We start from the raw sequence: 72,089 nt of genomic DNA on the forward strand, positions 1-72,089 counted from the left end.
ACAAGAAAATAAATAAATATAAAACAAAGACACCCAGCAGAGCAAGAAGGACTTTGAAATCCTCCTCTTCCCCTGCCCTGAGAGTTTAGTCCGAGCCTAGCCATTTGGGGGGCTTTTGCTAAGCTAGGGCAGAAACTCTTTGTCCATCATTCCAGCCAACTGGGTGATGCAGGTGCATGCCACTGGGACATCTGACTTTTTTGCAACTTTCCTTGGGCAGTCTATTGCAGCCAAGGCATTGTTCTTGTAAACAGCATTCCCTCTGCTAACAGTCCTACTGAAATAACCACAGTTGCATGAAGAGTGAGGGGTTAAAGTGGTCAGCTTCTTCTGAGCACTTGACAGCAATGGCTCCTAGCTTTGAATTGCCTAGTAGGATTAATTCAAACTGCACAGGCACCAAATCAATTTGTAAACCTGTAATATTCCCAGTTTAAATTATGAACAGAAGAAGAATTTCAGGGAAACAGAGCTCACCATGGAAAACATCTGGGCATTAAGAGTGGGGGAAAGACATATATATATCAAGCTCACTGGGGGGGGGAACCCTTCAGCAGCAATCTGGGGGCCACCAGTTGTTACTTAAGAATTGGGATTTTTTTAAAAAAGGGATGAAAATAACACAAAATGCCGAAGTCTCAGGGATTTCTTTGATGTTTCTGACACATACTAAAGAGGCAAACTGCTTTTGAGTTTAAATTGAAAATTGAAGATGAAAACAGCAGTGCTAGTGACTGCAGTGGGAGCTTCTAAGGACCACCTCCGAGCTGTATGCATAGTTCTCCCCCATGAAGAATATACAGTAGTTTTGTTGGATTGCAACTATGGAGACAAATTGCAGCAGTTGAATTTTAACTGAGAGGAGTTTCAGGCATCTTTCCACTTGGTTTCTGTAAGGTACAAAAATGTAATGATGCCCAATCAGCCAAAAGCAAAGCCTCTTTCTCATTTATTTTATCTGGATTGCTAGGCATGTGCCTCACTCTCTCCAGTTGAAACTGACGAAAAGGTAAGTGCTTAACTTTGGCTGGATTATGTCCCTGGTCCACAAAAACAAAAACAAATTAACAGTTCTGTCTTATATAATAGGACTATTCAGAAGTAGTTAAAGCACATAAGCAGTATAGAAATTTAGAAGGAAAGCATTAAGTGGTACATTTTGTTTTATACATGTTGTTACTGTATTGTGAAATTGCTTTGAGATTCTTCCTAAAAAGTGGTTCATAAATGAAATAAATAATATAAATCATTATTATTAATAAATCACACTGAATTCATCAATGGGCCTCCCAGGTAAGCATACATAAGATTGTAGCCTAAGCTGATTTGAAATTCTTGCCCTGCTTAGACATTCTGATTAAGGGGTATATAAATACTTGAAATATATAATAAATAAATAAATCCGAATAGTTGTCAGTTCAACGGAGCTGAAGAACCACTGGGTCAGAATTGGAGAACAGTGCAAACAAATAACGGGAATTGCTTGAACAAGATGTATTTATAAAACTGGCTGAGCCTGTCCATGTGCCAGGAATGTACAATTTGAATTAAACATATGGTGACTCCTTTCTCAGAATCAGTAAATCCAAGTGAGATTCCATGCAACCATGTTTTTTTTCCAAAGACACACACACACACGGTTCTTAACAGCTTTACTGAAGGCTATGCTTCAGCCACCTGCTGTTAAAGTTGTTTCCTTTTTCTTAGCAATTTCTTGTTGTACATTAAAACAGACAAGCAGATAGTCTGCACACTTGGGGCTAGAATTCATAGATATTTGAAAGGCAGATTTCTTAATGAAGAGTATAACTTTCTGCAAACATCCTTATAGCAAACTTAAAGGGCGGGAGGGGGTGATCTTGCAGAGAATCTCTTAAAGGGCTTGTTCCTGGCCACCCCCACCAATTTCTTCTCTGAAATAAAAGTTGCCTGCAAAGAAAATCCAGTTTCTATTCCTCTTTTAAAAGACTGGTTTGTTGGCTGTGTGTGTGATTAGGATAACAATCCTGCTCATCTATCTTGTTCCCCTTTTTCAATTTCTCATAGACGTTTTCTTTGTCAACAGAAGGTAAGGAGGAGATGTTTTCTTTTACTTATGTATAGGGAAAACAGTTGTCTCTATCATTTGCATTTAAATATGATAAGTCAGAATTCATTGCACCTACATCAGACGTACTTCAGTCATGGCATAGTGTGTGTTTATTCACTCCCAACTTTCCTGAGCTGATATATAGCCACCATGGATGGCAGCAGGTACTGGAGAAGCAAAAGAAAATCCTTATTTCCGCAGCACATAATTAACACAGAGACCTATGTAGTAAACATTCCCTTCCCCATTTTTTTCAGGGTTTCTTTTCCTGAGCTTTCTCAACTCTACTCTTCATCCATTTGGATTTTTTCAAATGTTCCTGTTGAAAACTCCCGCAAGAGGAAGTGATGGCCACCAACGTGGATGTCTTTAAAAGAGGATTAGAGAAATACATGAAGGGTAAGGCTATCAGTGGCTACAAGCCATGATGATTATGCTCAGCTTCCACAGTTGGAGGCAGTATGCTTCTGAATATCAGTTGATGGAAATTGCAGGAAGAGAAAGTGCTGATGTGCTTAGGTCCTGCTTACAGGCTTCCCATAGGCATCTGGTTAGCCATTGTGAGAACAGGATGCTGGACTAGATGTGTCATTGGCCTGATCCAGTAGGCTCTTCTAACATTCTTATGTCTCACTGAGCACAAAAAACTTGCCTCTGGGTTTTTCTAAATCGCTTACTGTTTAAAAATCTCTAAGGCCACATTCACACCATGCATTTATTCCACTATTATTCCACTCTAAACAGTCATGGCTTCTCTCAAAGAATCCTGGGAAGTATAGTTTGTGAAGGGTGTTGAGAGTTGTTAGGAGACTGTTATTTCCCTCGCAGAGCTCCAATTCCCAGAATTCTCTCGGAAGAAGGGCTGACTGTTAAACCATTCTGGCTGCTGGAGCTCTGTCAGGGGAATAAGGGTCTCCTAATAGCTCTCAGCATTCTTCACAAACTACACTTCCTAGGATTCTTTGGGGGAAAGCCATGGCTATTTAAAGTAGAATAACAGTGGAATAAAAATGTGGTGTGAATGTGGCCTAAGTGGTATATGTTGGAATAAGCAAACTTGCATGTTCCCTTTAAGGGATATTTGGGAAATATCCCATGATCCTCCGTGGCACAGAGTGGTAAGCGGCGGTAACACAGCCGAAGCTCTGCTCATGGCCGGAGTTCGATTCCAACGAAAGGAGGAAGTCGAATCTCCGGTAAAAGGGGTCGAGGTCCACTCAGCCTTCCATCCATCTGTGGTCGGTAAAATGAGTACCCAGCATATGCTGGGGGGGGTAAAGAAAGGCCGGGGACGGAACTGGCAATCCCACCCCATATATATGGTCTGCCTAGTAAATGTTGCAAGACGTCACCCTAAGAGCCGGAAACGACTTGCACTACAAGTGTGGGGACTCCTTTACCTGTTTACCAGTGATGTAACTTCCTAAAGGGTGGGGTTACCTGGCTTTCTCTTCCTCCTCCTTTGTCTGGTAGTTTTTGCATATTCTCCATTAAGCTTGAGGAGAGAGAAGCATGCACATGCTTCTCTTCCAAGATGACCATTACCAAAGACTAATGGACTCCTAACCTTTCCATCTAAGCTAGATCCTATGTTTCCTGAACATATGAAAGGTTGTGAGTAAACATTCTTTATCTCTTTTTACCTAAGAAGATTGTGTCTGTTATTATTTGTTTCTGAGGGAAAAGGTGGGCTGGTTTGATTCTCATCCCGCTGCTTGCATTTATATCTCTGCTAAGAAATAAGACCATGAAACTGTTCCTATTTCACATATTTTTTAAATACCAAACAGCATACAACAATACAACATGACAACAATGTTTTTTTTAAATAGAAAATGTTGGGGGGGTTACACACTAGTAGTTAGAAGCAGGATGCTTAGACTGATTGGACTCTTGGTCTGCTCTAGCAGGGATTGTTTTATGCTCTGAAATAAAGTTAAAAATTATGTGACTCCTGGGAATCACAAGCAGGAAGGGTGATGTTGCATTCAGTACGTACTTTTGGGTTTCCCATAGGCATCTGGTTGGCCACTGTGAAAACAGGATGCTGGACTAGATGGACCTCTCATAGGTAGAGATTGCATTGTGAATGGACAATGAGGGTGACTTAAACCAAGTTGTGAAGGGGCAGAATAGTGAACGTCCACTAATATCTCCCACATTTTGGACTGGTTATGTAGTTCATTTGCATGCTTCTCCAGTGTCTTCCAAGGCATTCCTATGGGACCACAATACATTTTACACCACCTCTTTGAGGACAAAATGTCAGTTTACATGCTCTGCTCTCTTTGTACCGGGGCATGTGAACAAAATCCCAGGTTATCCATATCAGTTTAGCCTTGCAACGGGCTTAAATGCTCCTCTGTTAATGACCTGTAATTTTGTATTTCACACGGCCCCCTCAGTTTGCATTGAAATGACTTACACAGATAGCAAGAGAATGGCATCTATTACCATGTTGCAGATGTTGCGAAACCAGAACTATTTTTGGAGTAAGGCTTAAGGGGAAACAAAAACATGCATTTACAAGTCCAAATAGATTTTTTTTAAAAATAAAAGAAAGAAAGAAAAAGAAAATACATCCCAAGCATGGTTCCTAAGAAGAATGAGAATCAAGGCTGACAGATTGTAGACCAACCTGCAATTTGATTTAATTTGAAATGGTCACAATGATATGATGTATCCCTTGTCTACGTAACAAAAGAAAAAAATAGGGGAAGATGCTTGTGGGTTGTCCTTGGTGGCAAGCTGCTGGGTGTGACTGAGCCATTGTCAGGATCCTGCTCCACCCAGATGCTGTGGATTCCTCCTCTGGGTAGGAGGCATATGACTCCAAGGAGAGCCCCAATAAAACTGAGGACCTGGAAGAGCCTGCTAAAGTCCAAATGTGGCCTGAAGTGCTTTGGTTCGTGGATGCTTGGCCAGGGCACCACCATAACCCAGCTTCATGGCTGAGTGGGGATTTAAACCCCAGTCTCCCAGGTCTTAGTCAAACACTCTAACCACTACACCACACTGGGTTGTATTTAATGAAATCCTGCTCAGATTACACACATTGAAATAATGAAAATAAATTAGCCATAACTTCAGTGGGTCTACTTTGAGTAGGACTACCAAAAGGGTCTATTCTAGAGGAGGAAGAAGATACAGCTGTAAACGATGACTCACCAAATGACCAGAAAGAGGAGGAGTTGGCAGTGAGGAAATAAGCCTCTCAGTTTTGTCTGTACACTTGGTGGGCTAACAGCTCCCTGTGGAACTCCAGTCTTCACACCAGGTCCTGGTCATGGAGAAGTGGACTCCCACAGCTCTCTGAAGCCTTCTGCAGTAGGAGGCATCCTAATATAGAGGGAATGTGAGGCTATGCATTTTCTAAGGCCCTACCTTGCTTGAAATACAAAATAACAAAACATGGGATCAGAGCTTGGAAGTAACTAGTTACAAGTAACGAATTACTTGTAATTTATTACTTTTTTGAGTAACTAGTGGGTAACTTCATTACATTTTGCTGGTAATAGAACAAGTAGTAACTCATTACTTTTGAGGAGTAATTGTAATGTTTCCAGCATGACTTTTGCGCATTACTCGGGGGGGGAGCAGGGGAAGTCTTCTGCTCCTCTGATTTGTGAATAAAAATCATGTGCTTCAGATTGGGCTTCTGTGCAGCGTTGTTCTTCCTTCATGCTCTATGGGTGCTTAGGAGGCCAACAAGGGAGGAGGTGGAGAGCAAGATGGTCTGGAGAAAACAATTGTTTCAAAATCGACAGGAGTGGAAGGAGAAAAGAGCTGGAGGCAATATATATATACAAAAAATATGTGTGTTGGGGCATCATCATTGCTGGGGGTGGGGTGAGGGGATGTGAGATTCTGTTATGCCATTCTGTTAATCTTACGGATAAAAAAAATATTCTACTACCCTCTGTGTGTGCATGCTTATTTTTAAATGTTGTTTAAGGCTACTTAGATGTGCAGCAGCCAAGGCCAGCACCTTGTAGGCATTTTTTAAAAGTAACTAAAATGTAATTGTAGCAATTACTTTTGAATAAAAGTAAAGTAATCAGTTACTTTCAGAACAATTGTAATTGTAACGGTAATTACTACTTTTTTGGGGCCATGTAACTGTAACTGTAATTTATTACTTTTTTAAAGTAATCTTCCAAGCTCTGCGTGGAATGCAGATATGGGATGCTAGGGAAGAAGGGGTAGGGAGAGCTGACTAGAACCGGGATAATTTGTGTTAAGATAGATCCCAAAGAGACTGAGCTGGATTGAAATTGTCTAGGTGAGAGGGAAGCCCACAAGAATTGAACAAGAATTGGGCTCCCTGAGGGAGGAGTCAATCTAGAGCAAAAGGGGGGGAGAAGAATTGAGACGACATAGAGAAAATCCAAGTGTACCATTAGGATTCAAGTTCCAAGCACAAAGAAATGTGGTGTGCAAATAAAGTACCATGTGCAGATATCTGTTAGAGGGTCCTAACCATAAGCTATACTAACGAGGCTAGTGCATCTACTGCTGATGGCAGTGCCTCGGGCACAGAGTTTCCTCTGCCTGGGCTCTAGCTGTATTAAATCAGGATGTGCATGGGATGACTTAATTTGGTTAGGGATCAGGAAGGAGACAAAGGCATTTGTATATTAAGAGGTTCCATGCTGGTATCCACATCTGGGTCCCACATCCCAGTTCCAAAGAAAGGGGATCCCAGGGAATGCAGTAACTATCAAACTATTGCCTTAATATCCCATGCAAGTAAAGTAATGCTCAAGATTCTACAACAAAGGCTCTTACCATATATGGAGCGAGAAATGCCAGATGTCCAAGCTGGATTTAGAAAAGGAAGAGGTACCAGAGATCAAATTGCAAACATACATTGGATAATGGAACAGACCAAGGAATTTCAGAAGAAAACCACCCTGTGTTTTATAGATTACAGCAAAGCCTTTGATTGTGTAGATCACAAAAAAACTATGGAATGCTTTAAAAGAAATGGGGTGCCACATCATCTGATTGTTCTGATACACAGCCTATACTCTGAATAAGAGGCTACTGTAAGGACAAACTATGCAGAACCAATTGGTCCCCCATTGGAAAGGGCGTGAGACGGGTGCATTTTATCACCCTATTTGTTTAATCTACATGCAGAATATATTGTATGGAAAGCAGGTTTGGATCACGATGAAAGAGGTGTGAAAATTGGAGGGAGAAATATCAGTATTTTAAGATATTCAGACGATACCATACTACTAGCAGAAACTAGTAGTTATCTGAAAATGCTGATGAAAGTTAGATGAAAGTACAAATGCAGGACTACAGCTGAATGTCAAAAAGACTAAAGTAATGATAGAAGGTTTACATAACTTTAAATTTGACAATGAGGACACTGAATTTGTCAAGGATTATCAATACCTTGGCACAGTCATTAACCAAAATGGAGACAACAGTCAAGAAATCAGAAGAAGGCTAGGACTGGGGAGGGCAGCTATGAGAGAACTAGAAAAGATCCTCAAATCCAAAGATGTATCACTGAACACAAGTCAGGATCATTCAGACCATAGTATTCCCGATCTCTATGTATGGATGTGAAAGTTTGACAGTGAAAAAAGTGGGTAAGAGAAAAATCAACTCATTTGAAATGTGGTGTTGGAGGAAAGCGTTGCGGATACCATGGACTGCAAAAAAGACAAATAATTGGGTGTTAGAACAAATTAAACCAGAACTATCACTAGAAGCTAAAATGATGAAACTGAGGTTATCATACTTTGGACACATAATGAGAAGACATGATTCACTAGAAAAGGCAATAATGCTGGGAAAAACAGAAGGGAGTAGAAAAAGTGGAAGACCAAACAAGAGAGGAATTGACTTCATAAACGAAGCCACAGACCTGAACTTACAAGAACTGAACAGGGTGGTTTACAACAGATGCTATTGGAGGTTGCTGATTCATAGGGTCAACATGAGTCATAATCAACTTGAAGGGACATAGCACACACACACATCTACATCTGGAAGGGGGGAGAATTTCTCTCACTGGTCAATATAAATTGAGGTCAACAAACTGTGCCTACAGCTTTTGCTTTGCACATTTTCTTCAGCACATATGGCATTTCAGTTGATGCTAGGGGCAGATTTAAAACAAAATTGGACTTCTCAATAACAACTGCACAAAAAAGGATCTTGATGCAATTTGTCTGTCCCCCACCTTCTGTCCTAGCCGGTATAAGTGATAGGGTGACACATGCAATGGTGGCCCTGCCACTCTGTAAATCCCCACCAGACAGTGTCTGGGGTGTAGATTGCTCAGTAACTTATCCTGGATCCACCCCAGGATGTACAATTCTGAATAGGAAAGTGATGTTTCCTTAAGTAGGGGTCAATCCATCGGATCTTCCAAATGGGTCCACACAATATGTTATACTAGCTGCTCCAATACTTCTCCTTTACTGCTCACTTTTCTAGTTAACATTTACTGAGGGTTCTCAGGCAATTGCTGAACCAGCCATTCCTACAGCCCCTCCCTAGTGAATACGACACATCTGTTAACTTTATTTGAAAATAAATAATTAAATAAAAAGGGACTCAGCAGTTAGTTCTGGAAGTAAAACATTCCTGTAGCTTCCAAGAGTTTCCTGGCTGTTGAGAGAGTTTTTATTGTGCTGTTTGTGATGATGGAGAGGAAATGTACAACCACATAAGTGTCTGGAAATTTTAAAAAAGCTCCATAAATGGGTAACAAAGAGCTACCCATCTTGTATCAAATAAATCCACTTTGAAAGTTGCAGCAAGAATGTTACAATAAAATTTATAGACAAAAGACTTCATTCGAGGTGAAAGTCATGATTCTTTATGCAGAACTCCAGGTGCCAGTCTGCAGGAAATTACAGAGCCTGAGAAAAACTAATTTAGTATTTAAGGTTGCAAAGTGTGAGGAGTTGTGCCTTGATACACATCAAAATGTCGGAGGTGAGAGAGAAATACCTTTGAAGGTCTGAATTGCAATAAATTGCTTCAGAATTCTGGACATTCCCCAAGCTCTCCTAAGAAAATATCAGCAACCACCCATAATTTGTGGAAATTAGGAAGAAATCTGGTTTTAGGCCAAAGAGGCAGGGCTGGCTACATGTTTCTGGGGGCCCTCGGTCACAAGGTATCAGTGGGCCCTTTTCTCCTTCCTTTCCTCCTCAAACCACATTCCTCCTCCCTTTCAAAGACAACAAATCTTTGCCAATATTACAACCCCCTCTTATAAAATAAAAACACTAAATGTTGGTTTATTTTAATTTGTTGGGTTAAATTTATCTGTTTGTAGGCCTCAGCTCCTAAGAATTTATTCTGGTTTACCATGTTAATCATAGGAGATTGTATGAATAGTATCAGAGCCTGGAATCTTCCACAAAAGGTGTGAGAAATAACCCTATTTTAATGTTTTCACAGAAAAATGTATGTGTGGGGGGGATTGAATCCATCCTTTCCTATCATTTGCAAAGATCTTTGAAAAAAACACTTCAAATAAACATTTCAATTCTCCACCAGGATTTTCTACTCACATAGGAAGCTACCTTACACTGAGTCAGATCATTGGTCCATTTAGCCCAGTACTGTCTACACTGACTGGAAACAGCTCTCCAGAGTTTCAGGCTGAAGTCTGTCCCTGAAGGTCTCTCAGGTTCAGTCCCTGATGGCATCTCTCCTACCTGGAAATGCCATTGGGGATTGAACCTGAGGGACCTTCTACATGCAAGGCAGATGCTGCAATGGCCCTTTCCCTGCACCGATATCAGGAGGCATTTTAGAATTCATCTTAGAACTCCTTATTTCCACATGGCACTGTTATATCAGAGTACCAGGGCAAGCCAAGGACAGGACAGAAGATTGAAGGCTGCCCTTTTAAGCAAACACTATTTTTCAAAAGTTAAAATTCCATTTCTCAAAAAAAAGGGCATTCACAATAATTCAGCTACAATTCACCTAAGAAGTGGGTATAATGCACAAAATGTCACGAAAGGATACCTCCACATCACAGGGCTTACATTTAGAGAAACGTTCAGATATTGTAGTAGGGTTGCCAGGTCAGAAGCATCCCAAACCCTGAGATTTCAGGGGTGAGTGTGACGCCCTTCCCTGGCTCTCCCTGTCAGGTTCCTACCTGCTCGTGGTTACTGCCTGTCACTAGGCACCACCAGGGACTCCACCAGTCCGGACTGTCCTTTTTTATGGTTTCTCTCCCCGCTCTAGCATAGACCTCACCAGATCCCCCTGCTAGGCAGCACCACCAGTCACGTCCTATAACCCGTATTCCCAGAGACTCTGCCTGAGTCTCTCTATCAGGTTACCTCTGTGACTGCGTGCTTAAGCTGTCCCAATCCCTTTGTATCAATGCAGATAATCCTGGTTTGCTCTGAATACTTGTGGTGTTATTCTCTTCACCGCTGCCACCATTTGTTACCCTTCAGCCTTGGTATTTACCTTACCCTCCCTTCTGGTCTGTGGAACCCCAGCCAAGGATCAGGCCTTTGGTAAACCAAATATATTTATTAAATAACAGAGATAACAAGATTACTTTATAAAGGCACTTAAGCATATGGTTTCATCTATTCCTCAGGTACTGGTCTTAGTATTAATCCGAACTCCACACTCTCCTCACATCCACCAACTCTCCACCCAATCTCCTCTCAAAAACCCACCAAAACAACCCACTCACGTTCACCGTCCACCCAGATTTAACTGTCATCCTTCCATTTATACCCTCAGCCATTCTACACACTCTGCCAATCATCCAGCATTCTACTGCCCATTCACTCCCCCCTCCTCTTTCATTCTACTTACCATGTATCTCCTATACAAACAGCACTTACCATATATACACTAATACATGAACATCACAGTGAGCCCTAGTGATGTTATGGGGGTGGGCCCGAGTGATGTCATAGGGGCAAGTCATAGTGATGTCATTAAGCCTGATACATTAAACATCAACCACAGTTGAATTCAAACAAAAACAATTCTCTGATTGGAAATTAAGATAAAAAATCTTAGCTAAAAGATGGAGCCTGGGTAGGGAACGTTTCATCTAGCCTACTTGCTTCTGGCAAGAAGGGTTTAAGTCCCCTCAGGCCAGGCCAGTCACCAGAAGGCCACTGTAGCAAGAAAGGAGTCTAATGTTGTGGAGATGTTAGATGGGAGCACTCTGGAGTAAAGATGGATGCCCCTGAAGGCTGCAATTCTAAACACACTTACTAAGGGACTAAACTCAACAGGACTTACTTCTGAGTAGATAGAGGTTGGATTGTGCTGTTGGTAAAGCTTGACTAGGGATTCCCCTACCCGCAATGCCCTGCCTCTGTCTTTTAACATGGTTGGTCCAAACGTCTTTACATATTTGACCCTTCACTTCAGAAAGAGGTTTGAGAAATGAGTAAAAGTAAGAAGATTCTGTACCCTTTCCTTCCTGCCCTGTGGGCTGCTTAAACTGACTTTGACAACCAACCCAATTCCAGTGAGTAATAATTGACAGAGAGAAAACAGACATGGTTTGGTCTACCTTTACAGGCAGTAGTTTGGGAACAACAGCAATTGAAGCCACACTTTCCAGTATGTGAATAATCTTTTACTGCTATTGGGCAAGAAGCAAATCATCATGCAAATAGCAAGGTACATCATCAGTGGGTTTAAGGGGGGTCAAGCTGAGTGCATAGAACCACTGTTGTTGCTTCTATGGAAGTAAGGGAGTGATGTCAGAGGTAAATGAAATCCAAATAGAAAAAGAAAAAGAAAAGACAGTGATGATTTCTTAAATGCAATACCATACCAACCACAACATGATTTCTATGAGTAAGACAGAAACCGCAGCATTCCACAACCAGTCAGGGTTCCTGACCAAAAACCAAAACTAAAAAAACCTGGCAGCCAGTCAGCCAATGTCATAGAAATCCCCATGCAGCACAACGTGACCCGGGGGATGCAGTTAGTGCAGAATGCTGCAGCACGATTGCTAACATGAGTGAGACTCTATCAGCACATAATGACTCTGCTCTGAAATCTGCACTGGTTGTCAATTTGGTACCAGGCCAAGTTCAAGATGTGCTTTCCATTTTATGGGTGCCACATAGTACTTCTTCTGCTCTTGTAAAAAATTGAGCCTTTAGTGTGGTAGTGCATAGGACTGCAACCTCAAGTGATAAGAAACTTCACTCACCCAACCCAAAATTCAGAATCATGCCACTTTAAGCTTTATACTTGTTTTATGGTTATTACATTTTAAATAGATTTGTGAGCTGTTTTGGTTTCCAACCCTATCTCACAGGGTGGTTGGAAAGATTCCATATACACACACACTGGAGATGTAAAAATACATTCATCCAATATAATAGTTTGTCAAAACCAGTTGGTCATTGCGAACATTTTTTTTAAAAAAATCAATATTAGTTTCCTACCAAATAGAACCAGTGAAACGTAAGTAAGCTCTGCCTAATTGCTTTAAAAATGGTTGGAGGGGGAGAGAGAGATTTACAACACAACCCTTTGCTATGTTCACTCAAAAGTCTCATTAATTTATATCCCAATCCCAATCATGTCTACTCAAAAGTAAGCCCTACTGAATTCAATGGGGTTTACTCCCAGGTATATGGGAATAGCATTGCAGCTTTATTCCCAGATAAGTGAGCATAGGATTAAAGTTTCATATTGGGAAGGTTTTCAAGACAAGCTATGATTCCCATCCTGGGGACTGTGACCCCTGGGGGGCTGTGAAGTAATCCAGGGGAGCCATGAACAGTAAAGAAATTATTTATTTATTTAAAAATCTACATTCCCTGGATGCTGTCTGCTCCCCACTGCTGCTGCAGACTATACCTCCCCCTTGCTCCAAATAAGAGGACTTTTGCTGAAGTGACAAAGTGTCTTTCAGGTGTGCCGAGGGCAGGCGTCTGCCTATAAAACATGTGGTTGATGCCAAAGGAGGCTGAGGATGGAGCTACCAGGAAGAAGAAGGGATTACTATTGCTGACTCCCATCTCCTTGTACTCCCATCTCCTCGCTGCTCAGAACAAGAGGAGAGGGCTTTTCATGAAGCAAAAGGCTGGGGTTCTTCTACTGCAGTTCAAATTTAATTAATTAATTATTATTTCATTTATACCCCACTTTTCCTCCAAGTTGCACATGGTTCCCTCCCTTTCCATTTTATCCTTACACTGACCCTGTGAGATAGGTCAGGCTGAGAGACTGTGTCTGGTCCAAGGTCACACAGTGGGCTTCATGGCTGGGTGGGGGTTTGAACCTGAATCTTAGTCCAAAACTGTAACCCACTAGTGTTGGCAGACAGGACTGTACATCTTCAGACTGTTGGGGAAGGTGTATACCAATTTGATTGGACCTTTGAATTAAGAAAAGAAAGCAACACCTCCCCATCTGCAGGGAGCTTTTAATGGAAAGGAAAATTTGGTGATGCGATTTTGCCATGCACCATTTTTTTCAATTAACAGAGACTAAAATTACAATTAGCGGGGGGGGTCATGAAATTTTTTGAGCTTACAAAGGGGGTCCCGTTCTCATAACAGTTGGGAAGCACTAAATTAGACAAATATATACTGCTCTCTTCACAAGCCCAGGAAAATTTAAATTTGTTTGACTCCTTATAATTAGAAAAGTATAACACATTGTAATGGCCTCATAAGCTCCATGTACACTTATTATATATTTCTTTTCAAAAATTATTTGAAAGATAAAGTGTATAATATGCTATTTTTGCAAGTAATTTAAAATACCCTGCATATACAGTTTTATTATAATCATAACTGAAATTATTTGTAGCAGACAATTGCCTACCAAGATTCTGCTGTTGTACATCTCCTGCACACACAGAGAAAGGGATTTTTACTACTGCTGAAAGCAAAAAAACTTACTCAGTTAATGAGATTTTCAGACAAGCAGAAAAAGACAACAAACCTTGCAATGGGTTCTAGCTATTGCCTGGAGGTCAACAAATCCCTTGTCAATCACAACCCTGACTTACTTATTGGCTAAAACCCTGAATGGGTGGGGGTTAGAACACCTGGTACTAACATAAGTTGTGGGGAGCGGCTGACATTTTTGTATATCTCTTGAACCAGACCACCTAGGAACTTTTTTAAAAAAAGAAAGCTAAGAGTCCAGAGATTGGGGTGACTCACCTGGAGATCTGAAGAGGACCCCCAAAAACCAGAGTCTCTGGGCAAAAAACAGTTACCTGGCAACTTTATCTGTCATAGATGAGGGAGCCACCAAGAGGTGATCAGTACCAGATCTTGAACAGGTACATATGGGTGAAGACACTCTCTCAAGTATTCAATGCCTAGATCATAAAGAGCTTTAAATGTAAGCACCCGCATCCAGCACCTTTGAACATATAGGTAACCTACATGTGAGTTATACAGGCTTCATATGTTTCCTGCAGGCAATACAAAGCCTTTTTCATGCTCCTTCATTGTAGGATTCTATGATGGCTAGACCTTAGAGGTTATTTCTAATTCAGTACTTCTTTTAAAAAACATTAAAAGATGGAGATCATACACGTTTTCTATTTCATATCTGTTTGGATTCTGTGTATAATGCCTCTGCTATGCGTGACAGCATGTACTCCAGAAGTGTGAATTCCTTGCAATTAGATACCATCAACTTTAATCTACAGCTTGACCATATGTAAAGAGATTAGTTTCTGTGGAAATTGCACTTAACCTACCACCCATCCTTCAACATTGTCTAGAGAATAAAGGGAGCCCAGAGAGTATAGAAGATTTCAACTTATTTATTACTTAGAAATTCACAAATGAACTAGAAGCATTTGGTACCCAAAGCCTCCCCTGTTCATTTGATATTGTACTCATGTTTTTCTTACTGCTGAGACAATTTTTGAATTTCCCCTCACAGGTTTCATTCTTTAACAGAGCCGCTTCAAAAGAGCCAAAAATATGCACTACAATGCAAAGGAGTGTTTCATTAAACCAATCCTCTAAGTTTTGTAAATCCTAGCTGTTGTTGTGTGTGTTTTAAAAAGCCTACTATTTTTGTCTGAATTGATCTGACTTGTCTTTTAAAGGAGCTTGCTCAAGGCCACACAAACTCTTTTTGTTGGCCAGAATTAGACCTGAGAAATGTGGGGCATTCAGTCTGTTACACCAATCTGCTTCTCGTGCTGTTTTTCTGATTCTATATATGCTATGGGCCTGATTACAAATTGATATTTAAAACCAATAAAAATCATAGTGACACTGAAAACCAAAATACCTTTCTTGTGCCACTAGTGGTCAAATCCATCACTTTATTTTTTAGGCTTGAGGAATTGTTCGCACACACAAAACATTTCACTCCGTACTTGCAAGTGGCAGTTATATAGTTATAAATATTCATAGCTGTCACTACACTCAATATGATCATCATATAGAAAAATCACATTACATTATAAGCATGTCTCTCCCCCCTCCCTGCCACCTTCTGTTTTGCTTGGAAAAGTACCTGCTACATACAAGGAGTGCTTTATTGGCCATAGTAATCATTGCAATAGCAAGCACACCTTTAATGTATATGGAAAATAATCAGTAAATAAAAGAACTTTTGTCCTACCAAAGGCATTACATGCTTAGAAGCAACAGGGGGTTATCTTAACATGTTGAATAGCCAACGTACAAATGACTACGGTCACTGTTCCAGATTGGTTCGACAACACTTACATCTCGCACCAGGCCCTGGGGTCCAACTTTAAATTAAGTCCAGGGTTGCTGTCCCTCTGGTCAGTTGCATGACCAACTGTTGTAGGGCACAGACTTTTGGATAGCTAGAAGTTTGGCTTCTTTGTAGTGAATGGAACACATACAAAGCCAGTCTATGTCAGGGTAGCTGAAGTCACCCATTTCTACAACATTTCCTAGTTTGGATGATTCCTTAACTACATTTCTCATCTCAAGGTCTCCCTTAGCATTTTGATTGAGGGGACGATAGAACATCACCAGTACTAAGATACTGTTGGGGTGCAGTATCACCACCTGTCAAGAATGACTGGTTTGTTAAGGTTGTTAACTAAAATGGTTCAGTGACAAGGAATTGGGGGGGGGACATCTTGCTTGAATTAGGACTTCTAGAAGACTATAAGGCTGTAAGTTCCCACAGTTGAATCCAACTAATTAGGCAGTGGGTAAGAACACCTGCTTATCAGCCTGAGACTGGTACCTCAAGGCTACAGGCCTGGGAAGGTTGGAGAAGCACATGACTGTTAGGTGTGAAAGCTCTGGGACATTTCACCATTAAAAAGCTCCCTGATTGGCTAATTAATTCCTGGCTATTGCTGGGCTTTTCCCCATAAAAGTAGAACTACGATTCTAGGTCTTTGTTCCCTAATGTTGGTTGGTGCTACCTGATGTTGGGGTTCCATTTGCTATCCGGGCTATACATCTCTGGAGAGATGTGGAACGATAAAGTTTTATTCTGCCTGTCTTTGTATAATGTGTAAGTATAGAATAGGTTAGACAGATTTGTTATTTTCTCTTGTGACTTGAACTCTCTGTACTTGTTAAGTTTTATCTGTGTTGTGGGTGTTTGATTTAAGGAATAATTTTGCTGCTATATTTTTGCACTTATATTTTATTCTAATAAAGCTACCTCTTATTTACCAGTGTGTGTTCATTGCAGGGGGAATTTGGCTCTGAATCCAACACCTTAACCATTTAGCCACAGACTGCCATATAGTTGGGATTTTTCCTTAAGGTTCCAGGAAAGGAGTGCATCATTGGCTCTTGTCTTTTGGAATCCTTGGCAGGTCTATTTCTGGCACTGGGTTTCTCCTTGGCCCAGAGTGGGTGACCAGGTTTAAGGGGTGGTGGTAATCTACCTACCTTGCAGGAGTGGTGTTGGTTTAACTCAGCCCTGGTAAGGGAGGCATGAGTTGTGTCTGGCCAGGATCAATTACCATGGGCTTAAGAGCTAACTCCCTGGCAAGAGTTCTTTACACCACCTACAATAATTCTGTGGAGGAGTCTACCTCTTTTGGGGTTTCTGGCTTGATGGATTCTATGCCCTCTTTCATGTATAGAGTAACACCACCTCCAATATGTCTTTCCCTGTCCTGCAATATAGTTTATATCTGTGTTTTTCTCCATTCTACCAGATTTCCATTATGTTCACTATATCAATGCTATCCTCTAAGACCAGGCAATCCAGTTCTTCCATCTTGGTTCGGAGGCTTGTAGTATTATAAACACCTATATACAGTGTCTCTCTTCAAGGGTCTTTCGGTTTAGCCTGTGGTAACTTTGCCTTTCTGAATTGTTGTCCTGCGCCCCTGAACTCACAGTGACTAGTTCTAGGCCTACCCCATTTAAATTTTCATCTTTTCTTTTTACTTTAAACATAAAAAAAATTAAAACAGTACAATTTAAAATAAAATAAAAACTTACTTTAAAAAAAAACCAACTGCAAACATTTTAAAAACAATTTTAAAGCGCTCTAAAAACATTTCAAAATGCATACAGCATCTAAAAACATTTAAAAGCAATCACATACCCTCACACTTGCTAACTTCACGGTTGCCATGGTTAGTATCTTTCAGCCATCAAGTTGTCTGGGTAAACAGAGCTGTTCTTAAATTCCTCCTGAAAGTCAGTGATGAGAGAGAGAGATGCACCTCACCTAGGAGGGCATTCCACAACTGGGGAACCACCATCAAGGCCCTGCATGGGTCAATGGTAACCAGGCAACAGCCAGAAGCAGCACCTGTAACAGGGAGTCCCATGCCAATTGTACATCTGTTTGTCTGGGAGAAGGGTTGGAGCCTTTGCATTTCACCATATTCTTTTTGATTAGCAGCTGTTTCTTCCATTGATGATCCTTTAATACAAATAGGAATCATCTGACACACACGTTCACTTGAAGAGTCAGTACCATTGTATGCCATATCATGACAATATTATATTTATTTTATTTAAAATTGCATTCTGCCCTATCCTAAAGACTCAGGCAGGTCAAACTTTTGAAGTCAGACAAAGTTCAGTTAAAACATGGATTTTTACCTAAGGGGGAATCTCTACACTATTATACAGTGAGAGAAGTGTAAGGGAACAGGTAGGAAAGAGCGAAGATGAACAAGCAAACACTTTTTTTGTTATTGTCTGGAAGCAATGTTGTTGTTTTAATCTGCTATGTATTTGCTCTGTGCTAATCTCTTTTGATGCTTTCTTGAAGTGTGCATCCTGTCGGGGAAACATATGGCAACTGGAAGCTGCTGTTGTGAAGCTGCATAAATAAATATGCAGACTTCATACTTTTGATAGAAGAGAGACCGTAGGAACAATAGCATCAGGAGAACTTCTAATTACTACAATTAAAGAACAATAATGCTTTGCACTAAGGCTATCCATGTGCTTTGTGGATAAAAAGGCATCAGTCAGTTTTCAGTGCCTGTGTTCACCCATCCCCCAAAGTTTTGAGGTAGGAATCCCTCCTTAGTCATTATCAGCTGCTGGGGGCTTCTTGGCCCTTAAGATCTCACCACACCATACTTTCTCCTGCACAATTGCTGTTGCATATGCAAAGAAAATGGGGTTGGGGTGTGTGAAAGCCAGGAGGAGCCAGGCTGTGGCAGGGGGCAGCAGTAGCCAGGACTAGGATGGAGCTGTGATCACCAAGTGGAGGTATGAGTCAAGATTTGAGCCTCCAGTGGGTCTTGAAGTAGTGATCTAAGGGACGTGAGGTTGCAATTTATCCTTTGTGCCTCTACGAAATCTTTGCCAAAGAAGGGATCTTCAGAAACATAAATCACATAGCCAAGAAAACTTCATCTGCCAATAGGCCTGAGCAAGTCAGGCAATACTTATCTTATAACCTAGGAGACCTGTTCTTGTTGGTTCTGTCTTGGCTTTGCCTTTACTCTCCCCTTGCTGCACAGAAGCCAGGACTGAAAACATGGCACATAAAGTCCCTTTAAAACTCATCCCACAGAGACATGCCTTCTGGGAAGGACCATAGCTCAGTGGTACAGCAACTACTTTGCATGTAAAAGACCCCAGGCTCAATCCTTGGCAACTCCAAGGAGGACTGGGGAAAACTCCTGTCTAAATCCCTTGAGAGCTACCACCAGTCAATGTAGACTTCCTGTGTTCTCACCAATTTGCATTATATCTATATGTTCCTGGGGTAGCCATCATCTTTTAAAGTTGAAGGTGTGGTGTCATGCGTATAATCATATCCACTGCTGTGATGCATTCAAGTATGAATAATTGAGTGGATGCCATGGGGAAAGCAATACAATTAAAATTAAGAATATGAATCAGCATTTGGAGCACCATAATTGTTTGTGCTATGTCTGTGTGTAGATAGATAATTATATATATCATATGTTAAAATCCAGACATTTTGTCTTGGGGTATCATAAGCATTTTGTATCATCATGCACAAACAGAAAGCACAGGGATACCCTTTGATATGTTGGTTTTCATTTACAAATGTGATTTTGCAATAAGCTGAACTTTTTGAAATGAGCTACTTATTAAATATTTACAATATTCTAACCGCCATAAGAGCCACCTATTAAGAGTGGGTCTGTTTTGAGCTGTACATTCTGCAAACAGCAGTGATTCTCTAGCCCTTACATCTAAACGATAGTCCAATAAAGCAAAGGTGCCTAAGGACACAGCAGCTCCTCTCTCACAGCCACCAGGGGAAAAGAATTGTAGCCATTTCGTATTCTCAACAGGAAATCCAAACACAAGCTGGTATATATTGGCTGTCTCTCCCTTATCAGCAACTGCATGAGAACCACAAAACAAGGAGCATTTCATTTTACAGCAAATTCACAGGCTTCCTCATGTTGATTCTATCCCTCTTGTTGGATAACCTAGGTTAGGACACCCACAGTGCAATCCTATGCATGTCTACTCAGAAGTGGGATGGGGGGAATTCAATTCAGTTTGCATTTAAAGGCAAACTCTGCCAAAACAGGATGTGAACTGAAACACACCTATCGTTTGAAATTTTGCTGTTCTGTAATGTATACAAAAAAGCATATACTAGTAGTGTGAAGTGTGCCTATAAATTTATTCACTAATTGGCAAAAAACCTTGCGGTTTAAGAATGTACCTATAGCCCACAGCTATTTCTATCAAACTTTAAAAAGCAGGGAAATTGGGCAGCTATAGTGAATGCACCAGGGGAGCAGGAGATCTGAACTCCTCTCTGAGATATTGGATTGCCCTACAAATTGGTCAAAATGCAAACACCATTTGGGTTGGTCTTTCACAGTCCAATCCACTTCCTGTGTAGCTTGGAACAATTTGGTAACATGTGCCTCTGAGCATATGGTGAGTGGTGGCAACACCTGCAATCAGCCCAAATAACAGAAACAAGACATGTGCTGTGCTGATCTTGTTTTAGCAAGGAGGAAGCAACATTATTAAGACAGTTGATATTGTTCAGATTTTTAAACTGCAAGATTTTTTGCCAATTGGTGAATTTCCCTGCTTTTTAAGCTGGGAGGTAAGAGATGGGATCCTGTGCAAATTAGCACCAGCAGTAACAGAAATAGTTCAGCAGTGTATTTTAAATGTTATATTACCATCAAGAATGCCTTTACCTTTACAAGAGGGTCATGGCTTAGTGGCAGAGAACATGCTTTGCATGCAAAAGTCCCCACATTCAATACCCAGCATCTCCAATTAGGGCTGGGAGAGATCCTTATCTGAAATCTTGTCAGTCAATACTGAGCTAGGGACGTCTATTGTTATAGGAGAAGGCATTAAAAAGGATCTTATTCTCAACGCAGCAGCAAAAAAAGAAGGAGGGGCATGAAGAGACCCTGCACTTTTTAATTTGCTACTGCACTACTGGTCACAAACAGAAAAACCACTTGGCCACCTCATTAGTGTAATATGGTATTACACTAACTGCAAATATTTGATGCCCCTGCATCATCAATGGGTTTAATGGGGTTGTCCTGAGCACATGGAACCACTGCTGTTGCTTCTATGGCTGTAACAGAGTGAGGTTAAAGATAAGTGAAATGCAAATAGAAAAAACAACAACACAAAAGCCAGTAACACTTTCCTAAATGCAATACCATACCAACCACAAGATTCCTATGAATAAGGCAGAAAACTCTGCATCCCACAACCAGTCAGGATTCATAACCAAAAACCAAAACTAAAAAAATCCTAGCAGCCAGTCAGTCAAGGTCACCGAAATCCCCATGCAGCACAACCTGACCTGGGGACTGCAGTTAATGCAGAATGCTGCAGCACGATTGCTGACATGAGTGAGATCCTAACAGCACATTACACCTCTGCTCTGCAATCGGCATTGGTTGCTGATTTGCTACCATGCCAAGTTTAAGGTGTGCTTTCCATGTTATGGGTGCCACATAGTACTTGTTCTGCCCTTGTAAGAAATCAGTCCTGTAAAGTGGCAGCACCTATGCTTTGAACTCCTTGCCTATTGACATTAGGCAGACGCCTCTTTTCAGCACCTGCTAAAATCAGTTTTCTTGAGGCAAGCCTCTCCAGGCATGTAGAAGCTATTGTGTTTTTAAATCTGTTTTTCTCATTGTTGGTTTTATTATTTTGAACTTTTTAAAATATCTGTCCTTAACGCTTTTGCCAATAATTTTATTGTTTTAAGTCTTTCTGTAAACACCTTTGAATTTTTTTACACTAAAGCGGTATATAAATGTTGTAAATAAAAATACATCAATAAATGTTGGGGTCACTGTGGCCCTTGAGTCTCTTCCAAATTTTAGGAACCAAGGAATCTTCCTTATACCGACTCAGGCCACTTTGTACCATCTAACTCAGTACTCATGACATGGACTAGCATTGGCTGTCCAGGATTCCAGGCAATAGTCTTTTCCAGGAATTGAATTTTGGACCTTGTATGCAAAGCATATGCCCTAACTATGAGCTACAACCCTCCCCCTGTTTAAAAAAGTATCTTTTAAAAAATTTCTTTGTAATTCACTCTTAAATGCACATCATACCTACAACATTTATTTATAGTACATTCAACACCCATTTGAAGCACATGAATCCCACCACAGAATCATGGGAATTTTCATTTGTTAAGGGTGGTGAGAACTATAACTGTGAGGGGGAAACTACACTTCCCATGATTCTTTAGGTGAAGTCATGGGCTTTAAATGTGAATTGGATGTGCTTTAAATGTGTTGATCTACTTAATCAACTTTGCCTGCATGTAAATCGTTTTAATTAATTTTTCAAAACGGAAATGAGCTATAAAGTATACTGGGTGACCATGTGCTACTCACCATCTCTCAACCTATCTTCCCCTCAAGATGAAAACAACAGAGTACCATGACCACACCAAGGAAGAAGGGCACACTTAAAATGTAGAGAAAAAATCATCTACAACCATAGTGTGAAATCAAATACTCATTGGGACGCAGTATGAAGAAATATTTATATAAACATGACTATCAAATATGTTTATTAATTACACAATCTGTAATTGATATTTATAGTGCAATCCAATGTTTGTTTACTCAGAAGCAAATCCCAATGTATTCAATGGGGCTTACTAAACTGGGAAGTGTGCAGAGAACTACAGCCTCAAGTGATAAGGAACTTGTTCTTTCAACAAGCCTTTTAAGCTGAGACCTTATCCCAGTCTGAGTCTGTGTTGGAATTGCTTTTTAATATGTTTTAAGCCTTTTCTTTTTTTAAAAAAAATGTTTTTTAAAGCTTTTAAAAATGTTTTCAAAGATGTTTTAATAGATTTTAAAGTCTGTTTTTTATGATGTTTTAAAGTGCTTTTAGTACTTTTGTTTCCTGTCCTGGGCTCCTACTGGGAGGAAGGGCAGGATATAAATCAAATAATAAATAAACTTCATTCACCCAACCCAAAATTCAGAATCATGCCTCTTTAGGCTGTTTTCCAACTGTTTATTCTTGCTTTATGGTTACTGGATTTTAAAGGGATTTATTTCTTGTTGTGAGTTGCCTTGGTTTCCAATCACCAACCCAATCACAGAATTGTTGGAAAGACTCCATACACACACTGCAGATGTATAAATACATACAGCCCATATAATACTTTATTGTCAAACCATTTGGTCATTGCAAAAAATCAGTATTAATTTTAAACAAATCAGTATTAGTTTCCTACATAATAAAAAACTGTAATACCTAAGTAAGCCCTGCCTAATTGCTTTAAAACAGGACTGGAGAACAACAGAAAGAAAGTCCCCCCCCCTTTTTTAACTCTGTCCCACTCACCTCCCATCTGCTGCTGCTTTCTCCCTCCATTTTCAGCTATTTTCTCTCTCTCTCTCTCTCTCGGTTCCTCACACAGATTCAAGCTCAGCAGAAGGCCAGTGTGAGTCACATGTCTGTTGCCCACCAATCACAGGAGCAGACTTCCCCTGCTTCTTCCAAGTAACTGGAAGGGAAGGGGAAGAAAGAGTGAAATGAAAGAAATCTTGCTTCTGCGCATGCAGTACATTATAACCCACTATAAGGCATTTTTAATCACTTAATTAAAAATAAACCATGCCTTTTTTAATTTAAACCTACTTCAGATGAAGTACTGTGTATGGGGCAAACTCAGGGATTTGATTAGGGATACCTTACAGTCGTCTCTGAGTCGTAATCAAGGACAACAGATTATGTCAATTTCAAGAAAAAAAAGTCCAAACGGCTTCTAGTTTTTTTTCCTCCCGTTTTTCACTTTAACCTGTGGATTCTCCATGGCGGGGGGGTGTATCACCAAGAAAACTTCCAGAGTTGTAGAGCAAGCGATTCTGAATCCAACAGTATAAGACTTGTAAGTGTTTGTTTTGAATTGGGACTATACAAAGCACCAGAAAGGAGTGGGGGGGTATTTTCATTTAACATGGTAGAACATGAAAAATCCCTACTGACTATAGTATACAGCCACTCTCATGGCTGTATAATATCTTAGTGAAGATAACATATGGAAATGCATGATATTGGAAGAAATTGTTTTGCAAAATGTGTATATTAGGCAAAATTGCATGAAAAATGTGTGCATTAAAATAAATTCACATTAAAATGCTGATGAATTTTCATACGGACTTTTTTCTTTAATTGCAAACTGATGTGGAAATGTGAAGGACTGAAATTAAGATTGGAAAAATGAGAAACTGGGAGTAAATGAAACTGACAAATTCACCTATCCTTGTTCAGAAATAAGCTCTATGGCATGCAATAGGACTTACTTCCAGGTAAGTGGGAATAGGATTGCACAGCCTTCTACTCCAATGATGGGTTGTAGTCAGTTTCCTACTCAGAATAGACCCACTGAAAGTAATGAACTGAAATTAGACATGTCTGCTAATTTCAATAGATCTACTCTGAGTAGGACTAACACTGAATACCACTCAATGTCTCAGCTTAGGAGGGATCATGGTTGTACCTAAGGATAGACGAGGAGTTCAGTTTGCTTCACATTTTAATTGGAACCTACCAAATTCACACTTCCAGAAACAATACACAAACTAAAACACAGCTCTTTGAAATTTGCACTTCCCCACATTTTTCAATGTAGTTCTGCAGCCAAAAGCCATGTAGAAATATGTGCACATGAGGGGAAAGTGTGCTTACAAATGCATATATTTGTGAATATATGATAAAGAATACATTCTATAAGGGGGCATTGCTTGTAAAAATGTGCATATAAGGAAAAATGCAAACTAAAATACTGGCCAATTTTAGTGAGGGCTTAAAAAAATCACAGACTGATGCAGAAATCTGGTAAACTAAACTTAAGACTGAAAAAATGATAAACTGAAATTGACAGATTCATCCATTTCCAGTTGTACCATCCAGAGATCAAGTCTCACCCAAAAGACTTCCCATATGGGTCCTGATCCCAGTTATGCACTTCATCTACTCCCTCCCCCAGATGAGACATAAGCAAAGGGCTCTTTAAGCCCTTCCTCCCCAATGCCCCTCCAGCTCTTTGAAAGAGCTCTCACTTTTAAATGCACCTCAGTTGCTTACTCCTGCACACAAGTCAAGATACAGAGAAATGGTTGCAAGCAGCTGAGGAGCTTAACCCAGGGCCTCTCTTGCTGTTCATAGTAAGGCAGAAGATGTTCAAGAGTCAGCCATTTTGTTGCTTCCTGTGGGGTGGATCTAGTTTAAGTTAGTTGGATCTAGTCCCACCCCAACTGAAATCAGTGGAGTCATGACTAATTTGTACCATTCATTTTAGTGGTTTCAGTGGGATTCAGCTGACTTTATCTAGAAAAAACCCTTGATCTGGAACTCCCTCCCCTGACATATGCTACTAATCTGTCTTCCTTCATATTGCTCAAAACCCATTTCATATTTCTCAAAACCCACTGATGCTTTTAGTTTACTTAATCCTCATTCCCAACTGTCACAAAGTTTTCAGTATGTGTAATAGCTGCCGTTTGCCCTCTACCGTCCCTTTCTACCTTTTCCTCTCCTCTCTTGTTTTCCCTGTTGTCTGTTTCATAGTGTAAGATCTTTGAGGACAAAGATCTGCAGTAGCGGATGGCATGGTGGGGTGGTGGCACTCACCTAAACTAAACTCCTGACAACTGAGTTACTGCTGCTTACCAGGAAGGAGGGGGGTGAGGCGTCAGGGAGGTCAGTGCAGTGCAAATGCACCAGTGGATCCAATCTGGCACTCCTGCTGCTGCATTTGCACCATGCTGAACTCTCTACCACCGCACCTTCTCCTTCCTGGTAAGCAGCAATGACTCCAATGTTGGGAGATCAGGTGAGATCCACCATGCCATTCTGCTGGGGATCTGTCTATATTTTATTTTGCCTATGAAACACTGTAAGGCAGTGTGTAGGTACTCTAATCTCATAGTATAAATAAGATAATTATAATGCCAATAGAGACTGCGATATATATATGTATTTGTTCCTACTCTGAACTAAGCCTTTGGGCATCGGATTAGATTGCTCTTCTAATTGCTTTAGGCAAAGTGAGATGCGAACACTTGTCGTTAAGAAGACCTATATGCTGAGCAACCTCCCAGAATCTTCTGCTACTAGCTTCTAGAATGTGTCAATTAGTATGCCCCAGCAGTTCTTCCATTTAGCAGAAGAGGACAGTCCGTGCTACATGCACATTATTGCGACTGCATATTAATATGTGTGCTGAATTCATGATTTAGAAACCTGTTAAAGTTTAAATACTTCGTAAGTAAACACATCCACTATCCTCCCTGCTGTAATAAATCTTTTCAAATCACTGTCATTACTGGCTGTGGACATTGTTTATTTGGCATGCTAAGGAATCCTTCTGACCCATTTTCATCTTCTTTTGATTGCTGATTTTTAACAGAGAGAACTCTCTGTACAGATCCGTGACCCCCTGTTGTTCTTTCTGTTGGATTTCTATAGCAATTGGCAACTGTATGGCCAAAGAAGGGCAACAGAGAGTCCTAGTATCCCTTGTAAGAAGACTTTAAGAAGCGTTCTCACCTCATCACTGCCTTCAGTTGGGAAGAAGCCAAATTGCTTACCATTATATTGAGCATCGAAGAGCACAGGGTAGCCATCAATCTTCCCAGAGCAGGTCTATTCAGCTACCCTTTGAGGCTGGTGCCAGCTTTGGAACAAAATGGTATCTTAAAGTGCCAGCCAAATTTCTTTCAGTCTTCCTTTTATTGTTTTACACATAAACACACACACACAGAGAGAGAGAGAGAGAGAGAGAGAGAGAGAGAGACCCCACAGCACTAATGATGATAACAGAAACCCAAATTTGCATGTTAGGGGCAGGGTTGGTTAACAATTCTACATTGTTGATGTCTCTTCCCTACAACAATGATATACGTTCTTGGTGTGCTGGAGAGATGGACTTTGTTCTTTTGCAGAGTAAGATTCAACAGCGCGCCTTTCTCTCTCTCACACACGCACCACTTGATGTTTAGTTTTACAGGGAAATAGAATGCTAGGTTGCTCTGAGCCACTTGGTACAGACTTTTTGTCTGCACGTTAAGAGAGACTGTCACTGTTAAAGCAAATGAAACCTAGTAATCTATGTGCTCTTTTTTTACCCTTCCCCTTTAGTGTTCTCTCCCAGCGGATTCATGTGTTATCCTTCTGGTGCAATTGCTGCAGGGATCTCTGCTGCTGAACGTTGAGATAAGCCACTTATGTGTGATAATGCCTTTTTTTCTTATCTGAGCCACAGAAGAACTCCTCTCCTCCCCTTCCCACCCACCCACTGATACCCCAAAGCCGTTCCCCTCCGCATACCTGAAAAAATGAGTCTCCCCTCCCCCCATCAAAGACTTGGCAGTGGACCTTAGGAAAACTACATCTCCCACAGGCTACTTGTGCATGGCAGATGACACAGCAGAATGCTAAACACAAGAGTGAGGGAATGACCTGCTTTCATCCCTTTCTCCCACTGCTAGTGCATCACTTGGGATGGACGGATCTGACTATTTCGGTTTCCCTCAGTTTCTCATTTTTCTATTCTTAAGTTCAGCTCTCCACATCTCCTCTTGAGATATTTTTTTGAATCCTCATGACTATTCATCTGCATTTTAGTGTGAATTTCTCCTAATATACCTATTTTTGCAAAGCAATTTTCCCTAATATAGGTTTGTAACCAACTTAACCATTAAACCACTCATTCCATCACTGTGAGGATTTACACTTACTCAACAAAAACTTTCTCTATCGTCTCCCCCTGTGTGCCCCCCAAATCTATTCTGGTGGCTCCTCGCATGGGAGAAGGAAACAGGAAAGTTCCATTGCGCAAACATAAATACTTGCACTAATTGAATGAATGCATTTGATACCACCCACAATGCATTTTTGTATGTTATTTTCATGAATATATGCATTTTATGTATGGGAAGCTGGTATAGCACAATGGGAAGGAGAGCCTGGCTGGGAGTCCAGAGTCTGTGAGTTCAAATCCCTGCTCGTGTCTCCTGGGTATCAAGGACCAGCTAAAGATCACCCCCACAGTGAGTGGCTCAGGGGTTACGTGCCTTGCCACCTGTGCAGCCGTGGGCAAGCTGCGTAGTCCCAAGGAGCCCAGTTACCCCCAGCTGGCAGTTGCGGACCAGGAAGGGGCTGGCTTGTGCAGCTGTGGCAAGCTGAGCAGGCCCTGGCCAGCTGGGGAAGACCACCCTCAGAGGGAGGCAATGGTAAACCCCCTCTGAATACCACTTACCAAGAACACCCTATTCATAGGGTAGCCATAAGTCTTTTAAAAAACAATTTAAAACACAATTTAAAAATTTTAAACAATATAAAACACATGCTAAAATGCCTGGGAGAAGAGGAAAGTCTTGACCTGGCACCGAAAAGATAACAGTGTTGGCGCCAGGCACACCTCATCATTCCATAATTTGGGGACCACCACTGAGAAGGCCCTCTCCCTTGTTGCCACACTCTGAGCTTCCCTTGGAGTAGGCATCCGGAGGAGGGCCTTTGATCTTGAATGTATGGGTGGGTTCGTATTAGGAGAGGCATTCCATCAGGTATTGTGGTCCCAAGCCGTGTAAGGCTTTATAGGTCAAAACCAGCACCTTGAATCGAGCTCGGAAACATAAAGGCAGCCAGTGCAAGCATTCCAGAATCAGTTTTATATGTTCGGACTGTCTGGTCCCTGTTACCAATCTGGCCGCTGCATTTTGCACAAGCTGCAGTTTCCAAACCATCTTCAAAGGCAGCCCCACATAGAGTGCATTGCAGTAATCTAATTTAGAGGTTACCAGAGCATGGACAACTGAAGCCAGGTTATCCCAGTCCAGATAGGGGCGTAGTTGGGCCACTAAACGACGTTGGTAGAAGGCACTCCGTGCCACCGAGGCTACCTGAGCCTCAAGTGACAGAGATGATTCTAGGAGAACCCTCAAGCTATGAACCTGCTCCTTCAGGGGGAGTGCAACCCCATCCAGGACAGGTTGGACATCCACCATCCGGTCAGAAGAACCACCCACTAGCAGCATCTCAGTCTTGTCTGGATTGAGCCTCAGTTTATTAGCCCTCATCCAGTCTATTGTCGCAGCCAGGCACCGGTTCAGCACATTGACAGCCTCACCTGAAGAAGATGAAAAGAAGAAATAGAGCTGCGTGTCATCAGCATACTGATGGCAACGCACTCCAAAGCTCCAGATGACCGCACCCAACGGTTCCATGTAGATGTTGAACAGCATGGAGGACAGAACTGACCCCTGCAGAACCCCATACTGGAGAGTCCAGGGTGCCGAGCAATGTTTCCCAAGCACCACCTTCTGGAGGCGACCTGCCAAGTAGTAGCGGAACCTCTGCAATGCAGTACCTCCCACTCCCAACTCAGCCAGTCTCTCCAGAAGGATACCATGGTCAATGGTATCGAAAGCCACTGAGAGATCAAGGAGAATCAACAGAGTCACACTCCCCCTGTCTGTCTCCCGACAGAGGTCATCATACAGGGCAACCAAGGCTGTTTCCATGCCAAAACCAGGCCTGAAACCCGACTGAAATAGATCCAGATAATCGGTCTCATCCAAGAGTGTCTGGAGCTGGCCTGCAACCACTTGTTCAAGGACTTTGCCCAGGAATGGAACATTTGCCACTGGCCTATAGTTATTAAGATTTTCTGGGTCCAGAGAGGGTTTCTTCAGGAGTGGTCTCACTACTGCCTCTTTCAGGCAGCCAGGGACCACCCTTCTTGCAGAGAGGCATTAATCACCTCCCTGGCCCAGATGGCTGTTCCATCCCTGCTAGCTTTTATTAGCCAAGAAGGGCAAGGATCCAGCACAGAAGTGGTTGCACGAACCTGTCCAAGCACCTTGTCAACGTCCTCAAGCTGTACCAACTGAAACTCATCCAAGAAATCGGGACAAGGCTGTGCTCTGGATACCTCGCTTGATTCACCTGCTATAATACTGGAGTCTAAGTCCTGGCGGATGCTAAAGATTTTATCCTGGAAGTGCCTAGCAAATTCATTACTGTGGGGCTCAGATGGTTCTACCATGTCCCTGGGGCCAGAGTGTAATAGCCCCCGGACAATTCTGAAGAGCTCCGCTGGGCGGCAGATTGATGATTTGATAGTGGCAGCAAAATATTGTTTTTTTGCTGCCCTTACTGCCCCTAAATACAGCTTACCATAGGCACTTACCAGTGCATAATTGCATCCACTAGGAGTTCGTCTGCATCTGCACTCAAGCCATCTCTGATATTGTTTCATCGCTCTCAACTCTGGGGTATACCATGGAGCCATATGAGCTCTACACAGGAGAGGGCACTCAGGAGCAATCATGTCAACCACCCGGGTCATTTCTGTATTCCACAGCTCGACCAGGGTTTCAACAGGCGTGCCAGCACCCCTAGGATTCCCATACATGCTTGTTCCACTTCAGATCTTCACACATTTAGTGAAAAAGTTTGAAGGGGTTTTTGGAGTGAGTTTGACTCCCTGCAATCAGGAAACTTCCTTGAGAGAGTCAAGTGCATTTAATCCCATAGTGAACACTTTAACTTTTAAAGAATTAAAGAATTTAAAGATATTAAAGAAGGATGATATTAAAGAATTTGCCTTCTGCATCCACTATTTCTCATTAACTACTTTCAGAAAAATAAAATATGCAAGTCACTTCAACCAGGGGAGGAGGATTTCAGGCCCAGGGGCTGAATTACCATCCACACCTCACCCTAGAACTCTCCCTAGGCCCCTCCCATCCCCAGGCCACACCCCTCATCAACTGCCCTCTACTCATGAGCTATGATAATGCCTCTTGCTTGGATGGATGGAGGATGAAGAGATGTGGACGTGTAGAAACCTCTGGTTTTTGCAAGGCTGCAATGTAGTTTACTGTACACAGGTCAGAAACACAATTTCTGCCTGCTTTTGCCCGAGCAACCACTGGCATGCAGCCCCCAGAAGGTTGCCCATATGGGAATGTGGCCTTTGAGCAGAAAAAAGATGGCACACATATTTTTTGGTGGGGGGAATACTTTTGATTAACATGCACAAGGGACAAGTAAAAAAGTTGCCATACCTTTTAAAGGAGTCTGGTGCGTTACAACAATGTGCCTATAAAGTTGGAATGAATATTTAAGGGGGAGTGAATGCAAAATTTCAAAATCTGAGGGACGTGAAGTGTTGGCACCTCTTGGTATATTTGCCATGCATCATATATGAAAAGTGTATAAGTTATCAGCTGTCAAGGTGCTGTCAAACCCTAGATGCCATTCTACCATGCCAACTGTCACATAACTATCAGAGATGGGTAGAACAATCCAGTCCCTCTATCCACTATGCTGCAGGAGGTTTGGAGAAAGTGGATGGGAGCTTGCATGGGAGACCACCACAAAGGAGCATCCCAATTCACCTGCCCAAATGACAGGTGGGTACTATCACTGAAGGTCTCTCCACCAACTGTAGTCAGCAAAAATGCCCAAAATGGAGTATTTGGGGGGCAGAGAGGGGTGGAGCTGGGCCAGCCTCAGATTCACTGGATCCTGAACTAGGCCTGCAGTTATCACTTGATAGCAACAGGCCTGATTCAGGCCTTGTTGTTGTGCAAGCCTGGGAAATGGTGTAGCAAAGAGGCATTTTTCCCTGTCCACCACTTTCCACCCTGGCTGGCATGAGCATCGGAACTGTGGATGCAGCGGTGGGTATGAAACCCCACCACTTCCAGCCATGGGTTTGGATTGCAACTTAAATTGCAATATTATTGCCTGCCAGCCCTCAAATCCTGTTGAGTATGAAATACAACTTTTTATTTATGAAAAATTGAAATCAAATCATCAGTCAAAGGTCAAGTCTCACAAGATATCAAATGCAGCTACCTATTTATTGGATATTTGGCCAATATTTCAGTTCTCACAAGCACTGGACTCTTTCCAACACTTGGATTTTCAGAGATGATTTTGAGATGAATTTCTGGGAGCAAATTCATATCAGCACTTGAAAATTCAGTCTTATGAGGCTTCCACACTTCTGACAAGTTGCTTAATAGATGGCCTTGATTCTTCAGTGAACAAATAGACTTAGGTGAAGCTGTGAAGTTCATGCATTCTTGGGAATCGTTGCTCTAACCACTCAGAAAAAGAGGCTAAAAGCAAGCTACATTTAATTCTCTATTCTCTGTCTCCTAATTATACAGCAAGTCAAGGAGTCCTACCATTGAACCTGCATCTCCTGTGTCGTAAGGCAATCAAGGAGTTAAAAAATAAAGTGTTCATTGCATCTTAGGAAATTGCATACATTTTGTCACAGCAGATGTGACTTTTCAGATTAGCAACAGCCATTCAGGGACAAGCTCAGACTGGCACACAGAATGTCTCTAAAGCCAACCTATTTAAACAGGAAAAAATGTGCCATTCATCCATCTTGAAAAGGACTTCTTTGGTGCACTGTGTATATCTCCAAATATACTGCTGGCAAGCCAGTACTCCTCTGTGGGAAAACAAAGAAATGTCAGGCTATCACTGCTCCTGCAAGATCCAGTGACACGGGCAAACAAGAGGGAAGCCACTGAATTAAGGAGGTTGGGAAGATGCCAGATGGTGGGCAAACATACAGATGTCCTGCCTAGAGTGACAAATTTTGCTGCCCCTGGTTCAACTGCATGTATTAGTGCCAGCCATGGGGATGTGTTTGTGGTTGCTATAGTGAGAAATTGCCTTGGAGAGGTAACCTCCCCTCAGATTAGTTTGTAACAGCATTCAGATCTAAGGGGAAAGATGCCTCCTTTTCTTAACCCTTTCGTCCCAATCCCTGGAGATGCTCTGATGCATATTCCATTAGTACTATTGCCAGCCGAGGACACCAGTAAGAGACTAGATGAAACAAGGAAGAAGCTGGAAAATGCCAGAACCAAGAAAACGAACATAGATCTCATGCAGGAGAAATGTGTTCTGCGAAATGACTAATACAAAGTTTTCTAGGTTTCAGTAGCTACACATGCATCTGTGAATACTCCAGCAGCATCAGGTCCATGATGTCAGCAGGGACTGACGGTAAAGAGCATGCCAACAGTGAGTTGAGGGTTAATAGTTGAAGGAGGGTAGGGTGTCCATGTGTCTTATTTTGCAGAGGGCAGTCCTCTATTTCAAAGGGCTGGCTGCCTGACCCAAGTTTGGTTTAAGGTTAAAGAATCCTAAGAAGGGAGAGCAGGGGCTGGAAGAGGCCCTTCAACAGTTATCACCTGCACCACACACTGAGCAGGCACACAGGTCATTTGGTCTCAGCGGCCCCAACTGTGGTGAGATCTGCAGAGCCCCTAATGTGAGAAGGAGCTTGTGCATTGGCATACAGCCATGCACAATATGTTTTTTGAGAAAAGAAGTCCTGACATCATGGGCAGGGCTAAAAGTGCAGCCCCACTCTGATCTGTACACAGGTACGCTTTAGATATGAGCAACGCATGTGCATAAGTCTTGAGTGCTTTTAGAGCAGAGTTAAGGAAATCAATAGCTCCACCTACTGGCAGTTGAAAATGATCACACAGTGTACTTCATTACACTTCAGAGCTGCTCACAGTACAGGGAGATGTGTCTTAAGGCCGTGGTTTCCAAATTTTCTCCCCCAAGGACTGCTCAAAAATCACCGATAGTCTTGGCAGACTAATTAATTATTTTTCTGCCTGCTGTAGCTATTGTAATGCACTGTGCTAGATGCTGTATGGTTTTGAATTGTAATTCAAATGGTAATACAGTAGAATCTCACTATAATGTGGTGGTCAGGGAACAAAGGACGCGCCCACATTGCATAGCTTCCACATTAGAATGAAAGCCACGTTCCGTAAACAGTATTTCACTCAGGGGACATCAACATACCTGTGGTATATCTGAATCTGCGGTTCAGCAAGCCGCGCTTTAGCAATGTTCAATTATACAATAAAATTCAATAGATGAAATAAATGAAGCAATACAAATAAAATGAAAAATCAACATGAATGGGGTAATACATACATGTTGTGGACCACCTGAATGAAGCTTGCAGACCCACATTGGGAACCCTTGCTTTAAGATATTCATGGCTCTGGAGGAGTCACAAATAGCTGTTGCAGAGGGATTGTGGGGCATCAGGGTACCACAAACCATCAAGAATGAAAAACTCTTTATTGAAAGCATTTTACACCACTCTCCAGCCGTAAAGAAGAACACGTATAGTGAGCACTGCTGTAGTCATTTCTGTAACAAAGCGGCATTATACCCAAAGACGTGAACTCAGCAGCCAGTTATCATCACCGCAAGTACAGTATCGTCAAGTACATCCCTTATGAATGTGATTGGTCAAAATTATAGTTTGGAATGCAAGCTTGGAGCTGTTATGTCATTTTTATTTTAAAGGGCACGAGTGGCAGAGAAATCCCACTGGGTTGCTGAGATCTAGGGCTCATCCAGACGACTGCAAAATGTGTGACACGCGCGCTATGTGTGCTTATTATTTTTCGGTCGTCCAAATGACGTCGCACGGTGTCACGCATTTTTGCGGGTTAAATCCACTCCTTTCAATACCGGCAAAAATGCGATTTGCTGTTTGAAATCGGGAATTTCATTGGGACATTTTTTTTTTCATTGGGAAACAGCGAACAAAAGTGAAAAGTGAGGATTATCAGCTGACAAACCGGATATGGAAATGGTGGATTATCCCACTCTGTTTGGATAAGCCCCTAGATAGAAACAAATTGTGAAGGTTGTTTTGCTGTCATATTGTTCTTCTCCTCCCTCTGCCCCCCCCCTCATTTTTATCACACACCCCTTCATCAGGAGAAACATCTTTTGCAGCAGAGAAAAACTTAAGTCACATTGAACTCACATACGTTGAACTCACATAACTTGCATTCAGGATTTCTGTATTCAGTTAACTCTTAAACCATTTGATTATCACTTGGGCCCTTTATTCATTGGAATGTGCTAATTAATTCATTTGCGTCCAGTGCTCTTAATAAAGAAGAGAAGGCCAGGAAACTGCTATCTTAAGTCAGTCTGGACATCTGCATCACACTTGGGCTTTGCAGAGGAGAACTCACAGACAGGCAAAGATGCCTCGGAGCTGCGGATGGAGTCAGCAGCAGGGGGATTATCTTCCCATGTGAGGCCTGTCTTGATTTTCCAGAAGAAAAACAAATATTATCTTTAGTCCCTAGACTGCTAGAAAGGATTTCTCATGCAATTCCCTTCTGCCAAATAGTCACATTTTTAAAATTTGTTTGTTTTGTTTTGGTCAAGCTAAGCCTTTGCTATTCTGTTCCTAATTAAGTTAACTAGTGAAATGTGTAGCATAATTTGGCAACAAAATCTGCTATTGTGTTGCTGGTTCTTCAATAATAAAAGCGGCATCTAACCATGATGCCTTTAAACACCATCAATTGAGTCTGGATCAAATAGCAAGTGATTGCCTTTGAAGCCATCCCTAATGCATGCCTTGGAAAAATGAAAATGATTTGCTTGGCATTAAAAGTCACACTGGTGGAGATCTGCACCTCTTATCTGCATGGCAGTCACTTCTTTTACTGAGAAGGGTATATAACATTTTCGCATTCCCTTTTGTCTGTCACTTATAACTGAGCCCAAGCTGTAAAAGTGCCCCTAACCAAGCATACCTGTTGGTAAGAATGAGATCTTTCTTGAGTTGGAGAAAGAGTACTTCCTGACAACTTTAAAATTATTTTCGCTTTAACACCAGTTAAGGTACACATTTTAGAAGAGCAATAAGACTTTTGTGTAGCCTCTGAATGTTAGTATTGGAAGTGCTCATTTTCCTCTGGAAATATGAGGCAGAGAAGATGAGTAAGGCAATGCTTCTAAGGGGCTGGCTTAATTTCCCTCCAACATAAATTGGTTCAGTGGCTCTAAATATGGCATGAGAAGTCTTCAAACTCCAGATGCAGATTAAGACTGGCTCCAAACCTCATGTCAAGGGTGGAGAACCTTCTTCAACCCCAGGGCTGCATTCCCTCATACGCAACCTTCCTCGGACCACATGCCAGTGGTAGAGGGGCCAGGAGCAAAAGGGGTCAGAGCAATGAGTGTGACTCTTACCCTTCTAGAGCAGGTTATCTTCCAGCCATGCAGAAGCCAGAGGTTTCTACACATGGTATTCAGCATAGCACTAAGGCAAGGATTTATCCTTGCACGACAGAGCAGTCTCCCCCTCTCTTCCTCCCACACGCTCCCAAAGTCTGTTCTGGGGTTTTTCCCAATCCTCCAGACAGATTTGGGGAGGAGAGGGTGGCCCCATTGTGCTAGCACTAACTCTGGCACAAAAAGTTAGTTAATTACTGCCCAGAGATGACACCCCTGTATCCCTCCACCCAACCAGCAAGAGTTCATAGTTCAATGTCATAGTTCAAGGAGACATTCAAGTTAGTCAAAAAAAGCACTTGAGGAGGGTGCAGAGCAGTTCTGAGAGGGATGTGGGAAAGAAACATGGCTTGGGAAGAGTCTTGAGAGCTGGATAGAGAGGCCTGGATGGCCACATTTGGCCCCTAGGCCTGAGGTTGCCCATCCCAGACTTACGGCAGAAGGGCCCCATAATTCCTTAACTGCTTGCTATTTATAAGTTTTCTGGGAGCATACTATTTTAACTGTGTTCAAACAACTTGGGGGGGTTGCCTCTAACATCTCTGTGCCCACCTGCATGTCCAGTGGTAGAGTGGTTTACCTAGGCCTGGTTTGGGCCTTTGGGGGATTATATATATGTGTGCATGTAGATCAGAGGTAGCCAACATGATGTCCTCCAGGTGTGGTTGGACTCCAGTTCCCATCAGCCCCAGCCAGCATTACCAATGGTCAGGGATGATGGGAGTTGTAGTCCAACATCTGGAGGGCACCATGTTGGCTATCCCTGATATAAACTTTTTAAAACAGACTGTTGATAGCATGTTCTGAGAATGTGCTTAACTGTTCTTCTTGATCTTCTACGCAACATGTTTAATTGTAGCTGATTTGATCTTCTTTCTTTCCTTTTTTGTAATCTTGTAAATTGTCAGTCTTGTATGATATTCTGGTCCAAGAATAGAGGTGGATTTTGAGGCAATACATTTATTTCATTTATAAGGCAATGGGGCATGTGTGGGAGAATATTCACCATTATTAAGCTACATTAGAAGACCTTCGCAGTTGAAACCCATTTGGTAAATTGTAATTTAATTGTTGGTTTCAGTTTTGATGTTTTAGAGTGCCACTCATTATTATGAGCACTTTATGTGTTTGCAACTGATATGACTATACATAAGCTGTACATTGGTTTATTATAGGGTGTTTGTTACTGTCAGGTCTGATTCTATCATTTTTGTGACTTTGTCACATATAGTTATTTTAAAAAATAGCAAGGCTATCCACCTCACTCCCAATCTATGACATGGGAACAGAGTAATCATGCCAGTGGCAATGAATCCAGCCTATCACTATCATCACACAAATAAAATCTATGGGCTGTTTTGTTTTGGTGTATGGAAGGACCCTACTAATGCAATTTTTAGCATCAAGCAATCTATGCTCCAGTTATATCAATGGATTCTAAAATATTCCAAAATACTGAGGCAGATAACCTTTCTCTAAATCAACAGATTACTTGACTGAAATATTTCAGACAACTACAGTGATTTTTTCCCATTCTGTATTAACCAAAGGCAATTCTCCAAAGCAGAATTTGAGGTTACAATTTATAGGTGCTCAGATTGTCTTTGGCTGATGTATTCCACAAGTATAATATGACTTTTAGGCAGGCACAGAAAAGTTCCATTATAATGCAAATTAAACCTTTCATGGATGTCATTGGATGCCACCAATACTGACAGGATAGGGACATTCTGCTGCAATATTTTTTTCAGTCTATTTGACTAAATTAAAAGTTGGGTCACGCCCATGAAACTTAGCACATATATTAATTCTTTCAAAGATTACCAGAGCTTGTACGTAAAATGTTGTGTCAAAATTAAGCAGGCTTCTATGTGAACATGCTTTCAGTGGGAGAGTTAAGTATGTCCTTAGCTTCTTCCCATTGAACCTATGAGATATAGAAGTGCTTATTTTTTGCCTGGGTTATAGTTTGCAATGCAAATCTGTAATAGCTATTTTGGTATTATAGGATGGTGGTTTGTTATTTCACCTCCACCTTTTTTTGTTTTCCAGTTCTGGAAGTGCATAAGCCTATACAGATGGCCAAGCTATCCCAGGGTGAGGAAACTCAACCTGAGCTAGTATGACTTGTTTGCATGTGCTCAATGTTTCCATTAGTGTTGCGTGAAAGTTCTGCCAAAGATCTCAGCTCTTGAGATAGCTACAGACGGATCACATAAATGTCCTCACAAGGTCTCTGGATCCCTGTGCAGGTATTATACCCAAATAACAACATGAGTAGGAGAACATGTTTGCCCTGTCCCCAATGGGCTGTATTCAACTAAGTCCTCCTCAGAATAGACCCTAACTATAACAACCCTAACTATGGGAAGCCAGCGTAATTGATGCCATTTTAAGTGAAGCCAGTGTAAAGTATGACAGATCCCAACCCCATTAGGAGCAAGCTACTGCCAGCTGAGCTGGCCAAAGCCCAGCAGAGGGGAAACAAGCCTTTTGACTTGCACTACCCTTTTTGCAAGTGTAAGTTCTTCCGGGTTGTCAGCTCATGTGAGTGAGCTGAACAGAGTTGGGATCCAGCGTAAGCCCCTCATCTCTGCCCCCACTTGGAGTGCCCTTTTTTGAGACTTTTTTTTTTAGTCCTTCTCACTCAGTGTGGGAAGATTGGGGGTGGAGCAGGACCAATGTGTGTCCCCCAAACATCCTCAAACTCATGTTTACATTCCCTATGCAGACATAACACAAGAACAAGGCTTATCTCAGAGTGCTGCCTGCTGCTTGCAGTTAAGCTTCTGAATAGCTGAGACAACAAGAACAAGAACGGAACTTGCTTGATCACCTTGGCCAGAGTTCCGGCTTGTGGGATGTCACAGAGGCAGCTATCTGTGAACTAGTAGTGAGGAACCAGTGGTCCTCAGATGTTGTTGGACCAGTATGGCCAATAGTGAGGGATGATCTAAGGACCATAGCTTCCTAGGGATGTCAGAGGAATCTACAGAAAATGTATTATCAGAGAAATTTCCTTCCATCTGCCTATTTGGCCTTCCATGGACTCTTGCTATGGAAGTTTTTTGCTTTTGTTCTCTGAAATGAAAGTGGGTGTTTTTTTTAAAAAAATGCACACATTATACATAAATAGATACATAAATTGCTTTGCAACATACGTATTTATTGATGTGTGCAGGTACCTTTTTGCTCTTCTTCTTTCTGAAGTGATGTTTGTTTCCAAAGGCAGCCTATAAGCACTAAAACTGCAATCCTAACCATGTATACTCAGAAATCCTAATCCCACTTACCTGGGAGTAAGTCTCAGTGAATTCAATAGGACTAACTGCTGGGTAGACATGGTTAGGCTTGCAGCCAGAGATGACTTTGTGATGGGCCATTGGCCACTTCATTAACTTTGTCTTTAAGGTGTCATGAGAGCCAGCTTGGTGTAGTGGTTAAGGTGTTGGACTATGACCTGGGAGACCAGGGTTCAAATCCCCACACAGCCATGAAGCTCACTGGATGACCTCGGGCAAGTCACTGCCTCTCAGCCTCAGAGGAAGGCAATGGTAAATTCCCTCTGAACACTGCTTACCATGAAAACCCTATAGGGTCGCCATAAGTCAGAATTGACTTGAAGGCAGTCCATTTCCATTTTTAAGGAGTCACAAGGCTGTTTGTTAGTTTTGCTGCAAAAGACACTTCTGGATATTCATCCATGGAACATTGAGGGAAAGTAATTGATTTGTTAATATCTGTTGATGGCATGTCTATCATATGCTACATAAAAATATGTTTTAAAATACATGTATTTGCACTTCAGCAGATGAAAAAACAGAACCCAGACTTGTGCAAAATAAACCAGTTGTAGCCAAACAGAAACACCAGATGAAAGTGCAAATTAATTTTGGAACAGACTGAGGAATGTTTGTACATTCCTACACGCTTGGTCTAGACCATTTATGTTAAAGTCTAGGATAACCATATTGGTATCCTGCTGTTTAATAAATCTGAGTTCTGTTCTTGAAGAGCATTTGGGGGGAAGGGCAATATATAAGTTAATTAGATAAAGTAGAAATTCCCGTAAAGCAACTTGCCTCATCTCATTGATGCAATGATAGAATGCTACACAAACTGAATGATGCCTAGGTTTGCATACCATAACAACTGTGGCATGAAGGAGTATGCCTTGCAGCTATGAATGAACCAACTTAAACTCTAGAAATGGAAACTGGATGTGACATCAAAAACACAACTTTTAGTGCAGTCAGTTCACATACTCAGCTCTGAGTCTTCACACCTATGGGAATTTAGGGACTAAAAAACAGACAGACAATATATATGCACATGTGAACTGGCCTGCAGAACGTGCTAAAGCTGCATCTGTCACTCCCTGTGTAGCCTGGAAGCAAGAGGGTACAGGACAGCCCCCCAGAGATAAAGTAGGGAAGAAAGAGGGATTATTGGGAGGTGATGTTGCAGTGGCTGTGTGTTTTGTGGCTGTGTGTGAATACGTGGTCTCTATGTGAAGTGGGCAGCATTTAATTTGCCCAGTGTGACAAATTTACCAGCTTTGGCTGGTAAGACAGCTGCGGCCGTTTCTGGACTGAGATAGCCTGACCACTGTTGTCCACGCACTGGTAATCACCAGGCTGGATTACTGTAATGCATTCTATGTGGGGCTGCCCTTGAGGTTGGTCTGGAAGCTGCAGCTGGTGCAAAATGCAGTGGTGAGACTGCTCACTGGGGCAGGGTATCGCCAACATGTCACCCCGCTGCTGAAAGAATTGCACTGGCTGCCCATTTGCTACTGGGTCAAGTTCAAGGTTCTAGTTTTGGTGTACAAAGCCCTACACAGCTCAGGACCAGGATACCTGAAAGACCGTCTTATCGCTTCTATACCCAGTCGATCACTGCGCTTTGCAGGTGAGGGCCTCCTGCAGATACCATCTTATGGCTGTGTCACATCAACTGTGAAATTGTTCCAAAAGGAGAATCAGAAGAAGGTGTTTAAGAAGTGAAGAACTTCTAGACTTCTGAGAGTTTTACAATTACAGATTACGTATTCTGCAGTACTTCGGCACCAGAATGGTTGTGCTGTTATGCTACTGTAATAATTTAGATTGGACAATTTACTGTAAGTATCTTCAATTGCTATGTTTGATTTTGAACTCTGGTGTAGTTTATGCAAGCACTTACTTCATTGTTGTTCAGTATACCCATCTACCATAGTAATTCCTCCCACCCCTAAAACTTTGCTTTGGAAAAAAATGAATATTGTTGTCAGGAATTGTGTTTGCAGCATATTTTGAACCCCAGCTACTAGGCAGGGGAAGAATTTACAGGTATCATCATGATATCCATTTGCAAACTTTGCATGCCAGGTTCAGTAGCTACTCTTAAGGTAGCCCCATATCTCCAGTTAGGGGTTGGAAAGAGCTCCTGTCTGAAACCATGGAGAGTTAGTCGGCTTCCCATGTTCCCAGGGGTGACCCACAGAATGGTTACCCGTTCATATTCATAAGACTGAGGATTTTCAGCATTCTTTGAGATTGGAGTTATCCGATTTCTATTTCCTCCAGTAGCTGAATTGGGCAAATCTTGGATCAGCTAGTCTGTGACAGATATCACATCTATACAAACCAATGAGAAAATCATCATGGGAAACGCTTGCTCTTTTCTGGACCTGAAGTAGTAATTTCTTTTTATAGCTTCATGCACCAGTCAAGAATCTGTGGCACCAGATGTTTCTGTTACTTCCAGAGCTCTCAGCTAATTGATGGCAAAGACTGTGAAGACATGTTAGCAACCAACATTATACTGGAGCTTTGGCAACCTCTGGGTCTCTCGGTGTTCTGTGCACATGCCCCCACTAGCACAGCCATGTCTCTCTGAGAAGAGCCAGACTCCCTGCTAAGCTGGATCATTCAAAAACACCTTCCTTGGTGATCTGACCTTGCTTTAAAAAAGGACAAAATGCAATACAGAACAGAAGTGGAAGCTGTTGAACTTCTTCTAATGACCAGCAGAAATTTAGGAATTCTTCACCTTGATAGTTCACATTATTCTTAGCATACTTTAAAAGTTGCAGGACTTCAGAGGAAAGGTGGTCCTCCTTACCTGCATAATTCAAATGACTTGCTTCTGACTTTGATCTGAGCAACTACTTGTATACTGTGGTGCCCTGGTTGGTTCCATATGTTTTCTGATGCTATTTTTCCAGGTCTTTGGGCCTTTTGCCCCTGCCTCTCACAACCAAGTTATTAGAATATCTCCATGATTTACTGGTTTATTTGTTTGTTTGTGTGTTTATATCCCTCCCTTCCTCCCAGCAGGAGCCCAGGGCGGCAAACAAAAGCATTAAAAAACACTTTAAAACATCATAAAAACAGACTTTAAAATGCACTAAAACAAAACATCTTTAAAAACATTCTTTCAAGACATCCTAAAAAAAGTTTTAAAGCATATTAAAAAACAATTCCAACACAGAGACACAGATTGGGATAAGGTCTCAATTTAAAAGGCTTGTTGAAAGAGGAAGGTCTTCAATAGGTGCCGAAAAGATAGCAGAGATGGCACCTGCCTAATATTCAAAGGAAGGGAATTCCACAGGGTAGGTGCCACCACACTAAAGCTCAGTTTCCTATGTTGTACAGAACAGACCTCCTGATAAGATGGTATCTGCAAGAGGCCCTCACCTGCAGAGTGCAGTGATCAACTGGGTATATAAGGGATAAGACGGTCTTTCAGGTATCCTGGTCCCAAGCTGTATAGGGCTTTGTGCACCAAAACTAGAACCTTGAACTTGGCCCAGTAGCAAATGGGTAGCCAGTGCAATTCTTTTAGCAGCGGGGTGACATGTTGGCAATACCCTGCCCCAGTCAGCAGTCTTGCCACCGCATTTTGCACCAGCTGCAGCTTCCAGACCAACCTCAAGGGCAGCCCCACATAGAGTGCATTACAGTAATCCAGCCTAGAGGTTACTAGTGCGTGGACAACAGTGGTCAGGCTATCCTGGTCCAGAAACAGCCGCAGCTGTCTTACCAGCCGAAGTTACTAAAAGGCACTCCTAGCCACTGAGGTCACCTGGGCCTCTAGCAACAAAGATGGATCCAGGAGCAACCCCAGACTATGGACCTGCTCTTTCAAAGGGAATACGACCCTATCCAAAGCAGGCAACTGACCAATTATCTGAACTCAGAAACCACCAACCCACAGCACCTCCTTCTTGCTAGGATTCAGACTCAGTTTATTGGCCCTCACGGTCTCTCCTGATTCAGATTTTACAAACAGAGCTGGGTATCATCAGCATATTGCTGACCCCTTTCCCCAAATCTCCTGATGACTGCTCCCAAGAGGTTCATATAGATGTTAAACAGCATGGGGGACCCTGCGACACCCCACAGCACAACTGCCAGGGGGCCAAAAGACAATCTCTGAAAACAACCTTGGAGATAGGATCGGAACCACTGTAAAACAGTGCCTCCAATACCCATCTCACCAAGTCAGCCCAAAAGGATACCATGGTCAATGGTATCAAAAGCCACTGAGAGATCAAGTAAGAATAACAGGGTCGCACTCCCCCTGTCCTTTTCCCAATAAAGGTCATCCATCAGGGCAACCAAGGACGATTCAGTTCCATAACCAGGCCTGAACCCAGACTGGGATGGGTCAAGATAATCTGTTTCATCCAAAAGCACTTGCACCACAACCCTCTCAATCACCTTCCCTAAGAAGGGGGTATTTGCAACCAGTCGGTATATCATGGTGGATAAAGCTTCAATGACTACTAGCCATGATGGCTATGTTCTACCTCCACTTGGAGGTAGTATGTCTCTGAATACCAGTTGCTGGTAACTGCAGGTGGGGAGAATGCTATTGTATTCAGCTGCTGCTGGCAGGTTTTCCATGGGATTCTGGTTGGCTACTGTAAAAACAGGATGCTGAGGTAGATGGGCCTTTGGCCTGATCCTGCAGGCTCTTCTTACGTTCTTTGACTCCTATGGTACAGGGGTTATTCTGAAATTACAGAGGACAAATATTGGCTTCTCATCAGGGAAATATTTCTATAGGTAAGTTTTGTGACCAAGCCATTTTATCAAACAGACCATAGAGAAGCTCTAATTTGTTCTTTATTGCAACTGTGACCCATTGGTGTTAGACCCAGCCATGTGTTCTAGAAGATTGTGCACCTGCACTTTGGCTGTAGAAGAGAATGCATCTGAGCATGTGCAGAACACAGTCAAACCCACACATATTGGACTGAAAGACAGGTCTTCCAGGTTCTGAAGATGGAAGGCTTCAATTACACTTGGTCCCAGAGCAATACATCTAATGTCTTGTGTTCTTTTGAAGTCTTTGCTAACAACTCTTAGCTGACTGGAACAGAACCTGATAGCCATAGAAAATTTTTTATATATGAACAGGAGGGGAAAGACTTCCATGAGTTTTTCCCCCTTACACCTCACAGTCACACAGTGCAAAAATTAGTATTATGAGAAGTGGACTGAAATAGTCATTTTCACATCTTTGATGTTGCTGTTTTCAGTCAGCAATAATAAAGATCAAACACTTGCATCATCAAAGATAAATACTGATCTTCCTTTTAGCAATTCAAAACTACATCAATATAGCACATGTTACTTTTACTGAGGTCTTCAACAAAGAAAAGAAAAATCACAGTACCTCAAAGTGGTAACAGGGAGTGGTGGCTTGCTTATTTATTTTTAAAATTTTGAACTGCTTTTTGAAAAGTACCATTTCAGGGGAAATACAACTGAAGAAGACAAATATGGGCGGAGTGAAAAATGCCTTTAAGAAATTGAAGAAGACCAAAGAGGCTGAAAGGCGGCCATGAAGTGGCTGTGATGTCAGAGCCTGGAAAAGTTAGTTTTTTGAACTATAACTCCCATCAGCCCAATCCAGTAGACATGCTGGCTGGGGCTGATGGGAGTTGTAGTTTTAAAAAGTAACTTTTCCAAGCTCTGTGTGATGTATACTGTAGTATAATTACTAGTGTGTCGTAAACATAATATACCTACATGATTTGGGATTTTTAAATAATCTTTCAACTAAATTTAGCATATGTTTTAACCCTATAACTTGGGTTGTGTGACCCTACTCCTTCCCCAAACTTTTGCCTATATACCCTAAACCAGCGTTTCCCAACTAGTGGGCCACCAGATGTTGTTGGACCACAATTCCCATGTTTCCTGACCATTGGCAATGCTGGCTGAGGCTGATGGGAGTTGTGGTCCAACAACACCTGGTGGCCCACTAGTTGGGAAAGGCTGCCCTAAACCCATTTGGCAGAGCTTGGAAAAGTTACTTTTTTGAACTACAACTCCCATCAGCCCAATCCAGTGGCCATGCTGGCTGGGGCTGATGGGAGTTGTAGTTCAAAAAAGTAACTTTTCCAAGCTCTGCCATTTGGCGATCCTCAGAAGTTCTCAGATGTGTTTACTGAGGAGGAACCTCCACGTTCATTTTTTAACTTTGATCTGGACAAACTCCAGTGGCTAGTTCGGCATACATCAACAAAGCTCTCCAGAGAAATGTCCCTTAGGCTTCTTGTCAAAACACAATTGGCTTTCTTTGAATTTCTTTAGATCATGAGTGTGAAATCTCAGGCCTGGAGGCCAAGTGTGGCCCTCCAAGCCTCTCAACGTGGCCCTCAGAGCTCTCACCAGACCACCCCCTGTCCTTAGGCCACATCTCTCATTGACCAGGCTTCACACCCTGAATGGTTGCACTTGGTGTCCTGTTCAGAGCGGGATTCATGAGGCTGAGACGCAGGTGCAATTAAATCTTGTTTTATTAAAGTAATGGATACATCAAAAGCAGTGCGCTTCATAGAAACCTCTCAGCTAGCTCACTAGAATTCCCTAACTGCACTCTAGACATGCTCTGCAACGTGTGAAGAAAGTTGACTCAGCAGCTCAACCCAGAGAGCTGCAGTCTTAAGTAGGGAAAGTTTTAGATTGTAATCTCTGACTCCTTCGCAAGTCCTGCCTCTGTTCTGTCCGCTTCTCGTGGTGTCGAGAGAGGGGTGATGCGGGTTGTGCTTTCAATAGCTCATCCGAAAGAACTGTCTCCTTAGCAACCGGCTCAAGGTCATGGGGCGGTGACACGCTTGAAGCATCCCGAGAGCCGCTTGGTAAAGGGGGAGTCAACATGCCCTCCAAAACATCTTCCAACGGCTCATCCAACTTGTCCAGGGACGGTGCACTCTCCTTTTCGGGAACTGGCCCAGACTCAACCTCACTCCCCCTCCCAAGGTCTTGCTGAGACTCAACAACTTCTGGGTCTTCTGCACCTTCTGACAGCTGGGAAACCTGAAACTCATGTCTTCCCCCTCCCTGGCCCTCGTGGGGGAGCAGAGGCTCAACACTTGGCCATAATGTGTCCTTGACCTTTGATAATGCTTTTTGCTTGCCTGGCTGGAGGAAAGAGTGGGGTGTGTGCATGTGTGTAAAAACTACCCTACTGTACAATGGTAAAAATTACAATAATTGCTGTGGCCACTTTTTCCTCTGACCCTGCAAACTACTAACATGTGGCCCTCAGAAGGTTGCTCAGAAGGTTATGCAGCCCCTGGGCTAAAAAGGTTTCTCTCCCCCTACCTTAGATATTCCACCAAAGTTAAATTTGAATTTGGCTTTTTCAAACTTTCAGAGGCAACACTACTTGCAATGGATTCTAGAATAATTTACAGTACTTGGAATCAGTCAACAAGTCATCGGCTTTGGTCCCATAACTCACTCTTAACCACAATTTGGATCACCTCATAATTTCATTGTTGTTGTTGTTGTTTGTAATTTCAGAGAACAGCCATGGACCTTAATGGATCAAGCTAGTGAGATGTGCACATGCAGTACAAATCCTTTTTCCTAAGAGGTCAGAAGGATGTACGTGGGGTTAATCCCAATTTATCCTTCCAAAAAACCTCCGAGGTAAAATGGGCTGAGAAGCATGGTGAGCTTCATGGCCAAGTCAAGTGGGAATTTAAATCCAGGTCTTCTATATCTGTTTCTAACAATAGGCTACTCACTGCAGCAACTTTGCTGTCTAGAAATCATGGAAGATAATGGGGAAATGTAATGTGAACAACAGAACTAACATATAAAGATCTGAGATAATGTGGAAAGGACATTTTCATTTATTACAATACATTCCAAAGGCCAAGCAAAATAACACCTTTGACAACTTCAGGTATCACACATTTTGCATTCTAGATTGAAGCAACTTCAGTTTATTGTTATAGAGCCTTAGTTTGTTCAGTCATGACAATATGATTCAGGATTATTTTTTTTAACTATTTAAAGTTTTGATAGATTTTGTAGTGGTGCCCGTCTGTTATCCAAATGCCATATTAAGCTTGCAATTTATTGTTATTATTTTGGATAATGTAGTAAGAGTGTGCCTATTTTTCAGCTATATTGTATTTCTTTTCCACAGCTGACCGACATCTGTAACTTTAATGTAGGTAGGATCAATAATGTAGGACACTGCTTTGTCAGTGTTTTCATACTGCTTAAAATAACATGCCATTGATAGGTAGCAATTCATACATATAATATATGAAAGTGGAAATGGACTGCCTTCAAGTCGATTCTGACTTATTGCGACCCTATGAATAGGGTTTTCATGGTAAGCGGTATTCAGAGGTGGTTTACCATTGCCTTTGTCTGAGGCTGAGAGGCAGTGACTGGCCAAAGATTACCCAGTGAGCTTCATGGTTGTGTGGGGATTCGAACCCTGGTCTCCCAGGTTGTAGTCCAGCACTCTAACCAAGCTGCTTATATACAAATGCTGTTACCAAGGTGGCAGTTATAGAGCTTTGAGAATGGAATGCTCAGAGGGGCTTCATTTGCAGAAGCTAAGTAATGTTGGTACTGTCCAGGTTAAGGCCATGTGGTGCCAATGTGTCCAGAGAGTATGTCCAAAAGTTCTCCCTTTTAGTCAGTGCTGCTGGATCTGTTGGCATCTCTATAGAAGTTATAGAAAAAGTTCAACAGACTGTGGCCCTCAGTATTGAAATGTTTTGCAACTGGTTGCACCACTTTTTTTGGTCAAGATCACAATTAATCACAATTACGTGCGTATATTTTTAGGTGATTAACGGAATCCTTATAGGGATCCAGAACAAGCTTGGGTGAAGTTCCCTCTCTCTCTCGTGCTCTCTCTCTCTCTCGTGCTCTCTCTCTCTCTCTCGTGCTCTCTCTCTCTATATATCTATATATCTCTATATATATATCAGTGGATAAGAGAGGGTACGGCATATTTTATCCAGTGTCTTTGGGGAACATTAAAACATGGGCTTTTGAGGAAGATTAGATTGTGGTTAGCACAGAGTTACACTGAACTATTTCCATGGTGGTAGCTGTGTTAGTTTTTTTGCAGTAATAACAACAAAGAGTCTTGTGGCACCTTAAAGATGGTTGCTGATAAGTAACTGTTTTAGGCTGGGGAGTTGTCCATAAGCACACAGAATGGTTGTCCAAAAAAGTTTATACCATAATATATGTGTTAGTCTTTGAGGTGCCATAAGACTCTGTTGTTTCCTTCTCTCTTTCTTGCATATAACTTTTTATTGGTTGTCAAGTATATGTAAGTATACATATCATCCAATACAGATAAAGCTTACAGAATGAAAACCTAATAGCAACCTATGAAATATCTAATAGCAAAATAAATCAAACCTCAACGAAGAGTGAAACCAGTGGCTACATCAAACAAAGAGATTTATATGCAAGTAGTGCTACACTTCAAGAAGCATAAAAGGAGAAAGGGAGAAAATCAAGAATTCCAAATTCTGGCATAATGAGAAGATGAGCTTTGGTTGTTTTCTCCATTGTTAAGGTAAATGATAAATGGGTACCATACGGAAATAAATTTGTCAGACATGGATATCCCATGTAAGACCTTGAATTTGTATGTTAATTTTTCCAAAATGGCAATATGCCACACTTTGTGATATGTCATTTAATGTTGCTCCTTTCAAGTCCTTCCAATGCACTGCAGTTGTTAACCTGGCAGCCCTGAGTAGAGGATCCATTATCATGGTAGTGTTCGTATCCATATCTATGTCTGCAAACAAGTTTAATAAAGCCAGGTGTGGGGTCCTGTCTACAGGCCAGGACACAATGGGATGAATTTCATTGAAAACAGCATTCCAGAACTCCTGAACCTGGGGACAGGACCCCCACATGTGGTGGTATGTTCCAGGCTCTACACATCTCCCACATCTAGATGAAACTGTAGAACACAGATGGGAGAGCTTCACAGGGATGATGTACCATCAATGTGCTAACTTAACCATTGGCTCCCGCACCTGCGTAGAGGCTGTGCAAATTAAAGGTTTGTTCCAAAATAATCTCCATTCTATATCATCGCCAACTTCATTCTAATCTCCCTCCCACTGTTTTCTGAGGCCGGACAGGTCCCCTCCCTTGAAGGATAGCTGCATGGAATACAGCTGGGAGAGAATGCCCCTCGTCCCATCCCCTGCTGCTAAAATAATATTCTCAAAAGCAGAGGGCTGTGTGTGAGTGCCTGGTCCTTAATTTTGGGCCTAGAGAGAAGGTTGCATAACTGTCACCACTATATCCAGCTCACCAATGAATCGCCCAAAGCTACATGGAGCTCCTCCTCAAGAATTAACCCTATCATTAATGTAGAAATCATGGAGACAGAAGAATCCCTTTGACCAGAGTCTCTTGTTTCTAAGTTGCACAAAACTAACACAGCTACTCCTCTGGAAATGGTTGCAGTGGAAGGCACCAGATTAAGCCATATGGCATGGAGAATCTCATGAAGAATCTTGCTCAGATACAGACAGATATCATGTTTCTAACAAAATGTAAACAGCAAGATTCCGTTCCTAAGGTAGTTAAGGTGAAAAATCCACTCCAAACTACATATTGTCTCGATTACAGTGTGGGACTTTGCTATACTCTACTAAAAACTATTTAACTGCCTGATCAGCATCCTGTATAGCAAACAGAAGATCAAGAGTGAAAACTTGGATCCAGAACCTCCTGTGAAGAACGAATGATCTACATCATGAATGGGGAGCTGTATTTAGCAAGTGGACTGGTCCTTCTTTTTGCCACACCAGCAAGACAACTTTGGTGGAGGTGGGGCTGCCAACCTGTTAATCACCTGCCATCATAATGATGTCATCATTTGAAAGGGGCTCACCTTTGAAGTCCATCTGCAAATGATTTAAATATAAACTCATAAGCCAAATTAGGACCCTGTCTAATGCTCCAAAGCAAAGCAAGTAGTCTATTATGTAAATCCCTTTGAGAGTTTTTTAAATTAAGCTAAATAAAAATAAATATTCACAATTCAAAAGAGTTCATTTGTTCATAGGACTTATCCTTGTTCTTTACTAAATCCACATGCATGATCCAAATCTGTGGTGACTCCAAGGCTTTCCCCCCTTCTGTCTACAACTGAAGCAATATTTCTACCATGACACTAACCAGTGCCCAACCACACAACTACCATCTTCCCAGCATACCCACTTAAGAGTGTCCTAAGAGACGCACAACAAACATTTTCTCAGTGCCACAGGAAGCATTCTTCATGAGCCTCGTTTACATAAGATCATAAGGAGAGCCTGCTGGACCAGGCCAATGGCCCATCTAGTTCAGCATCCTTTTCTCACAGTGGCCAGTTAGATGCCTAAGGGAAGCCTGTAAACAATACCTGAGCACAAGAGCATACTAACTATTGATTGCGTTGTCTTCCATGTATATGTCTAATCCTCTTTTAAAGCCATCCAAGTTGGTGGCCATTGTTGCCTCTTGTGGGAGCAAATTCCATAGTTACACTATGTGCGGCGTGAAGAAGCACTTTCTTTTATCTGTCCTGAATCTTACAGCACATAGAATGTTTAAGAATACTTAGAATACACAGAATGCTTGTAATGTCACACCCAAGCTGAAATAACCAGCAAACATCATTTGCCACACAATCGGAACTCTGCAGACCGTGATGCCATCTGTAGCCTCAGAAACAATACTGACAGAGGCTGACAAAGTAGGAGCTGTCATCATCATGAACAAATTGGACTACATACAGGAGGCAGAGAGGCAACTCTCCAATACCACATTTGATAGGACTCTGTCCTCAGATCCCACTGAGGAATACCAGAAGGAACTACACAATCTGATAAAAGAATTTCCTACAAACATGCAGGACCAAATCGGTACAGATATATCTCAGGAGCCTTGGCCAGGCATCTTCTATCTACCACCCAAAATATACAACCCAGGCAACCCTGGGCAGCCCATAGTTTTGAGCCTCAGGGCCATCACTGCGGAGGGTGTCTGGATAAATAGACTTCATTCTCAGTCTGTTTGCCAACAATACTCAGAAAAAAATACCAATACTCTCTCTCTCTCTCTCTCTCTCTCACACACACACACACACACACACCCCACACACACCCCACACACACCCCACACACACCCCACACACACCCCACACACACCCCACACACCCCCCACACCCCCCCACACCCCCCCCACACACACAAGGCTACAAACCTTTAGGAATATCATCCCTGATGAGGCTACAGCACATCACCACCAAACTTTGCCATTTTGTATTAATCAACAATTCCTTCTGCTTTGGGAAGAACATTTATCTTCAGATCAATGGCTGTGCTAGAGGCACTCACATGGCTCCACAGTATGCCAACATCTTCATGGCTGACTTAGAACAATGTTTTCTCATCTCCCGAGTAGCTGACATCTTTATCATCATGAATCATGGACAGCCGGCACTTGAGCAGTTCTACGAGATTTCAATAACTGTCACCCTATCATTAACCTGTGCCTAGACTAGTCGACACAAGAAGTTAATTTTCTGGGCACTGCTGTGCAACTACAAACAGGCCAAATAAGCATATATAGGGAACTGGCTGACTATTACACATATTTATATGCTTTCAGATTCCATCCAGAGCACAACATAAAGTGTATTGTCTACAGCCACCCCCACCCCCATGATATAGCCACATCTATTCAGATTCATCAGACAGAGAGTCACAACTTAAGAATTTACATCAGGCATTCCTTAAACTACAAATCCCTTCCAACAAAGTGAAAAATTAATTCAACAAGACCAGACTGGCACCCTGGAACAATCTACCACAGGACAGACCTAGAGAGAAAATGGCAGGCCATCACTTGTTGTCACTTATAGGTCCCAGCTGAAACCATTCAAACATACCATCAGTGATCTGAAGCTTATCCTGGGCAATGACTCTCCCTTCCATGTGCCTTTGGTGGTAAGTCTTTATTTGCTTACAGACAGTTCCCCAGCCTAAAACAGCTAATTGCTAGCAACAACAGGGACACAGGGAGTAGTCCCTGAATGGATGAATACTTTTGCTTTCTAAAGCAACTGCCTAAAACAAATCACTGAAAGGAAGATGCTTGACCCTCTTTAGCTTGGCCCTAAAAATGATGTACTTTCAACATCAACAGCAAGACTGGAATAAAATGAACATAGTGGCCGTTAGCATTTTTCCAGCATTATTTTTGTCTTTGTTTTTATATACATCCATGTCTCATCATGTAAAAACATTTTACAAGTAAACCAATGGATCTGATCAGTTTCAGACTTAAGCCAAAGTGGTCAGGGCCACAGGCTTTTTAGTTTTCCAATTTGTTTTCAGAGTTAAGATATTCTTTCTGGTGGAGTACAGCAACCTTGCCTTTTTACAAACAGGTTACTCATAGCTAGTTGTTAAGAAACAGAATCAAAGCAGTAATGGAAGGAAGTGATATTTGAGCATTTGAAGCAGTGGCCTTTGCCGCACTTGCACGATAAACCTAAATCTGTACAAAGCAAAACTGTTAGCAACTGCTGCAAATGTCTGAACAACAAAATCTTTTTTTTTTTTAAAGACCACATTCAGGCCTTCTTTGCATGAGATGTTTTGTACCTGATGTCCTTGATGACAAAATTACACATCTACATTTCACTTCTGAAGGATCCTTGGGTGGTTCGTTTAATATTCTTTTTCATTTAATAAGCCCAATCATTTCCCACATGCAACCTCCATTAATTTTATATGCGTTTATACCCTCTTAATTCCTCAAATGCATGTGCATTTGTTGTTGTTGTGCCCCAGGATGGAGGGGGGGTTCAGGCACCTGACGCTGACATTGAGAATTGGGATGACAAGCTGCCTCCCCAGAGCGTGAAAGTTCCAGCCACTGAGAGTTCAACTTTCCCTGCACCTGCCCCCCCGCCAACGTGTGCCTAGAACTGTCAGAAACTGCCCCTTTGATTAGTGTTCCTTTGGACACACCTCCCTTGCCCGAGCCTGCATCTGAGGTACCACCTGCTTCACCTGACATTTCTCAGCCAGTTGCCCCGCAAGTTCCTATGGTCAAGCAAGCTGGTCGCCCAACACTCTCAGAGGGGGAAGTTGAGATCCAATCCCCTTCGCCATGCACGTGTTGATGGCAAAAGCGGGAGATTCAACAGTCATTAAGGGGGAGCCAGAGAATTCACACGAAGACCAATCCTACTGAAGGAGGTGCAGGGGAGGGGTTTGGTGCTGAGTCAATGTCGCAGTACTACGGAGGCATGCTTAGTTACATACAGGATCAGTCTCAGGCCAAGAACCTGGCAACCCTAGCAGGCACATATGGTGTTATAGTCAACTCAGTCCTACTCAGAGAAGAGCCACTGAAATTAATGAACCTAGGTTAGCCACGCCTATTAACTTCAGTGGGTCTACTCTGACTACAGCTAGTATTGAATAGCACCCATGAAGTGAGGGAAATAACAGGACAGGGAAAACAAAAGCAGAAGGTAGTGGTCTGTCCGCTCCACCAAGTTTCCTATTCACTGTTAATGAAGATAATTGTCTCAAGCTTCCTACTGATATTCCTATCCTACACACACCCTGTCTGCAAATGTCTGAGCCCAGAACAAATATTCTAACCTATCAGCCCAGACTGTCAGAATGTCAGCCCAGAGTCTCTCATATTTTGCCACACAGAAAAAAATGGGATGATCCTCTTAATGATAAAATGGGATACAGTTATACCATGAAGTACACCTCCATCAACATACTTTAGAAGAAAGGCAGTGTTGAGAGCATCTTTGCACCAAAAGTAAGGGTGGGGGAGAAATTCTATTTGCATTGAAAGGCAAGCAGGCTAATTGGTAGGGCTGTCGACCAGATTTGGCCAAGTCCCAAGTGAAATAGGGCCTATTCAGAGGTTTTGGGGCCTCGGCCAAGACTGGTTGAGACAGCCATGGATTGCTACAGGTCAGACTAGATGGCCTAGAGTGATCAGGGGCTGTCAGGAAGCAGGGCATTAAGCAGGAAGAAGAAGCCATTAGGGAGGGGAAAAAACCCCAAAAGGTGGAGGACTATCAGCATTTGAGAGGAGGCATATATCCTGTGACGTGCAGGTGCTACTTTGCAGCACCGTGCTGGATTGCTCCCTCTGCTCATCAGCTGTTAAGGAGAGGGAGTGATCCTTCAGAATGTAGGTGCTCACTCGCAAGGGGCTTTTCTGCAGCGCCCCACAGAATTGACTCTTGCTGTTGGTTGTGGGGGAAGAGACACCCCTCCCAGCTGCATGTTTAATTAGTGTGGGATTTTTTACTCTAATTAAGCATTAGCCCCACATCCAAACTTATTCAGGACTGGCTCTAAGATGGGATGGGTGGTCCGCGGGTCAACCCAGGGGAGCTTGCCCTGATATCCCCCAGATTGGGGGGCTGTGCCTACTGATTTACACTTTCTAAAACAATACACAAATGGAAACAGCCATCCTTCAAAACTCACACTTTTCCAAATTTTGCAATCCAATTCTCCAGCCAAGTAACATGTACAAAAATGCATATACTAGGGTAAAGTGTGCCTAAAATGCATTATTGCATTTTTGTGAGACATAGCTTTGTGAGACTTGTGAGACATAGCTTTGGTTTGAGTGTTATATTTATTAAAATATAATAGTTTTCAAATCAGAATTAAATCATATCCAATCAACCAAATTAGAAAACACAGGCAGGTGAGGAATTAAACTATTCTGGCAGGGGGGGGAACCCAAGACCCTTGGGCATGCATTCCAGTCAACAGCTGTGGCTCTCCAGTTTTGGATGTAGATTGCCCATGCACATCCTGGCCCCACTGTACTTGTGCTCACCCTGATGTGCATGACAGGCCACAAGGAGCAGCCCCCAGTTCCCCACAGACCCAAAGGCCTACCAGAGTCATGAAGGGTGCCCTTGCCCAATAATGCCTCCTTCTGGAAGGAAGAGTGTGATATAATAATAATAATAATAATAATAATAATAATAATAATAATCCTACATCTCTTTCCCCCAAGTTGCTCACCTGCCTGAATGTAATGTCTTAACAGCCTGTGGCCTTGTCTCTTCCTGAAATCCAAATGAATCAAACCCAACATTATAAAGTAGGAAAAACATGAAAGGCCCCAAATGGCGTGGACCAACCAAAACAATTCCTGCTTGGCCCCAAGCAGATGACCAGCATTGCCCATACTGCAATAGGGAGGGAAGGAAGGAGGGCACGAAGAAATGCAAAGTGGAGGATCCTCCCCCTCCCATTGGCGTGTGCTGCTATGAAGCTCTCCCTCACCCCCTCCTTTCAGGAGACTTCCCCACCGAGTCTGCCCTGCTCAAAGGAGGAGTGAGAGCAAACCCACCACCACATTACCATGGGATCATTATAGTAGGGGAATAAGCTTTGCAAAACTATATATATTAGCCAGATTGCTTACAAATGTGTACATTAGGAGAAATTTGCACTAAAATGCTGGTGAATTTTCATGAAGAGTTGTTTTTTTTAAAAAAATCACCAACTGATATAGCCATGTGGAGAATGAACTGGAGAATGCAAAAATGAGCAACTGAGGGAAACTGAAATTGACAGATTCACCCATCCCTAACTGAAAGTAAAAGCAAATGTCCTTCTTTTTAGCCATCTGTGCATATCATAGACTTCTCACATGCCAGTACTGACGGGCTTTCTTAAATCCAGCCAAAATGGACCCCCAGATCACTGCAAACCACCCTAGACACTGCTGCAATGTGAAAAAGGTATAGCTCCACTTTGTCAGAGATACAGCCCACAGTATGAATCATTAATTTAACATCGCAGCAAATACCTGAAAGCTGAGCAGACTTTATGATGATAATAAAGTGTGTAGCCCAACATATATAGAACATGAGCACTTCAGAGTACCCTTGTAATACTGAAGTGATAATTGTACCATTGTGCTCATTTACGGTACTGTCATCCAGCTCTGTAAGTGGATAAACGACAATGCTGGAGGCTGAGTAGTTTATCTTGACGAAGCAACCAGATTATTGCTGATGGGACGGCGGCTGTTCTGTTCTTAGTATCTTTCCAAAATCTTTAAAGGGTTGTTTTTCCATCTGTCCCTCCCCCCTGCAAATAATTGTATTTCAGCTATGAATTAGGACAATCACAATCAGGCATACCAGCCAAATCACAAATACAGGTAGGCGCGCACACACACACACACGAAAAGTAGCATTGAAAAAGGTGGCCTGTCACAATAGTACATTTGAGGCCTAACTCTTGAAGATGAACTTCAGGTGGATCCTGTTAGTTTGATAATAAAGTGATATAAAGGGTGATATTCAAGCTTTGCCCTGGAGTGCATGGACAGGGTCCTTTGGATGTCTTGGCTGTATTTTTTGTTACTTGTGGATGCCAATCAAAATCCACTAAACATCCTCTCCCCCCCCCTTCATTCCCCTTAAATGCTATCCCCTTAAATATCTTATCCACCTGCCTGCCATATTGTACAATCTACTTGCCCTTAATTGATGAGGTGATTAGGCTTAATCAATGAGGCATTTACAGGAAGCAGAACTGTTGCTAATTCATTTCCACCCTCATAGCCAGTTACAACCATGATGGATTATCAGCACTCTGGTGGCTCATATACAGAAGTATAGGAATTACACCATTGGCAGAACAGGAGAGGTTGTTGTAAATCATGTAGTGACTATATATATGGGCAAGGCTTATGCTTCTTTAACAGCCATGGTAGGCAGATGTTCAACAGGTGCAGAGTCTTCTTCCATAGTACTACCATAATGGGGAAAGAGGAGGTGAAGGGAGGGCGTGGAATTAGGTTAATGTCAAAACCCATGCTTCTCGTGTTTTTGGCTTGTGGAAAGGATGGCTTATAATGAGAGAAAAATGTCATCCAGCCTGAATTGTGTTTGCTAAATCACCAGCTGCTTTTAAGAAACTCTCCGTAGCTTGATCATCATTCTTAAGCTACTGCATGTTGAAGATTTCTGAAATGTGATGTGGAAGGGGAGGGGGGGGAAACATCAGTCAATGACAGCCTTTTTATTGTTTGTACCACTTTCATTTAATCTTTCCGTTTATTCACACATATGTCCTGCATGAGACAGGCTACCATAAAATCCTTGCAAGATCAAATGATGAACAGCCTCCTAAGATAAGTGTGTCCTAACACATCAGGAGCGGGGGAGGGAAGAGGAGGAAAATGGTATTGCTTCCCTAGCTATAGCTGTTGTCCTCAGGCTTGATAGTAAAAGACAAAATAAAAGGCATGGCATGGCCACTCACCAATGGGTAGGCCAAATATGCAGGAAATGAGTGGCTATTCACCTGCAGCTATAAAACACGCGGTGAATGGAGTCTAGATGTCCTCCGAGTGATTCCACACACTGCAGTGCAGCTTTTTTATGTGAAACATTTCAGTCAAGCAGCAAATGTATTTCTGTTGCACTTCTTCCCCATAAAGAGAGCTGAAATGGTGTTGTAATACACGAGAATTTCCTTGATATGCCACTAACAACTGTACAACATGTACATTCCTGTCCTGAATAACACCGTGCCTTAACAAAAAAAGATATAAGTACAAAAATGCAACTGCTCAGTTTTGCACACAAAACTGCTCACTTTAGCATGCACACAACTGCTCAGATCTGTGGAACAATTAAATTGATCAAACTCTCTTGCAATTTGAATGTTTCGTATCTGTGCACTAGTGAAAAACTTTTTTGCTCCATTGTGTCCTGTATTGGATTACCAATCCAGTTAGCAGCCTCTTGGTGCTGGGAGAAACTGGAACCAAAGAGGTGGACAGTCCATTACACAACCCAGCAGGAGAGGTCCATGGAGGCTTCATCCATAGATATGTAGAGACAGCCACATGGGTCAACGTTCCGGATAAGGATGGCAGGACACAAGGCTTTCAGGACCATGGACAGATTACTGGGATTAAACAACTTGGTCCATTTGGTGCCTTATATTCCTCTCAGCCCTTTGAGTCTACTCACCCACCTCACAGAGGAGTAGAGCTCTTTAAAGGGGCAGCCCTCAGGCCTAGAGCTGAATACTCCCTTACTGCCTACCTGGTCTCCTGGGTTCCAAGGATTCAACTCTGTATCAGGCACTCTTTTAATAGTGGACATGGACAACAGGGACTTACCTTACTCCTTCCACTTCATGTCTGAGTCCTGTCTGCTATTCAAGACCAGGAGCATCACACCCTGCCTCATTCCCTAAAAATGTGGGTAGAATATTTGAAAGAGTGTGACCAAGTACATTTGCAAGCGTGTGTTGGTGTGACATCCTTCACAGAGGCAACTTATTAAAAATGGCCATGTAGAGTAAAAGATATCTCAAGCTCTCAATTTAACTAGTTCTTCCTTCAAACTACCCACTAACACCTCTGCCATGTCTGGGCATCCCACATTTGGTTACTAAGTCAAAGTATCCTTCAGTACAACACTGGATTAATGTCCTATGGCAGACATGGGGAACGTGTGATTGTCCACATGTCACTGGACTCAAAGGCCTTATAGGCTCCTTTCAGCTCTACTATTCTATGATTCTATGATTCCAGCTCCCATCATCCCCAGCCAACATAGTCAATGCTCAGGAATGACGGAAATTGTAAAGGAGTCCCAACAACATTTGGAGGACCACAGGTTCCTTACCTCTGTCCTATAATTTTATGTTTTGTACACTAGTTGCAACTTTGGGTGAATGGGCAAACTTCAAGCTGTAAGACTAATCTGGATATTGTCATGGCCACAGCCTCATGTGATAACCAAGGCTCAGAGACAGAGGAGGGTGAACTGGTCAAGTTCATCATCACCATACCAATGATTAAAAACCACACCAAACCCAAGGCTGACAGTCATGAATCTGTAGGTCCCATGTCAGAACCCAGTTTGCCTATGTGGGGCCTTGGGAGAGGAGATGTGGCTTTGGTAAAGGGCGTGGCCCAGGGCAAGTCTCAAGGGCCAAATGGAGCAGTTTGGAGGGCCACGTTAGGCCTGAGGTTCCCCACCCCTGTTCTAAAGCAATAAAAATTGCCCAAAATGTCAAGATTATGAAGCAGATCCATATATATGCCTCAGATATAATTCAGCTTACACATTTCCTGTATCCCCATTTCCTGTAATGACATGCAGAGTGATGTGTGAGTTTCAAGAGATTTGAGGGAGCATCACAAAGTGTTATCATGTCCAGAATTGGACTATCAGCCTCTTTTTAATGCATTGACATTTTCTGGGAACTATCCAAATCTTTTTCATAATCGGGAGTTGTTCATTAAAAGCCTGACAAAGTTTAAATAATGTTAAGATTTTTTTCCCCAGCACATACCACTTTGCACTAAATTGAATTTCATTTATCATTTCATTGTCCATCCTTCCAGTATCATAATTGCCTCCCCAAATCTCCATATAGAGAGTTAGCTTAAATTATTTGTATCATCTTGTAATTTTCCTGCTTCATTGTTCACTTCTTTTCCTAGTCAAGCAATAACCAAATATTTGAAAGCCCATATTCAAATGCTTCATTTTGATCTGGTGCCCATTAGTCATTAGGCCCCTTACATTCAGTGAATGGATAAAGTACTGGAGGAGTTGTAGGTGAGCAAAAAAGACCTGTAAATAGCAATGTCCCTGGAACTGTCACATTCTGGCTTCTTCCCTACATGCATTATAAATATGCAATTGCGGAAATATGTGTTTTAGAGATGGACTTAACGTGCAGGTTATAGAAATAAAAATATCCAGTAAAGTACTTTGTGTAAACAAATTTCCTCTACCCTAGTTGAATTTTTGGAGTGCTTTCCATGTCAGTTCTCATTTTCTTTCTGCTAGGCTGAAGAGGCCCAGTTTTTTCCTTCTCATCTCCAGACAGCTTTGTCAGTGGCAATTATTTATTTATTTTCAGGATGGGGTGATTAATATAATGAATGACCTGATCCTGTGAGCCACTGCATTGGCAAACGTATACCGGAGTCAAACAGAAGAACTGTAGTGCCAATGACGGTAGTATGTGGTGGTATGGTTAGGTACTTTTCTACTCTGGACTCAATAAGGAATTCAAAATCCTGTTTCTAAATGTGGTCAGCTGGCCCTGCTGCATTTCGAGGCATTCATTCTGCTGGGCCTGGCCTTGGACTTCAATCTCAAAGACCTGCCTTGAAGACACCACTGGTAATACTGGCTGATGGTATTCCACCACAGATGAGCAAAGCCAGTCTAAGAGGTTGGCAGGCAAAATGTGGCAACAGTGCTGCGGCAGCAATGGTGCAATAGCAGTGCTACAGATGAGGGAGAAATTCAGTAAGGTCGTATTTTAATGTGAACCTACCAGATTCCCAATTTCCAAAACAATATGTGAACCAAACCACAGCTACTCTTTGAAATTCACACTTATCCAGATTTTGTGATGAAGTTCCACAACCAAAGAATGTGCACACTAATGTCTATATTAGGGGCAAGTGTGCGTACATATGCATATATTAGTGAAAATAACATTTAAAATGCATTATATTAGGGAAAATTGCAAAAGGCATCTATTAGGCAAAATTGCATATACAAATGTGTCTGTCAGAAGAAATTTGCACTAAAACGCTAGTGAAATCTCATGAGGGCATTTTATTTTTTTAAAAAATGGCAAACTGATGCATGGAACACAGAGAACTGAAGACTGAAAAAAACTAAATATGATTTGTCCATTCCTAAGCGGCGCTGAAAAAAGCTAGTTGAAAATGCAGACTGACTGCTGTTGGCTCACCAGTATGGTCCCTCTGATAGGTTTTTGGAGCATCACAGAATCAGTTAGAACATGGAAATCTGGTGTCTTGTTCTAACCCTCTGTAGTAGGATTGCAGCTGCCAAGCAACGTGCCTGGAAGCGCTTCCTTTGCATGGCAATTGAAGCTCTCCTACCCCCAAGGCTGATTGCCACATTGCTGGAGTTGGGATCATGGCTGGAGAAGAAAAGCTTAAACCTCACTTCCCCGTGCTCTGCACTCCATGCTCTGCAAAATTGGGGAACACCCCCTATACTTAATAGTATATATTTAATGTAATGTGCAGCTCGACCCTGAGGCATAGACTTTGCTCAGTCTGTAGTAGAAAGGATTTTCATGACCAGCTGACAGACATTTCAAACGACTCTCTTTGTGCTGTTACAGTTTAACCTTACTAACAGGATGCCAGCATGCAAAAGTGGTGCAACTTGGGCTGGACTGCAAATGGGAATACATCATGTGCTTAGTTAGCAACTCTGGCTGTGATTACAAAATGATATCCATGTGGAATCCTATCCCCATTTAGAAATGCCTGTTTTGACCCTGCACCCTTAAAAAAAAAAAAGCTAACTTTTTATCTTTTGTGAAACTAACCCCTGATCCCAAACACACTTACTGCCAAGTAAAGGGGCTTTGGATCATAGCCCAAGGCTTTCAAGGAAGTTGTGCCATCCAGCTGGTTCCCACAGAATGGATATATCATAACCAAACATGTCAAAGACTTGGGGGATGTCACACCAGAAAGGTACAATGCAATAATTAATCTCCAGGATCATTAGATAAAAGCCACATTTCCACTCGTCACATATTTGGCACCCTCTTGTTTTCACCATTTCAGCCCTTAATTAAGTCAATTCCTTTTAACTTTTTTTTTTTAAGACAGTAAATCCTTGCACTGTCATGGGAAAGCGGCTGAGTCGCAAAAAAACAAATACTGCAATTCCTCCCCCTTGCCCCGTGTTTCATTGTACATCATCTTCTTTCCATTTCAGAATGTTCAATATTTTGCCTCTATATTCTGGTGTGTGAAGGTCTAGCATGTCGACTGCACCCTGTAACACATCACACAATGTAGAGCCTCTAAACTGGCATATTTCTGTGACTGCCATCTTATAGTTCATGACAGTCATCTCTGCAAAGAGCTGGGAAAGGACATGGAGCTTAGGAGAGCTCTAGCACAAAGCCGGAATCATAGGTCAATGGTGAGGTAAAGAGGAAAGAGCCATTGTCACTTCTGATGCTGCCCCATTAACGAGCACCAATCCACAGCTCCAGCTTCCATAAGCCTCATTTCAGATGTGTCAGCAAAAAGTCAGTGCTGTATTAAAAACCTGAAACTGCAGCAATGATTCAGAGGTATTCATGCCAATTGTTTTTCATCTTCAAACTGCTGGTTGTATATTTCATTCACTACAAATGGCAGAAGGTCATCCGGGTTCTTTCCCCTCTCATCTTTGGTTGACTTTTCCCGGAGGTAGTATTGAAGCTCACCGGGTGACCTTGGGCCAGTCACTGTCTCTCAGCCTCATGAAAACCTTATTCATAGGGTTGCCATAAGTCGGAATCGACTTGAAGGCAGTACATTTACAGTCTCTCCACATAAACAAATAAAGTCACGGGGCACACCTAGCTTAGGTTTCTTCCCAAAGTGCTGTTCTTTTATGTGTGGGGTTTTTTTGTTTAGAAAAAAAATAAGAAGGGGGAAGCACATGATAGAAGTGTATAAAATTATGCAAATTGTGGAGAAAGTGGATAAGGAGAAATTTATCTCCCTCTCATTGGGCTTTAGTCACCCAAATCCTACTCACAGTAGAGCCAATTAAATTAATGAACCTAATTTAGCCATGTCCAGTAACTGCAATGGGTCTATTCTGAGTAGGCCTAGCATGAAATACCACCCTAATACTACAACTTGGAGCCATCTGATCAAGCTGACTGTTGAAAAATTCAGGACCCATCCTTTTCATGCAGCAGATAAACTATGGAATTCACTCCCACAAGACGGGAGTGATGGCCACCAACATGGACGGCTGTAGCAAATCCATGAAGGATACTGTTCAACCCCCTCTGTCAGAGGCAGTATGCCTCTCAATAGCAGTTGGTAGGATGGGGAGAGTGCTGTTACAGTTAGATCCTACTTGTAGGCCTCCAATGCTTGTAGTGGCTATCCTGTTCTCACTGGTTAGCCACTGTGAGAACAGGATATTGGATAAGATCAGATTTTAGCCTAATCTGATCCACCAAGGCTCTCCTTATATTCTTACGTTCATTGTTGTTTTTTTAAGTGGAGAACATTTAATTATGTAAGGCCACCCCTTTGCTCTGAATTGGTAAAATCCAGGCACAGTTTTTTCATCTCAGTGACAGCTAGACTTTGAGGAGTAATTTAGATTTCCATTTTTGCTCCCTAAAACATGCAAGGAACAATGGAAGGGAGAAGGCAAAGCTGAAAAATCTTATGAAGTACAAACCAAGCACTACTTAACTCAATACAAAAAGAAACTTGTAATAAAGCCATGCAAAGACATTTGGATCCCCCCCCTTTTAGTCACAGGTAATATTTTGAATACCTTCTCTGTGCTGTCTTTTTTCTCTGTCTTCCACTCAGATAAGGCAATGGGAACACAATAGTTTATTATCAGGTTTAATTATTTGTTTTATCCTCTCTCTTTATCTGTATTCTCCTTCTAAAATGTGAGCTTCTGTTTCATCCTGATCCCTTTGTTGAAATATGTTTATAAAGCCATCAAGTAGCAGCATATGCTTTCAGGACTAATAATTTTGATTAAATGACCCAGTGTATTTTTCCCCCTCCAATAATATGCACTTGAAACTTTGCCATGATGGAGATGATCTGACAGGCAGCTAATGCTCTACATAAGGATGTCCATAAGGAAAAACTGTCATGTGGGTTAAAAAGGAAGAGGAGGAGGAGGATTTTAATTGTGTGCACATGTACACACAGAAAGCACTCATTGACCAGACTAGGAGCTCCTTCCTCATGGCATGATCACATGTTGCTCTCTCTCTGTGTGTGAATGAATCAGGGCCAGCTCCAGGAATGCCAGGGCCCTTGCACGCAAGAGCTTCAGTACTTTAGGGAAACCACGGCTGCCATCTTCATTAAGGGCAATGGTAAAAGACAACAGACAGGTAGGTGGGGGGTGTGGGGGGCATAGATCACAGAAGGGGAGCGGAGGGGTGCCTGAGGGCCCCTCCGTAGCTCCAGGGGCCGACAGGCCAGTGCCCCACCTGACCGCCCTTTAGAACTGGCCCTGGAATTAATCATTCAAGAAACATGAACAGGACAGTCAGGTTGGCCTTTCTCATCTGGTTGGCACCCTGCCGGGAAGGAAGTTAATTTTTAAGTGAGGAAGATCTCCTCATGCTTTCTATGTGCTTCACATTGTTGATCACATAAACCCTGATCGGGTAACCTCCCTGGTAGACTGTGGGAATGCTGTGGGCATAATATATCTCAACTAATATATTCTGATTAGCAAACTAGCTAAATGTGGGCTGGATGGAGCAACTATCTGGTGGATCCACAGTTGGCTACAGAATGGTACTCAAAGAGTGGCTATCTGTGGGGAGGTAATGACCAGGGTACTACAGGGCTCTTCAACATTTTTATTAATGACTTAGATGAGGAGGTGCAGGGAATGCTTATCAAATTTGCACATGATACAAAATTGGGAGGAGTAGCTAATATCTTGGAAGACAGAAACAAAATTCAAAGGGATCTTGATAGGCTGGAGCATTGGGCTAAAGAAAACAGAATGACATTTAACAGGAATAAGTGCAAAGTTCTACACCTAGGAAAAAGAAATCAAATGCACAGTTATCAGATGGGGGATACTTGACTCAGCAATACATGCAGGAAGGATCTTGGGATTGTTATTGAGCATAAGCTGAATATAAGCCAACAGTGTAATGTGGCTGCAAAAAAGGCAAATGCTATATTAGGCTGCATTAACAGAAGCATAGTTTCCAAATTGCATGAAGTACTGGTTCCCCTCTATTCAGCACTGGTTAGGCCTCATCTTGAGTTCTGCGTCCAGTTCTGGACACCACAGTTTAAGAAGGATGCAGAGAAACTGGAAAAGTTTCAGAGGAGGGCAATGAGGATGATCAGGGGACTGGAAACAGAGCCCTATGAGCAGAGACTGAAAGAACTGGGCATGTTTAGTCTTGGGAAGAGAAGAGAAGAGAAGACTGAGAGGAGATATGATCGTACTCTTCAAGTACTTATTTTATTTTATTTATTATTTGATTTATATCCCACCCTTCCTCCCAGCAGGAGCCCAGGGCAGCAAACAAAAGCACTAAAAACACTTTAAAACATTATAAAAACAGACATGAAAATACATTAAAACAAAAAACTTTAAGAACATTTTTTAAAAAGCTTTGAAGACATTTTTTTTAAAAAAGGTTTAAAAACATATTGTTTTTTAAAAAAAGGTTTAAAAGCATATTAAAAAGCAATTCCAACACAGTAGCAGACTGGGATAAGGTCTCAACTTAAAAGGCTTGTTGAAAGAGGAAGGTCTTCAATAGATGCCGAAAAGATAACAGAGATGGCGCCTGTCTAATATTTAATGGGAGGAAATTCCACAGGGTAGGTGCTGCCACACTAAAGGTCTGTTTTCTATGTTGTGCAGAATGGACCTCCTGATAAGATGGTATCTGCAGGAGGCCTTCGCCTGCAGAGCGCAGTGATCGACTGGTTATATAAGTCTTTCAGGTATCCTGGTCCCAAGCTGTATAGGGCTTTGTACACCAAAACTAGAACCTTGAACTTGGCCTGGTAGTAAATGGGCAGCCAGTGCAATTCTTTCAGCAGTGGGGTGACATGTTGGTGATACCCTGCCCCAGTCAGCAATCTTGCCACCACATTTTGCATGAACTGCAACTTCCAGACCAACCTCAAGGACAGCCCCACATAGAGCACATTACAGTAATCCAGCCTGGAGGTTACCAGTGCGTGGACAACAGTGGTCAGGCTATCCCAGTCCAGAAACAGCCACAGCTATCTTACCAGCCAAAGCTGGTAAAAGGCACTCCTAGCCACTGAGGTCACCTGGGCCTCTAGCAACAAAGATGGATCCAGGAGCACCCCCAGACTACGGATCTGCTCTTTCAGAGGGAGTATGACCCCATCCAAAGCAGGCAACTGACCAATTATCCGAACTCGGGAACCACCAACCCACAGCGCCTCCATCTTGCTAGCATTCAGACTCAGTTTATTGGCCCTCATCCAGCCCACCACCGATTCAAGGCAGAGGTCTAGGGCTTGCACAGCCTCTCCCGATTCAGATGTCCTTCTCCCGATAAAGTTCATCTGTCAGAGTGACCAAGGCTGATTCAGTCCCATAACCAGGCCTGAACCCGGACTGAAATTGGTCAAGATAATCTATTTCATCCAAGAGTACTTGCTGCACCACAACCCTCTCAATCACCGTCCCTAAAAATGGGGTATTTGCGACTGGTCAGTAATTGTCACAGACCAATGGGTACAAGGTGGACTCTTTCAGTATTTGAAAGGTTGCTACACAGAAGAGGGCCAGGATCATCCCAGAGTGCAGGACATGGAATAATGGGCTCAAGTGACAGGAAGCCAGATTTCAGCTGAACATTAGGAAAAACTTCCTGACTGTTAGAGTGGTACGACAATGAAACCAATTACCTAGGGAGGTGGTGGACTCTCCAACACTGGAGACATTCAAGAAGCAGCTGGACAGGCACCTGACGGGTATACTTGAACTTGGATTCCTGCACTGAACAGGGAGTTGAACTTGATGGCTTTATAGGCCCCTTCCAACTCTATGATTCTATGATTCTATTCAAGGTTTGAATAGACTAACTTGAACGTGTGAGCTAATCCCATTCCCTTGACACTGATACATGTGTGAGCCATGCAAGGGACTGGATCAGGGCCAATCAACTGGGAATCAATCCATACACAGCACAGGTGCTGTTAGTGAGTGGCTCAACTGCCCAGTCAAGTGGTGTCTGACCTGTTTGTGGTGAGTTTGCTCTCCCGCGAAAAGGTATTAGGTTAATAGTTTGTGGGTGGTCTTACATCCAACAATGTTGCTTGCAACTCAGGTGGCCTCAGTGGCTCAGAGAACCTCTTTCAGCCTTTGGTCCATCTGACTTGGTACAAGGCAGCTTCCTATGCTTTTAACTGCAGCTCATCCTTGACAGAAACAGTTAACATTGTGATCATTATCCATGTTCTGGTAACTTCCTGGTTGGATTACTGAAACACATTATATGGGGCTGCATGTAAAAGCCTGGAAACTTGAGCTGGTCCAAAACAGGATGGCAAGGTTATTAATGGTGATCAGTAGATTTGATCACATCAAGGCAGTGTTTCATCATTTGTTATGGCTTCTAGTCTGTTTCTGGGGCCAGTTCAAAGTACTGGTTTCAACCTTTAAAACTTGGGTCCAGTTTACCTAAAGAGCTACCATCTCCCATATTTTATTTATTTATTGTATTTATATACCGCCCCATTGCCGAAGCTCTCTGGGCGGTTTACAGTAACTACAAACATTAAAAACAGATATACAAATTTAAAACACATCTTTTAAAAACAATTTAAAACACAATTCAAAAGTTGAAAACAATTTATTTTATTTATTTTATTTAATTTATATACCGCCCTAAGCCCGAAGGCTCTCTGGGCGGTGTACATAAAAGGTAAAAGCAGGCACAATATATAAATACAATAAATATAATAACTCAAAAAACAAAAACACACAAACAATACGAGAACCAAACAACATCCAGAATACAACATAGTAATAAAATACTGTAAAAATACACTTTAAAATGCCTGGGAGTATAAAAAGGTTTTCACCTGGTGCCGAAAAGATAGCAGCGTCGGCGCCAGGCGCACCTCATCGGGCAGACCATTCCACAGTTCGGGAGCCACAACCGAAAAGGCCCTATTTCTAGTCACCATCCTCCGAGCTTCTTGATGGGATGGTACTCGGAGGAGGGCCTTAGATGTTGAGCGCAGTGTACGGGTAGTTTCATATTGGGAGAGGCGCTCCACCAGGTATTGCGGTCCCATGCCGTGTAAGGCTTTATAGGTCAAAACCAGCACTTTGAATTTAGCCCGGAAACAAATAGGAAGCCAGTGCAGACGGGCCAAAACAGGTGTTATATGAGCGGACCTTCTGGTCTGCGTCAACAATCTGGCCGCTGCATTCTGGACTAACTGTAGTTTCCGAACTATCTTCAACGGCAGCCCAACGTAGAGCGCATTGCAGTAGTCCAATCTAGAAGTTACCAGAGCATGAACGACTGAGGCGAGGTCGTCACTGTCCAGATAGGGACGTAGCTGGGCTACCAATCGGAGATGGTAGAAAGCATTCCGTGCCACTGAGGCTACCTGAGCCTCAAGAGACAGGGAAGGGTCGAAAAGAACTCCCAAGCTACGAACCTGTTCTTTCAAGGGGAGTGTAACCCCATCCAGAACAGGGTGAACATCCACCATCTGGGCAGAGAAGGCACTCACTAACAGCGTCTCGGTCTTGTCTGGATTAAGTTTCAGTCTGTTAGCTCCCATCCAATCCATTATCACAGCCAGGCAACGGTTTAGTACGTTAACAGCCTCACCTGAGGAAGATGCAAAGGAGAAATAGAGTTGCGTGTCATCAGCGTACTGATGACAACACACTCCAAAACTCCTGATGACCGCACCCAGCGGCTTCATATAGATGTTGAAAAGCATGGGGGACAGTAATATGCCTGGGAGAAGAGGAAAGTCTTGACCTGGCGCTGAAAGGATAACAGTGTTGGCACCAGGGAGATCATTCCACAATTTGGGGGCCACCACTGAGAAGGCCCTCTCCCTTGTTGCCAGACTCCCAGCTTCCCTCGGAGTAGGCAGCCGGAGGAGGGCCTTTGATCTTGAGAGTAGTGTACTGGTGGGTTCGTATCGGGTGAGGTGTTCCATCAGGTATTGCGGTACTAAGCCATGTAAGGCTTTATAGGTTAAAACCAGCACCTTGAATCGAGCTCGGAAACATACAGTCAGCCAATGCAAGCGGGCCAGAATCCTTTCTATATGTTTGGACCATCTTGTCCCTGTTACCAATCTGGCCACTGCATTTTGCACAAGCTGCATTTTCCGAAACATCTTCAAAGGCAGCCCCACGTAGAGTGCACTGCAGTAATCTAACTTTGAGGTTACCAGAGCATGAACAATTGAAGCCAGGTTATCCCTGTCCAGAGAGGGGTGCAGCTGGGCCACCAACTGAAGTTGGTAGAAGGCACTCCATGCCACCTAGGCTATCTGAGCCTCAAGTGACAGAGATGGTTCTAGGAGAACCCCCAAGCTATGAACCTGCTCCTTCAGGGGGAGTGCAACCCCATCCAGGAGAGGTTGAACATCCACCATCTGGTCAGAAAAAACACCCACTAGCAACATCTCAGTCTTGTCTGGATTGAGCCTCAGTTTATTAGCCCTCATCCAGTCTATTGTCGCAGCCAGGCACCGGTTCAGCCCATTAACAGCCTCACCTGAAGAAGATGAAAAGGAGAAATAGAGCTGCGTGTCATCAGCATATTGATGGCAACACACTCCAAAGCTCCGGATGACTGCACCCATGTAGATGTTGAACAGCATGGGGGACAGAACTGACCCCTGTAGAACCCCATACTAGAGTCCAGGGTGCCGAGCAATGTTCCCCAAGCACCACCTTCTGGAGCCGACCCGCCAAGTAGGAGCGGAACCACCGCCATGCAGTCCCTTCCACTCCCAACTCAGCCAGTCTTCCCAGAAGGATACCGTGGTTGATGGTATCGAAAGCCACTGAGAGATCAAGAAGAATCAACAGAGTCACACTCCCCCTGTCTCTCTCCCGACAAAGGTCATCATACAGGGCGACCAAGGCTGTTTCCATGCCAAAGCCAGGCCTGAAACCCGACTGAAATGGATCCAGATAATCGATCTCATCCAAGAGTGTCTGGAGCTGGCCCGCAACCACTCATTCAAGGACTTTGCCCAGGAATGGAACATTTGCTACTGGGCTATAGTTATTAAGATTTTCTGGGTCCAGGGAGGGTCTCTTCAGGAGTGGTCTCACTACCACCTCTTTCAGGCAGCCAGGGACCACCCCCTCTCGCAGAGAGGCATTAATCACCTCCCTGGCCCAGCCAGCTGTTCCATCCCTGCTAGCTTTTATTAGCCAAGAAGGGCAAGGATCCAGTACAGAAGTGGTTGCACAAACCTGTCCAAGCACCTTGTCAACGTCCTCAAGCTGCACCAACTGAAACTCATCCAAGAAATCGGGACAAGGCTGTGCTGTGGATACCTGGCTTGATTCACCTGCTATAACACTATATCCTGGCGGATACCTGCCCAACCCTTAAGAACTATGTCAGAGGCCTTTCTCCAGGTTCCCTTGCTTAATGAAGAGAGACAGGTGGCCACTAGGGAGACAGCCTTTTCACTGGTGGCACCCTGTTCATGGAATGTCCTTCCCAGAGAAGCTTGCCTGCAGTGCCAGTGCCAGGCTATCTTGTGCCGTAGGCAAGACTATCTACTTACATCCCTCAAAAAAAAATTGCTAACTTCAATTTTGAAAAACAGATGTCTTGTAGAAAAAATGAAAAGCACAAAACTTGAAACTGCTAAATTTATTTTAAATTGCAATAATATGTAATACAACAATATTTGATTATCTTTCTCAATTACAAAAGAAAATGTTTTAGTACACAAATCATTTTGAATAATCTTGTGAATTGTGATGTTAAAATTTAAGTCTCTTAAAAGTTTCAATTTCAGGCACATCAAAATCTCACTTTGCGTGCTTTTTCCTTTGCAAATTTTGTCACCAATTCCTTCAGGTCAAGTGCTGATGCTTGGGCATGTTCAATTGATATAGTTGCCAAGCCAACTAGTCTCTTTTGCAACATTGTTGAGCGTATGTAAGTTTTTATAAGTTTGAGGTTTGAGAAACTGCGTCCACCACTTGCCACTGACACTGGAAATGTGAGAAGGATCCTTAGAGCAACAGAAACATTAGGCACATTATCCTGGAGTTTTTGTTGTAGTTTGAAGAGAAGTACTCCTTGTGGCGGCACAGACTTTGGAAGTCTTCGAAGCTATTGCTATAAGTTCACAGCACAGATCTTCAGCATCAATATCTTTGTTTCCATTGTGCATCAATGATTTTTCCAAATTCTTGCAGGCCTTAAGTACATCTTCAGTAGATTTTTTGTTGATACTGTATATATCATACAGGAAGCCAAATAGGGAATTATATTGTTGTAGCTGTTGGAATCTCTCTCCAACAAATTGTGTGGCCATGTCTAAGACAGCATATTAGAAACCTACTTTGAATTACTGCTTTGGATCTTGCGGTGCCTCTTCTTGGGCCTCATACTCAAACTGCTGTTTCTCCTTTTTCTAACCTGTTCTGTCTCAAAGTTTGGTAGTATTTCTAGCTCCTTTGCCATCTCAGTAGCATCTATCAAAACTTGTTGAAAACCCTCATCACACCTGCAGCCCACAAGGTAATTCTTGGTCACTTGCAATTGGCTTGTAGCTCAATTTAAATCAGCTTCCTCATTCTGTTGTAGCTTGCTTGTAAGATTGACTTCAAAAAGGATGTTGTGCCATGTAACAAGGGATACCACAAACTTGAACTTACAAATTGCATCAGCAAAGGCCTTAGCTTCAATTCGGGAAGTATTTCCAGATGAACCTATTAGGCTTGTGTCATCAAAGATCTCTATTAAAGCATCATATATACTACCAAGATGATATTTCAGTGGTTTCAAAGCATTGATCTGACTCTCCCATCTAGTTTCGCTCAATGGCTTAACAGTTATGTCTAAGTCT

This window comes from Rhineura floridana, chromosome 1 (assembly GCF_030035675.1).
Source record: "Rhineura floridana isolate rRhiFlo1 chromosome 1, rRhiFlo1.hap2, whole genome shotgun sequence".
Classification (NCBI taxonomy): Eukaryota; Metazoa; Chordata; class Lepidosauria; order Squamata; family Rhineuridae; genus Rhineura; species Rhineura floridana.